The sequence below is a fragment of the Gossypium arboreum genome, chromosome 13 (assembly GCF_025698485.1).
Source record: "Gossypium arboreum isolate Shixiya-1 chromosome 13, ASM2569848v2, whole genome shotgun sequence".
Classification (NCBI taxonomy): Eukaryota; Viridiplantae; Streptophyta; class Magnoliopsida; order Malvales; family Malvaceae; genus Gossypium; species Gossypium arboreum.
Window position 1 is genome coordinate 83,228,093 of NC_069082.1, and position 72,089 is coordinate 83,300,181.

At 34.5% G+C, this 72,089-nt stretch overlaps 3 protein-coding genes, 1 long non-coding RNA gene and 1 other non-coding gene across 6 annotated transcripts; 1 reads left to right on the forward strand and 4 right to left on the reverse strand.

Moving 5' to 3' along the window:
• Positions 1-16,113: 16,113 nt before the first annotated feature.
• LOC108486588 (superoxide dismutase [Cu-Zn]-like) lies at positions 16,114-18,767 on the reverse strand. 2 transcript variants are annotated; one of them, XM_017790713.2, is made up of 6 exons: positions 18,664-18,767; positions 17,132-17,225; positions 16,947-17,048; positions 16,716-16,811; positions 16,570-16,601; positions 16,114-16,466 (listed from the first exon to the last, which is right to left on the reverse strand). In XM_017790713.2, exons 2-6 carry the CDS (start codon positions 17,205-17,207, stop codon positions 16,314-16,316), a joined length of 459 nt encoding a protein of 152 aa, XP_017646202.1. In that variant the 5' UTR covers positions 17,208-17,225; positions 18,664-18,767; the 3' UTR covers positions 16,114-16,313. The 2 variants fall into 2 exon arrangements, with proteins under 2 accessions (XP_017646202.1, XP_017646201.1); XM_017790712.2 differs by having other exon boundaries at positions 17,132-17,220; positions 18,664-18,756.
• A 1,222-nt stretch (positions 18,768-19,989) lies between these two features.
• Positions 19,990-21,291, reverse strand: LOC108485363 (putative disease resistance protein RGA1). The gene has a single exon (XM_017789172.1). The coding sequence runs from the start codon at positions 21,289-21,291 to the stop codon at positions 19,990-19,992; it is 1,302 nt and encodes a 433-aa protein (XP_017644661.1).
• Positions 21,292-25,041: 3,750 nt separating this feature from the next.
• LOC108484252 (acyl carrier protein 2, chloroplastic-like) lies at positions 25,042-27,103 on the reverse strand. Its single transcript, XM_017787971.2, has 4 exons — positions 26,892-27,103; positions 25,876-25,986; positions 25,642-25,764; positions 25,042-25,415 (listed from the first exon to the last, which is right to left on the reverse strand). Exons 1-4 carry the CDS (start codon positions 26,937-26,939, stop codon positions 25,287-25,289), a joined length of 411 nt encoding a protein of 136 aa, XP_017643460.1. The 5' UTR covers positions 26,940-27,103; the 3' UTR covers positions 25,042-25,286.
• A 1,508-nt stretch (positions 27,104-28,611) lies between these two features.
• LOC128286563 (uncharacterized) lies at positions 28,612-29,565 on the reverse strand. Its single transcript, XR_008277171.1, has 2 exons — positions 29,445-29,565; positions 28,612-28,785 (listed from the first exon to the last, which is right to left on the reverse strand). It is a non-coding gene; the product is annotated as an uncharacterized LOC128286563 (long non-coding RNA).
• A 39,409-nt stretch (positions 29,566-68,974) lies between these two features.
• On the forward strand, positions 68,975-69,081 carry LOC128287008 (small nucleolar RNA R71). Its single transcript, XR_008277708.1, has one exon. It is a non-coding gene; the product is annotated as a small nucleolar RNA R71 (small nucleolar RNA).
• The last annotated feature ends 3,008 nt before the right edge of the window (positions 69,082-72,089 follow it).

Here is a 72,089-nt window from a genome sequence, read left to right on the forward strand (position 1 = left end):
TGTTACTCATTTATTTTTTCTTGACGATATTATTTTGTTTGCCAAGACAGATAATAAGTTGGTGGATACCATTGTAAATATCCTTAATATCTTTGGTAAAGAATTTGGAAAAAAAAAGTTAGCCTTTGTAAATCCAAAATTTTATTCTTTTAGAATACAAATTATCAAATCAAGGAGATTGCAAAGGTTAGACTGGTTTCTAAAGCATGACTAATCTAGGTAAATATCTAGGTTTCCCAAGCCATTCGGGGAAAGGTGTGATTATAAATTTATCATGGAAAATGTCACAAATAAACTTAGAAATTGGAAAAACAATTTTCTGTCCAAAATGGATAGACTCGCCTTCATTAAATCAACTTTAGCTTCCATCCCTAACTACTCTATGTAGTACAAAAAGCTACCAACTAGTGTTTGCAATGAACTAAATTGAGTGAGTAGAAATTTCCTTTGGAGAGACACTAAAGAATAGAAATGTATCCACCTCCTTAAATGGGAGAGTATCACTCTCCCTAAAGACCAAGGTGGCCTAAGACTTTGGCCTACTGAAGTGAAGAACTATTAGCTTTGATTTACCAAGATTTTGATATAACAATATTTAAGATAATTTTTATATGTATTATATTTCCTAAGTCATTTGGTGAAAATATGGTTGAAAATTTTATCAAGCATTTTCAAAGCATTTTCAGATACTTGTAATATACTCAAAAGTATGTTTTAAATGTATTTTAATTTATCTAAACCTTTTACCAAAGTGTTCTAATGTGTTTTAAAATTATTAAATTTTTTTAAGGGACTTTGGTATGTAAGTCTCGAGACATACGACTATATGTCTCAAGACATGACACTTTCAAAGAAAAAATTTACTTTAGGAGCTGCATGTCTTGAGACATTGGGTAGTATGTCTAGAGACATTTGAAATAATGTTATATCTCTACATATAGCTTGCCAACAGCTATATAATGGCTATTTTTCAAACTCGTCTGGAAAAATCTTGTCAGGTCTCAAGACATTATGTGCAGGGACAATTTTCAGCCTGAAATTAATGCTTCCAATGAATAGAATTCATCACCAACAATCATTAAAATCCACAAACTTGTTCCTTGATATAAATTCACTTCAAGAACACGTCGAGACAAAAGAGAGAGATATCCAAGCATCAAGATCAAGAGAAAAGTCTTCAAATCTTTATTCTTTCATTTCTCTTATAAATATTCTTTAGGAACTTACTGTTAGATCTTTTACCACTCATTTAATTTCTTTGAGAGCTTAATTTTTCGTAAACACATACTTTTAGTCGAGCCATAAAACTAAGAAGTGTTCTAGTTTAGCCATAAAAGATAAGGAGAAAGGTTCCTTCTAAGCCTTAAGAAAAAGATAGTGTTGTAAAGGTTATACCTTCTCCTTGAAAGGTATTAATTCTAATAGTGAATTGTGAAATTCTTAGTGGTGGAAAGCTAAAATAGTGAAGGTAAATAATTGGAGCCAAACCACTATAAATGTGCCCAAGCTTTTTTTTTTTCATTTTTATTATCATTTGAAAAGGCTTTTTAGAGCACCCCTGTACTCATTGACAATAAGGATAATGACTACTTATGATGAGAATTATCTTCTAATGGGGAGTTCAATCTCCATAGTGGGTGTCAAAAGATAATAGGCATTCATGAAGCAAACTTGAAAGACACACATACCAACTGGAACTGGGTGTGGAAGGCTCTTTTACCCATGAAATCCTACCAACTTCAACTTTTCTCCAAAAAAAGTCCTTGCCTTGAATGATTTATGCCTATGTATAAGATAATTGGAGACTACTGAGCACATTTTTAAATGATGCGAAGCTAGAAGGGTTTATTAGAGAACTCTTTGCAATAATGGTTTGAATGTACTCTAAGAATCATTTGTATGGAAGGTTTGGCTGAAGTTAACTATTGATTCAAAGTATTTCCATAGCACACATCGTATCTCTAAGCATCTTGTTTTTAGCTTTTATTTGTGGGAAATCTGGTTGCTGAGGAACGCCATTATTTTTTGTAACAAGTATTTGTTTTTATTTTTTATTTTTGAAAAAAAAGAATGGCTGGATTATTATTAAATGTTAGAATTAAGTGACCCGAATTCTTATTTAAATAAAATACAGTGGTAAAGTAAAATAAAAGTAAAATCCATATAGAACTACACTTCTTTTATTTTATTTAGAATAAGGTTTTTTAAACCTTATTAAACTCCATCTATTTGATATTGATTAGATTAAGGTGCTTAAATCTTACTACACTCATATTAGAATATCATTTTACAAGCCTATAAATAGACATAGTTTATTCCTCTTGTACTAATTCGAATTCAACATAATGAATTTTCTTCTCATCTGCCCGTAATTTTTTCCCGAAAGGGTTTTCACGTAAAAATCTATTCCCTAAAGGGTTTTCACGTAAAAATCTATGTGTTCTTTATTTTTATTTCTCTTTTATTTGTGATATATTGCTATTACCGACATTCTATTTTTTCACAAATTGGCATCAGAGCTTTTAGTTGTTCATCTCGATCACGATAATGGCGTCTTTGAAGTATGAAATTTCGTTGTTGGATTGCAACACCAGATTTGCGTTGTGGCAGATTAAGATGCAAGCAGTTCTTATACAAATGGATCTGGAGGATACCCTGCTAGGGATAGATAACATGCCTTCGATATTAACGGATGAAGAGAAGAAGCGTAAGGATCGAAAGACGTTAACACAATTACATCTACATTTGTCTAATGAAATTTTGTAGGAAGTGATGAAGAAGAAGACTGTCACTGCATTATGGAAAAAGCTGGAACAAATATGTATGTCAAAAACTCTAACCAGCAAGTTGCATATGAAGCAGCGTCTTTATGCTCATCGTTGGGAGGAAGGTGTATCTGTACACGAACATTTAACAGTGTTTAAAGAAATTCTCTCAAACTTGGAGGCCATTGAGATTCAGTATGATAAGGAAAATCCAGGGTTGATTCTATTTTGTTCGTTGCCCCCGTCTTATTCAACCTTTAGAGACAGGATTTTATGTAGCCGCGAGTCTCTCACAGTTGATGAGTTTTATGATTTTTTAACCTTGTATGATAAGATGAAGAATCTTGTGGTTAAAACTGAATTTCAGGGAGAAGGTCTCATTGTTCGTGGGAGACAAGATTAGAATGCTGATGATAATCGTGGAAGGACACATGAACGAAATCTTCACGGTAAATCTAAAGGTAGATCGAAATCTTCAAACAGAGGTAAAAATTGTAACTTCTGCAAGAAGAAAGGGCACATTAAATCTGTGTGCTATAAGTTACAAAATAAGATCAAAATGGAGGCTGTGAATCAAAAGAGAAAACAACTAGAAAATTTTAGTGAAGCTGATGTTGTAGAAGACCATAACGATGGTGAATTTCTAGTCAATTCTATCAACAATTCTAAAGCAAGTGAGGAGTAGATCCTTGATTTGGGCTGCACCTTCCACATGAGTCCCAATCGGGATTCGTTTACAACTTACGAAATAGTGTCTGAAGGTGTAGTTTTGATGGGAAATAATGCTTCGTGTAAAATCGCAGGAGTTGGAACAATTAAAGTTAATATGTTTAATGGAGTTGTCAGAACACTTAGTGACATACGACATGTTCCAGAATTGAAGAGAAATTTTATTTCATTGAGTACTCTTGATTTAAAAGGGTACAAATAAACGGCTGAAAGTGGAGTTTTGAAGATTTACAAAGGTTCCATAGTTGTGATGAAAGGGTAGAGAAAGACTACCAAGTTATATGTTCTGTAGGGTTCTATTGTTACTGGTGATGCAGCTATCACTTCCTCTTCCTTGTCAAATGATGATATTACTAAAATTTAGCATATGCGCTTAGGGAATATGAGTGAGAATGACATGGCAAAATTGAGCAAAAGAGGACTTCTTGATTGACAAGGAATTTGCAAACTAAAGTTTTGTGAGCACTGCATTTTTGGGAAGCAAAAGAGAGTTCGATTCACCAGAGGAATCCATAACATGAAGGGAGCAATAGAGTATATTCATTCTGATCTGTAGGGGCCATCAAGAGTGTCTTCGAGAGGTTCAGCTAATTATATACTAACTTTTATTGATTATTTTTTCAAAAAAGTTTGGACATTCTTCCTGAAGCAGAAAAGCGATGTGTTTTCCGCATTTAAGTATTGGAAAACTATAATTGAAAAATGACGGGAAAATAAATAAAATACCTTTACATAGACAATGGCTTAGAGTTCTGTTTTGATGAGTTTAATAAATTGTGCAAGTTAGAAAGGGTCGTGAGACACTTGACAATTCATCATACTCCATAGCAAAACGGAATTGCAGAACGAATGAATAGAACGATCATGGTGAAGGATTAATGTATGTTGTCAAATGCTAACTTACCAAAGTCGTTTGGGGCCAAAGTAACCTCTATTACATGTTTTTTGATTAATCAATCTCCATTCGTTGCCATTGAGAAAAAGATTCCATAAGAGGTATGGTCTGGTAGTCCTGCTGACTATTCTAATTTAAAAATCTTTGGGTGTCCTGCGTATGCTCATGTTGATAATGGAAAATTGCAATCGAGATCCATTAATTGTGTTTTTTTTATTATAAAGCTGGTGTAAAAGGGTATAAGTTATGATGTCCTGAAAATAGAAAAGTTGTGATTAGCAGAGATATTGTTTTTGATGAAATTGCTATGCTACCTAACTTATCTCTTAAAGACTCTTCCAATAAAGAAATCAAAAGCAGGTAGAGCATCAAATTAATCCAAAATCTACAACAAAGTCTACTCCTCAAGCCAGTACAAAAATTCAGAATAGAGTTGCTTTTTCACCACAATACTCTATCACCAAAAATAGAATTAGAAGAAAAATTAAACCTCCAAAGAAGTATGCCGAGATTGAACTAGTTGTTTATACTTTAAATGTGGCTGATGATATAAATGCAAACCATGAGCCATCTAATTATTCTGAGGAGGTTAGCTGTGAAGACTTAGAAAAGTGGATGTTTGCTATGCAAGAGGAGATGGAATCACTCTGTAATATCCCGAATTAGGGCCTAATCGGAATAGTGATTTCGTGACCATAAATCCGAGATAGAATAACTATTTTATAATTATTTTGATTTTTATGATATGATTGCATGATTGTGTGAAAATTTCGTGATGAAATCCTATGCCTAAAGTGCTTAAATTAAAATTAGGGACTAAATTGAATAATTTGCAAAACTGCATTCTAGGGGTTTTTAGTATGAAATTATTTTGGAATATTAATGAGGAGGTATTAAATAGAAATTTGACCAATTTCTAAGTCTATGGACAAAAATTGGACATGGATGGAATTTTTGGAAAATTTAGTAGTAAGGGCATTTTGGTCATTTAGTTATTAAAATGAATTAAAAACAAAATTAAAAGCCAATTTTTGTCCATCTTCTTCATTAGGCCGAAATTTCAAGGGTTCTCCATAGTTAGGGTTTGTTTCAAGCTTCCAAGCTCCATTGTAAGTGATTCCAAGCCCCGTTTTTAATGTTCTTTACTTTTTTGGAATCCCGGTAACTCGATTAAGCTTATGCTAGCAATAATTCAACCTAGGGTTCATATTTGGAAAAATACCCATAGGTGAAATTTGTGTATTTTGGTGTTTTATGATAGAATATGAGGTTTTAAATTATGTTAGACAACTTGTACTACTCGGTTTTAAGCGAAAACGAGTAAAAGGGCTTAATCGGTAAAAATACCTAATAGTCATAAGTACATGTTAGAGTGTGAATTTGACGTTGCCATAGAAGGGAAAAATTATCAGCATGTCATAAAACATAAGAATAAGGGATGAAGTTTAATTCCCGAGCCTAAGGGCAAAAGTGTAATTATGCAAAAGTTTAGGGGCAAAAATGTAATTTTTCCAAAGTTCGTATTAAATGTTGTTTTGATGAATGTATGTATTAAATAAGATTAATTTGGCATTATAGATCAAGAGAAACGAGATTCAAGTCGCGATCGAGGGAAAAACAAAGTTTATGAAGAATAGGCTCGATTGCTAATAATTTTATACCGAGGTAAGTTCATGTGTAAATGTAGTAACATAATTGTCATTTTAAGTAACTTAATGATATTTATATGATATGATGATTATTATTATGAAATATTATGCTTTGTGGTTATTGTTGAGTAATATGCAAATTATGTTTATTACTTGTTAAATATGAATTGCTACCGAGTATCGATTTCAATATTCTGTGGAAGACGGTAAAGATGTGTGATCGAGGAAAAAGCCCGTTTGAACCTTGGGAATAGATTAGAATACAAGTGACATGTCACTAGGATATTTGAGTTCCGAACTCGTTGAGTTGAGTCCGAGTTCGTGAGATGTAACTAGGCATCCGAGCTCGTTGAGTTGAGTCCGAGTTCACTTATGGATGCGAACGCCCGAGCTCGTTGAGTTGAGTCCGAGTTCACTTGTAACAGCTCGTTTTTTTATGGTTGATCAGAATAGTGGTTTCGGGGCCATCAAATCTGAACGAGTAGGTTGGTAAATATTATATTTAATATTTACGAGTTAATTGTGATTTTAAAAATGTTTTTGATATTGTGATTTTTGTTTTATAAGCGATTTATTAAGTTCAAGTGGTATGACCCTAAGGTCAAGTGGGTTTAGAAAATGAGGTAGCGGGACCTTGTTTCTATAAACCGAGTCGTAAATATTTTTATAAATATTTACGTAGTGGCAATAAGATGGTAGTAAAGTTTCGTTGAAAAATCTTATCGTTTCGATAGTTAATTAAACAAAAAGGACTAAATTGTGTAAAGTGCAAAAGTTGTGTTCTATAACCTAAAGGTATTAAATAGATATAGAACTTAAAAGTAGAAGTCCTTATTTGGTAATTAGCCCATTAAAGAGATAGTGGGATATGATGGCTTGGCATTTGGTGTAATAAATAAAGTGTATAAAGGTTAATAAGGTGTCATCTTTTTCATTCTCTTTTTACCAGCCGAATATGAAGGCTTGAGAAGCCATGGAAGAAGCTTCCAACTTTCAGCTAATGCATGATCAAGATCGGGTGGAAAATCGAGAAAAATGAAAAAATTACCAAAATGCCCCTGAACTTTGGTATCTCTACAATTTAGCCAGGTAAGTTCGTATGCAATAAGCATTGTTAGATTGATGTTTCTAATGCTTTAATATTGTATAAATTGTATATACGTGAATATTTTAATGTCTGACGACATATCGACAAAATGTGGCACTTAGTGTGCGGGGCAATCAAATATGGTACTCAGTGTACGAAATATTGAGAATGACACTTAGTGTGCGAGATATTGAGAATGACACTTAGTGTGCAAAATATCGAATGATTCAAAGGGAAATTATAAATTATGATTGAATGATTAAATAGAGCAAAGTGAACAGGTATACATGCTATATTATATGAATTGTTTATGAGACGACTTTATAATGGTGATATTTGGGCTTTGAGCCTAGCAAGCTTTAAGCTGGTGAATAATATTATCGGGTTTAAAACCTAGCAAGCAAAATGCCGATGATTTGATAAAAGTCTAAGACTATGAGACCTTGTGTTAAATCGGCAATTGAATTTGTTCAATGCATTAAGTTGGCCAGGTATGTGATATATTCTTATGCATGTTAGATTGATTGGAATTGAATCATGAGTGTGAAATGAGAAGCATAGGTGAAAATGCCTATGTCATATATGTGAGTAAGGGAAAAACCATCGTAAATTATCGATAAGGGTGGACTATGTGCGGAATCATCTTATAATTGCTAATTTGAACGGTTGTGTGAGAATCATTGAGCATGATGTATTTTATTGAGATTATGCTTGAGTGAAATTATAGATATGTGATGAAATTGATTGGTGATATACATGTTTAAATAATGTGAATGCAAAGAATGTGTGAAAGAGTAAATTTGTAATAAATCTGATTGGGACAGCAGCAGTAACGTGATTTTGGAAAATCACCATAAACTTTTGGAGTTGAGTTAGAAGATGAATAAATTATGTAATTAAAGCTTAATGAGTCTATTTTCTTATAAAAGAAACCGTGTAAGCAAAAGAATTTCTGATAATGAGATATTTGAAGTGGCGTGGGATAGAGTCAAATGACTTCGGGGTCCCCTATTCTGTTTTTAGAAAATCATTATAATTTGTACAAAAATGGTTATAAGATAAAATTTATATTCTTAGACTCCTTAATGAGTTTAGTTTCAAATAAAATCAAAGAGAACATATTTTGAATTCTGTACAATGAAAAATTTGATTCGTAGTGAAGAGTGGTCAGATTAGTCAAACAGTGAAACAGGGGAAACTTTAAGAAAAATATGGTATTGATTGGCTAAACCTAAAATTCTGAAAATTTTATGGATGGAAGATATATGAGTCTACTTTCAGGGAAAATTAACGTAAATTGATTTGGAGTTTTGTAGATCTAGTTATAAATAATTTAGTGACTATTGCTCAGGAAGACAACTTGTAGTGAATTTGTGATTATGTTGTAAACATTGATAAAACTTGTTAATGAGTTGCTTATTGTTTTCTTATGAACTTACTAAGCGTAAAGCTTACTCCCCTTTTCTTTCACATATTCCCTAGGGTTGCCAGGTTAGATCGGGTTGGAGGCCGTCAGAGATATTATCACATTGTCAAGTCTACGCTATCGGCGTAAGTAAATCTTAGTGTTTCGAGTCTATGGCATGTATAGGGTTGTAAAGTTGAGTAAGTAAATGATACAAGACTAAGATATTGGTAAATATTTAATAATGGCTCATGAATATTTTGGGCCTTGTAAGACCGATTAAAGGATAATATACGTGTGTATGAAAAGTTTAAAATTGATCAAAAATTTTTACGGTCTGGTTTTATATAAATGGATGAGTTTAAATCTGGTAGCACCTCGAACCCTATTCCGGCGAGGGATACGGGCGAAGGGTGTTACATCACTTATGAGCGGGTTACATGGTAGCTTGGCTACATAAGTTCCGCAGGCTATTGAGTTTGTCTAGCTGCGGGTATGACACTTACGTTCATGAAATCCGTGTATTCGAATTATATTCCGATGTGTTCAACGGGTGAATCTTAAGTGAATAAGGAGAAGGCCTAAAACAAAGGTGACATGTTGGTAAGTGTGGTAAATGAGAAAATTTGACAGGTATGTGCTTAAACCCTCAGGTTGAAAACTTGGTATGATGAAATCGTAGAAAGATATTAAATGTAAATGAAACATGAATGCCTTGGTGTTGTTTATGCAAATGATGTTTTATGTGAGATTGTGTGATTATGTTACTTGCTATTTGCATGTGAACTTACTAAGCATTTGTGCTTACCCCCTCCTTTTCTTTCATTGTAGTTTTGACAAGGCGGCTTGAGAATCGGGATAGGTCGAAGACTCGTTCACACTATCCGAAGGCTTAAGTTGGTAAAATGGCTTGTGTATTTTGAATGTGGCATGTATGGCAAAACACTCACTTTGTGTAATTGATCTTATGATATGGCTATGGTTTGGTAAGGAAAGGGTTTGTAAATGATTAGCCCTTGGAATGGCCAATCTAAGTCATATTTGATGTTATGTATGTTTAAAATGCTATTTAGTCCATGAAAATCCTTAGTAAAGTGAAATTTGCCATAAAATAGAATCTGACAGGAGCAGCGATGTAAATTTGAAAAATCACTAAAAATAGTAGAAATGGAATTAAATGATGAGTAAGTTATGAAATTTAAGCTTAATTAGTCTATTTTCATATGGATTGAAAAAAACAGGTATATAATTATATTTTATGAGATATTTGAATTTTTGTGAAATAGGGTCAGAGTGATTTCTGGATCCCCTATTCTGACTTTAAAAATTCATCATAAATTGTAAAAAAATAATTAGAAGTCATTATTTATATGTACAGATTCCTTATTAAGTCTAGTTTTAATAGAAACAAACTTAATAGTCATTGAAATTCTGTACAGAGAGATATCTGAATCGTAATATACAGAGGTCAGAGTAGTCGAACCCTGAAATAGGGGAGACTTTAACTAATAAATTGTACTAATTGGCTTGACCAAAAATTCTATAAAAAATTTAGTAAATATATATATGAGTCTAGTTTCAGGGAAAATTTATGGAATTGGATTTCGAGTTTCGGAACTCGAGATATGAATTTTTAAGCGACTATGACGCAGATTGCTAGCTTGACTGGAAATTTTAAAAATAAATTGTTTGAGCTGTTTAAGTAATGAATTAAGTCTGTTAACACCTCGTGTTCGAGTCCGGCGATGGTCTCGGGTACGGGGCATTACACACTCCACAAAAACAGAACATGGGATCTTGTAAAACTTCTTAAAGGAAAAAAGGTTGTTCATTGTAAATGGGTGTTTAAAAAGAAAGAAGGGACTCTAGGAGTTGAAGAACCTAGATATAAAGCAATACTTGTTGCAAAGGGTTACAGTCAAATCCTAGGAGTGGATTTCACAGATGTATTCTCTCCAGTTGTGAATCATAGTTCGATTCGAGCTTTGCTTGGTTTTGTGGCCATGCATGATTTGGAGCTTGAGCAGTTAGATGTAAAAACTGCATTTTTACATAGAGAACTTGAGGAGGATATTTACATGCAACAACTAGAGGGTTTTATAGTCTTAAAAAAAGAGGACTATATTTGCTTACTGAAAAAGTCCCTTTACAGTTTGAAACAGTCACCAAGACAGTGGTACAAGAGGTTTGATTCCTTTATGACTTCTCATGATTTCAAAAGAAGTAACTTTGATAGTTGTGTTTACTTTAAGAAAAACAATGATGGTTCTTTTGTGTATCTACTCCTTTATGTTGATGACATGTTGATAGCATTGAAAGATAAAGGAGAGATAAGAAAGGTTAAAGCCCAACTAAGTAAAGAATTTGAGATGAAAGATTTAGGACTAGCAAAGAAGATACTTGGTGTGGAGATTCTCAAAGATAGAAAAGCAAGTAAATTGTACCTAAGTCAGAAGGGGTACATTGAGAAAGTTCTTTGCAAGTTCAAAATGCAGAGTGCTAAGCCTGTTAGTACTCCTTTAGCAGCCCATTTCAGACTTTCATCGGCTTTGTCTCTAAAATCAGATAATGAGATTGAGTACATGTCACATGTTCCATACTCTAGTGCAGTGGGATCTCTCATGTATGCTATGGTTTGTTCACGTCTAGATTTATCATATGCAGTCAGTGCAGTTAGCAGATACATGGCGAATCCCGGTAAAGAACATTGGAAAGCAGTTTAGTGGATTTTAAGATACTTACGATGTACTACTGATGTTTGCTTAGAGTTTGGAAGAACTAGAGATAGAGTCATTGGGTTTGTTGATGTTGATTTTGCTGGAGACATTAATAGAAGAATATCTCTCATAGGTTATGTCTTTACAATCGAAGGTTGTGCAATCAGTTGGAAAGCCACTTTGCAAGCTATTTGGTTGAAGGGACTCTTTAGTGAACTCAATGAATACCTTCAAATCAATACAGTATTTTGTGACAGTCAGGAAGTGATATTATTGCTTGTAGCGATATTGTTGTGAGCAAAATTAGTACTCATGAAAATCCTGCAAATATGATGACTAAGTCACTTCCTATTACCAAGTTTGAGCATTGCTTAGACTTAGTTGGTGTTCATTGTTAATGTTAAACCCTTAAGGAGTTTTATGGAAGAGGTGGAGAACTTGTTCGTTGAGAGTTCGCGATGAAGAACTTGTTCATTGAGAATTAGTGTCAAAGTGGAGATTGTTAGAATTAAGTGACCTGAATCCTTATTTAAATAAAATACAGTGGTAAAATAAAATAAAAGTAAAATCCATATAGAACTACACTTCTTTTATTTTATTTTAGAATAAGGTTTTTTAAACCTTAGTAAACTCTATCTATTTGATATTGATTAGAATAAGATGTTTCAATCTTATTACACTCCTATTAGAATATGGTTTTACAAGCCTATAAATAGACATAGTCGATTCCTCTTGCAATAATTCAAATTCAACATAGTAAATTTTCTTCTCCTCTGCCCGTGGTTTTTTCCCGAAAGAGTTTCCACGTAAAAATCTGTGTGTTCTTTATTTTTATTTCTCTTTTATTTGTGATATATTGTCATTACCGACATTCTATTTTTTCACATTAAAAATAAAACAAGACTCGGTTCTTTAAAGCTCAGACACTATCAAAACAAAAGAAACTAAAATAAACAACCCAACAAAACCTAAAAAAATCAAGTAACCTAGCCACCCAAATAGGCACTTTCCTTATATCTAAATATTTGAAAAAACAAAGTCCCTTCAGATTTCTTTTTTGCTTCTTGGAGAACCATTATGTGTCTGCTCTTGTTCATACTAATTCGTTTGAATGAAGAAAAATAATCTTCAAATAGCTCTTAAGATGTAAGCACCTATTACTGGCCTTTAAATTCCTTTTGTTTGCAGCTTTTGAAATCACTGATAAGGCGTCCCTTCTATCTCCACCATCGTAAGTTCGACATGCAGTCCCATCTCAGTCTCCTGTAAACATGCCAATGCCTCAACCGCAAACGGTGAGGGTATGTTACCATATAGTGAGCTTTTTGAAAATAGCACCCTACCATTTGTATCTTTGATGATAATTCCAAAACATGATTTATTGTTGTACTTGCAATACGCTGCATCAAAATTTATTTTAACAAACAGGTCATTTGATGCCTTCCATTGTGCTTTCACATTTAACTTTACTGATGTTTTTTCACTGGTTCCATCAATTTCTCTCAAATAATTTCTTCTGAAATTTGCGAGGTTGTTTAGTGTTCGCCTTCATACAGTAGTTGATTTCCTCCGAGTCCATATAGCTCAAAAAAGCACAACCAAAGATTCTCCAAAGGTATTTAGAATTGTTAGAATTAAGTGACCTGAATCTTTATTTAAATAAAATACAATGGTAAAATAAAATAAAAGTAAAATCCATATAGAACTACACTTCTTTTATTTTATTTTAGAATAAGGTTTTTTAAACCTTATTAAACTTCATCTATTTGATATTGATTAGAATAAGGTGTTTCAATCTTACTACACTCCTATTAGAATATGGTTTTACAAGCCTATAAATAGACATAGTCGATTCCTCTTGCATTAATTCAAATTCGACATAGTGAATTTTCTTCTCCTCTGCCCGTGGTTTTTTCTCGAAAGAGTTTCCACGTAAAAATCTATGTTCTTTATTTTTATTTCTCTTTTATTTGTGATATATTTTCATTATCGACATTCTATTTTTTCACATTAAAAATAAAACAAGACTCGATTCTTTAAAGCCCAGACATTATCAAAACAAAATAAACTAAAACAAACAACCTAACAAAACCTAAAAAAATCAAGTAACCTAGCCACCCAAACAGGCACTTTCCTTATCTCTAAATATTTGAAAAAACAAAGTCCCTTTAGATTTCTTTTTTGCTTCTTGGAGAACCACTATGTGTCTGCTCTTGTTCATACTAATTCATTTGAATGAAGAAAAATAATCTTCAAATAGCTCTTAAGATGTAAGCACCTATTACTGACCTTTAAAATTTTTTTGTTTGCAGCTTTTGAAATCACTGATAAGGCGTCCCTTCTATCTCCACCATCGTAAGTTCGACATGCAGTCCCATCTCAGTCACCTATAAATATGCCAATGCCTTAACTGCAAACGGTGAGGGTATGTTACCATATAGTGAGCTTTTTGAAAATAGGACCCTACCATTTGCATCTTTGATGATAATTCCAAAACATGATTTGTTGTTGTGCTTGCAATACGCTGCATCAAAATTTATTTTAACAAACTGGTTGTTTGATGCCTTCCATTGTGCTTGCACACTTTACTTTACTGGTGTTTTTTCATTGGTTCCATCAATTTCTCTCAAATAATTTCTTCTAAAATTTACGTCACTGAGGTTGTTTAGTGTTTGCCTTCATGCAGTAGCTGGTTTTCTCCGAGTCCATATAGCTCAAAAAACCACAACCAAAGAATCTCCAAAGGTATTTAGAATTGTTTTTAACGAATTGACTCACCCAATCTTTAATATGCATATTTGATGATGCTATTAGCCACATATTGCCCAATTGTTGTCAAATCTCCTTTCATTTCAGACAATCCCGAAACACATGTTCCACTATTTTGAAACCATTCACACATCTAAGGCATTCTGGTGTTCCCATTAATCTCTTGTAATTTAGATTAGCAAAATAGGCAGAAATTTTTTTTGTAATTCTCCATACTATAATTTTTTATTTTGGTGGGCAGATCCAATATCCATAGCTTTTTGTAAGGTGTCGAATGGGGATGATGAGTCCCATTTGTGTTTGCCTTATGATTTTCTTGTAACAGTTTGTAAGCACTAAGCATTGTATACTCTCTCAACCCCTCACCTCCGCAAGCCAAGAAATCTTCATGTGGAAACTATGTCAAAGGAATACTTAAAATTCATTGGGCCTCCTTCTCGTCAAAGGTAGATCGAATAATTCCTTCTCTCCCTTTCCCCATAGCTGGATCAATCAAATCGGCCACAGTTTGTATATCTTGATTGGTAACAGGTTGTTGTATTTTGTAATTTGAATTCCCAAGAGTCCAAGCATTATCTCTAACCAAAATTGTCGTCCCTATAGCAATTCTCCAACACATCTCAGACGTAAGAAGACCCTTTGTAGCCCACACACTTTTCCAGATATACGAAGGTAGATTTCCTAAATTCGACTCTAAAAAGTTTGTATTCAAAAAATATTCTATCTCTAATGACCTCGTTAACAAGGAATTAGGATAATTAATCAAGCGCCAACCTTGCTTAGCAAGCAAAGCCAAATTAAACTTTGCTAGACAATGGAAAACCATACCTCCATACTCTTTTAATTCACATAATTGTCTCCAATTGCACCAATGAATTCCAAGTTTATTATTACTTTTGCGTCCACAAGATATTACCAATAATCAATTTGCTTTTACTAGAGAAATCATTAGTAAGTCAAGCGAATTCTTTGCTCTAAATTGCAAATTGATTTGCCGCCCTCTTCCTATATTTGTGCACGTTCAATGGCAGCTCCTAGTTACCGGTGCTTTTAAGCTTAATACGGACAAATCCTCACTAAGAAATCCGGGCATTGGAGGAGATGGTTCGATCATTAAAAATAATAAAGGAAATTGGATAAAAGGATCTATATACGTATCCCATTGGTTACTAATGTATGGATCCAGTTGTGGGCACTCAGGGATGGCCTTTCCCTTGCACTTCAAATGAACATTGCTCATTTAGATATTGAAGATGATGCTGAGATTGTTGTTGAAATTATTAATAGCACTCAGTCACTCATGACTAAATTTAATCGAGCCTCATTCACATTTCTTTGCATTCTTGTTATTGACTGCAAGTCACTCATGACTAAATTTGATCGAGCCTCATTTACACACATTTATAGGAAAAGAAACTAATAGGCTGGCGTGACTAGAGAATAGTCTATACCTCTATTTTATATCGTACTCTTGTTTAATTTATGAATTGCTCTCTTTAGATAATATATATATATATATATATATATATATATATCATTTTAAAAAATAATAAACGTAAAATATATAATTAATAAATATTCAGTAATAATATTTAAATAAAAAATAAAAAGATAATATATATATATAAACAAGTTGAATATAAATAACTCATTTTGTACCAAGCTAAACATGAGCCTAAGCCCGATGTAAACCCACCCATATACACCATCACAATTTATCAGTAAAAAATAAAGAATAAAATATTCTTATGAGTCAATGATGAAACTCGATTTGAATGAATAAATGAATCAATCAACAGCTTACTATGGATAAGAACAGAAGTCACATTGGACCAAAAGTAAAATCCTACCTTCAAAATCCAAAGTACAAACCGTCAAACAAAGACCAGACCTAAATTAACAATTAAGCATCAAAGCAAAACTTCAAACGTTGAACTGAAGGTCACACAATACTGTAAAGGTCGGTGGTTGCTACTGCTAAAATTCAAACCCTTAAATTACAAAGATAAAAGATGGGTTTCATGCAAAATTAACCATGAAAATGGCTTGAAGCATTCATGAATCATGAGACCATTACCAGGAAGTAAAGCACCAAAATTAAGCATTCAGCAAAAGACAGCTTACTATAAATGGTTAAAGCATCCGTTAAGAGACCACACTCCTTTAAGTCTGAAAACCAAAACAAAACAAGGGTTCTATTACTTTTATTCACAAACTTCCTAGTTCACATACAGAGTTTGCTCCTAGGCCATTGCATCTCCACTCAATGTATTATTCCGCTCACCAGGACCAAAATTTCACCCTTGCAGACCAATAATACCGCAAGCTACTCTACCACCAGCATTTCCGGTGCTTTTGCTAAGCTCGTGCCCCCCCTTGCCAAGGTCATCCGGATCAGCATGGACAACGACCGCTCTTCCAATAATGGAGTGTGGCCCGGAGAGAGGAATCTACCAAAGGATAATACGGTAATTTTCAGAAATGGCCACAAGCATAAGAGAAAGGAAATCAAACATAAGCACAGATGAATAAGGAGTTGAAAAAAAAAAATACCTGTTTGTCGACAATAGAGAAACTCGCAGAGCCTGGAGCACCATAAATAAAATTAACAGTATAAGCAATACAAAATCCTTAAACACCAATATTGAGTTGAAATATTTCAACACGTTAGTAATGAACTAGAAAGCAAATATTCATACCATCAGCACCAACAGTGACATTTCCTAGATCACCAGCATGGCGATTCACATCTTCAGGAGCACCATGCTCTTTTCCAGCAGGATTGAAGTGAGGTCCTGCAAAGATATTAATCACGATGAATTACATCCAAAGATGCAAGAAATCAATAAAGTCAACTTCCTGTCATTTTTTCCCTTTCTCATTCCAATTACATACAAAAAGGAAAAACAAATCCAACTTTCGCACTTTACCTGTTGACATGCAACCATTTGTTGTGTCCCCTAGGGCATGAACATGGAACCCATGGAGGCCAGGCTTAAGACCAGAAATGTTGCCCGTCACTGTAGTTGGGCCTGGAAAGCGAAGGAAAGGTTAAATAACTTTGACAAGAAAGACAGAAGTACAGAAACCAAGTGCTATCAGGGTTGTAATCTACCATCTCCCTCTTGAGTGAAGAAAACAGTTCCACTAACACCTTCACTGCTGCTAAGGACAGCCACTGCTTTCACCATTTTTCTATGTGATCTATACTACACAATGTTAGACATGGAAGTAAATAATATTACCTAAATAAAAGATATCTTTGATAGATACATTTATAATGATGAAATAAAAGGTTCAAAAAGTATAACTATGATGAACCATACTACTTGCCCCAAATTTTGTGCTCCCTGACATGATATATAAATATTGGACAAATTCAAATGCAATCAAACGAATATTTTGTCCCATGTCAAAGAATGCAAATATATGGAACAATTGTGATAGGCAGAAATTGTGATAGCTTACATAAAAGGTTAAAATATTTAAAAGAAAAACTCTTTATGAGTTAACCTAGGTAGTTTCATCGTACCCAAATGAGCCTTTACCTTTATTTTGCACTCATATAAGACATTCCCCTTCAATTTGTGCCAAATAAGCTCTTAACCTTCAACTTAAATGAAACCTTAAAATAATTTATCTTTTATTTGAAATGAAATTTTATTTAGGTACAAATAGAAAGATAAGCTCTTAGTTGGCACAATAGATTCAAGAGCCATTCTTAATGTTTAGCATATATAAAATCAGAAGGTAGACTTTGTTTCGTATCATCACAATCATTTTAAGTCCCTTTGCAAATAAAGGCTAGTAGTTTCCAACAGTAATTAATTATAGTCCAATAGCACCAGAAATGTAAACTAATTAAAATTCCCCAAATAAAGATAAAAATTACAAAAGCCAAACATTCACCATAAACTATCATTTATCCCAACAAAAAAGGGAATAGTTTGTCCACTACTGTAATCATACAACAGAACAAAAATTAAAAAATAAAAAATAAACTCTCTCAAAGAATACCAAATAAAACAATGAAAAGAAAACCAAAAACTTGAAAATGAATTCAGCACTAGATTTTCTTCAATATGTAATTTTAAATATATGTTCTTAATTTTTCAATCATCAACCAAGTTCACACGGCATTGAATCAAAGATCTTCCAGTTATCCTACAAAGAGGGGAAAAAAAGAAATACAAGCAGCAGCGAAATCTAGGTTAAAAAAATAAAAAGAAAAGGACATCTAGAAAGATCTTCCATAAAAGCCGAAGAACATCAAAATTAAGCTTAAGAAATAGTGAATTAATCAGTTCAATGCTTTAAAACCTTAAAAATCGAAAATCATGACTGTCGAACCGAAAAACAATAAAGAACTTGACAAACTGAGCTACCTCCTTCGGAACTAGATCTTCTTCAACATGTATTTGTTTATGATATTTGTCTTAAAATTTTCAATCATCAACCAAAAAATAGGATTCACACAAACTGATCAGACAGAATTTCTTTTAAAAAAAAAAGAAGAGAATTCTAGAATGATCTTCCATAAAAGGAGAAGAGGAGCAAAATCAAGGTTAAGATAGAGAGAAATGAAAGAAGCAGAAGGTTTAGAAGCCTAAAAATTGAAGGAGGATATGAAAGTCAAAAGAAGCTTACCTCAGAGCACCGCTTCAGAGTAAACAAACAAATGAGTGTGAGTGTGGTGTGGTGTGGTCTTTGTTTAGGAATTTATAGAAACGGGTGGGGATCAGAGGAGAAGGCTTTATCGCCAACGAGCCATTTGAGGGTACAATGGGAATTCAACTGACAGCTAATTAAAATATCTATATAAGGCCTTAAATAATAAATTGGGAAGCTTTTGTGCATTTGGCCAAAATGAACGGAAGATTAAAAATAAAAGTGATGATAAATTTAGTTTTAGTAGTGGCTGTGAGGCCAAAATGTAAATGATATTAATTTTAAAAAATAATGTTGAATTCTTTTTATATTTTTTCAATAATATTTAAAATTTTAGTATATTATATTTTATAAACTTATTTAGATATTTTTATTAATTAAAATGAAATGAGCATAAATATTAAATAAATAACTGAAAAATTTTTAAAATTAAAAGTCAAACATAATTAATTTAAAAATTTTTAAGATAAAAATAAATAAAATTAAAGTAAATGAGAAAAGGGTAAAACAATAATTTTAACCTTAAGCAGAGGGTTCAATTAGCAATTGGACCCTTCGCCCTCCAGCTGAGCCCACCCAGTACATTTCAGCGCGTTGGACTTGGGTTTTTAAAGAAGAGCATGAATTTACAAGCAAGTGAGAAACACATCAAACCATCCATAACATCAAGAAAGCAAGTGTTTGAAATCAGAAGCTAAAGTCGAGCTCTTAGAATTACAGCCCACACAACTTGAAAGCTAAAGCAGACAAAATTAGAGCTCATAAGCTTAATTATAATTGTTAAGATAGATTATTACAGTTTTATTTTGAGTGGAAGCTACCACATCTTAACTCTCTAATAATCTCAAACACACAAATTTGCAATTAAACCCCTAATTTTTTTATTTGAAGATAAAATTTATACATGCCTCAAATTTTATTTGATTTAATCAACTAACATCGATCTCCTGGATGTGAGCAATTTTGTGCCAATCTGCCCCTCCCATCTTTTTGGCATCTTAGACCCAAGTTCGGACATGCTCTAATTCTCAGCTGTCTAAGTCCGGTAAGATGATCCATTCCCCCTGGTAGAATTAACAATCTTGGGCATTCAATAATCTCAAGTTTATGAAGGGAAGTAAGATTTTGTAGCCATGCTGGTAGCACCGCAAACTTGTCACAATTTTCAATTTGTATTTGCTGCAAAGTGGAAGAAGATCCTTCAAGAAGCAATTGTGGCAAATCTGTTAACACACCTAAACTCCGGATTGAGAAAGTTTTAAGGCTCAACTGAAGGTCTTTGTCTTCTTTCTCTTCAGGTTCCATTCATAGATTGATTTTTTCGCAGCAAGATATTCGAAGGACTTCTAATTTGGTTAGGTGTTTCAGGCTTCGTGGTAGTGAGACAAGATTAGGACAACCAAACAGAACAAGTCTTCGAAGTGATGTGAGATACTGCATTCCTTCAGGTAAGCATTCTAAGTTGTCACATTCAAACAAGCCCAAGTATTGAAGAAATGCCCAACATTGCAGCCAAGTTTCTTTCACATGCTTAGCTTTAATGGTTATTTCTAGATATCTAAGCTCAATCAAGCTTTCCATGCTGACAGGCAATTGCATCAAAGGAATACCATACATTCTTAATGTTTGCAAGCTCCGAAGCTTATAGAAAGAACTTGAAAGTTTCTGTATATTTCGACAACCAGTCAAATCAAGGTCTCGTAAGTGCTTCAAGGTACCAATCAAATTCGGTAAAGCTGTCAATGGTGAACAACGTAAATGAAGTGCTCGTAGATACTTAAATTTTGAGACACAAAGATTGATAATAGATTCATGGATAGTCTTCGATTCTGTTGAAAGCTCATGGACGAATACTGTTCGAACATTTTTTAATTTCTTCAAATCTTGCGGAACCTTTAGCAGCTTGTCATCACAAAATGATAAATGTCGAACATTTTCATCAATAACATATGATTGGGAATTCACTGTTTTACACTCTTTTTGTGACACATCTAATGCAAGATCATGTATCAAATCATGCATTTTAAAGGTAAAACCCAAGGCATAATCAGTCTCCTTTTGGATGAGGCACCTCGACAGTAACTCATTCAAATATCGACCTCCAACATCAACCCATTCTTGCTTTTGCTTTGAATGCTCAAGCAGTCCATTTGCCATCCAGAATTGGATGACTTTATCACTATAATATATACTATCCTTTTTGTACAATGACATAACAGCAAAACACCGTTGCAAATGAGATGGCAGATGGTTGTAACTCAACTTCAAGACTGGTAAAATCTCATTTTCAGCATGCTCGAGTTTCCATATTTCGTTATCTCGAACAGAGATCCAATCAAATTCATCAGTTTTCATAAACAAAAGGCTCCCCAAAGTTCTCACTACCGAAGGAACCCCTTTGCATTTTTTCACAATTTCTTCCCCAATCCTCATGAGATTTGGGTATTTTCTATCATCACCATCATTAAATGCCCATTTTGTAAACAAAATCAAACAATCTTCATGAGGAAGAACTTTCAATTCATAAGGGCTAATTGAACTCATTATTGAAGCAACTTTCAAACTCCGAGTGGTCACAATGATTTTACTTTGAGACAAACCGCCCATTGATCTTAATAAATCTCTTAATTCAATCCATCTTGCTTGATTTTCATTCCATACATCATCTAGAACAAGCAAAAACTTCTTATCATTCAAAAGACTTCACAAACAATTTTGTAATGCTTCAACTGTTGAATCATCACATTGTTCTCCTTTATTTATAGAGTGAATCAATAGCTTAAGCAACCTAGTAAGATCAAATTCCTCCGAAACACAAATCCATATCTTCAATGGGAAATGTCTATTAACTCGATTGTCATTATACACTAATCGAGTGAGTGTGGTTTTTCCTATACCCCCAATTCCAACAATGGGAATGACAGGAACATCTAGACCCTCACTTGGTTTCATCAAGAGATCAACAATGTTCTCTTTATCCACATCTCTACCAATGACATCCTTAGAATTCACAAAAGAGTGAGTCTCTCTGTTAAAAACATGTCGGTTGTCCGTACCCTGTCCTAGATTAAAGTTATCCCACTCAATGGCCAGTTCGTTTAACCTCTGATTGATGACTTCGATTTTATGACCCATTTTTAAAGAGAAGGAAAGAGGCAAAGAGCAGGAAGCTAAAAATCGAACCTTGAAGGTGATGTTGGGGTGATTGACCACCTGTTTGCGGAGAGCTTCACACTTGAAATCATCAATAACATCTTCAGCGTCGTAAAAGATGTCTCGGAGCTTCCACATAGAGAGGCGCAACTTCTCGTTCTGGTGCTGTTGCCGCTCAGCATCCAACAGCACCGCTTTAATGCGGCTCAGGGTCTCCTTGAGCTTTCTTAGATGGCTTTCGAAATTAAACGCCAAGCGAGCTTCTTCTACAGAGAGATGGGCTATTTTTTCCAGGACCCTTTCTGCAATATTGAACAGAAATGATTCTGCCATAATTGATCTCTAAGAGCAAAGAAAGAAAGAAGGAAGAAAAGGTAATTACTTTAGGGAAAGCAAGGCAATCAAGCACTCAAAAAGGGCTTTCTTTTTCTTTTTCTTGGTTAGCAACATTTGGAAGTCGCCTTTAAGCAAACCTTGTGATTGATAGTTGACTTGAATCGAAATCTCCAGACAAGAGACGCGTATTCCTGTGTTTTTAGTTTTGACTTTTGTTCCCTCTTTCATGGAACAACTCTGGGAAAGTTCACAACAAAAGAAGGGGCTTTGAGGGAATTGGAATTTGCTTACTTTCAAGGTAAATTTGATATATATATACAAATAAAACATACAGGATTTTAGGCGGATTTCTCCAATATTTAGGAGAAGAATTGGATCGATTTTAAAGAAAACAACAGAATCACATACAAAATGTATTTTGTTTATTAATTTAATATATTAGTTGTTTTAGTTAGATGAGTAAATATTAATAGTTTTGTTTTTAAATGTCGGGCTTAATTGTTCTCTTACTCTTTATATTTATATTTTTATTTCATTTTATTTTAATTTTATTTTAAATTTTTATTTAATAATTATAAATATATATTTTAATTAATAATTTTTTATTTATATAAATAAAATAATAAGTATGTATTGGTTAATAATAAGGAGCTTATTAGTAAGGTGTCTGAGGTTGAAGTTAAGAATGATGTCTTCCAGCTGGGAGGTTTGAAAGCTCCAGGGTCTGATGGGTATTGTGGGATTTTTTATCAGAAGTATTGGTTAATAGTAAAAGATGATACTGTGAGGTGTGTCCAGAGTTTTTTTTGAAATGGCAGAATGCTGAGAGAAATGAATAAAACAGAGGTTGTGCTAATTCCAAAAGTGAAGGGGCCTGAGTTGGTATCTCAGTTTAGGCCTATTAGTCTGTGTAACTTCTGTTACAAGATTACCGCAAGGGTTATGGTTAATAGGATAAGACCTTTGATGGGAGAGTTAATAATGTGGAATCAAAGTGCTTTTGTTGAAGAAAGATTGATTCAGGATAATGTTGTTATTGCTGGAGAGGTCTTCCATTATTTGAAATTGAGGAGAAGAGGTAGGAGGCATTAGGTGGATATCAAGTTGGATATGAGATTACTTCTGCCATGGCAAATTTTATTTGGGAACAAAGGGATGGGAAAAGAAAGATTCATTGGTTGACTTGGGAAATTTTAACTAAGACATGGGGTGATGGTGGATTGGGTTTTAAAGAATTAAGAAAGTTGGTGTATTGTTAATAGATCTGATAAGCTTTGGGTTAGAGTGCTAGGGAGATATTTCCCAAATTCTGAGTTCTTTGAGGCTCAAAAAGGTGCACAAGCATCATGGATTTGGAATAGTCTTTTGGCAGGAAGGGATCTGATATCATTGGCAAATAGGGAATGGAGAATCAATGAATATTGGGAGAGATAGATGGGTTCCAAGATTAGAAGGTTCTGTTTTTGCTAATGGTGAAGGGGATGTGTCTGGTAGGCCACAAATAATAACCGAGATTACTGATATGGATGGTATTAAGGAATGGCTTGATGATGATGAACAATGTAATGCTATTTTGAAGATACCTTTTTGTTTTAGTGGTGGTCATGATTGTTTAGTGTAGAGTAAATACTCGGTGAAATCTGGGCACATTGTTGCAAGGATGGAGGGTCATAGTAATAGTAACATGGATTGTCAGCGATCTAGTATATGGAAGGTGAACTGGAATTTGAAGACTCCACCTAAGGTCAGGAGTTTTTTTGTGGAGATCATGTAATAATGCGATTGCTACTAATTTGAACATGTGGAGAAAGAAAGTTATAACTAGCCATTGTTGTAAATTTTGTGGAAATAAGGAATAGACTGTCATGCACTTACTTTTTAAGTGTAGTTGGACTGGTTTGGAAGTTCCTTGGGCATCAGATTGTTTGGGGATTTTGAAGGAGACTTTGTTTAATGGTTGTTGCAACTGTGAGAGAGTTTAAAAAAGAGACATGACAAATAGGAGATTATAGCTAAGGTGGGCTCTTTTTGTTGGTATATTGGGAAGCATAGATTTGATGCTGTTCTGGAGAATAAGGATGTTGATCCAATAAGTAGCATCATATTTGCTGAGAATGCTTTTAAGGAATATTGGATGGTTAATGGATTATGGGAGAGTCTGTGTAAGTTGGCAAGAGATGGAGAGGGTCGAATGGAGGACAAATGGGAGAGGCCGCCATTTGATTGGTTTAAAGAGAACTGTGAATGAAATTTTCACAAGGATTCTGAGGATGCAGGAGTTGGGGTTGTTTTTAGAAATTCAGATGGGAAGTTAGTGGATGGTTTGGCAAAAGCTGAGGCTGAAGCTGTGAAAATGAGTCTTAAAATGGTTGTTGATAAGGGATTTAGAAATATTATTGTTGAGATTGATTCTAAAGTGTTGATGGATGATATTAACGAGGGCGGTGAAGTGAGTTTCAGGTGGAAGTTGCTGCCTATTTTGAAGAACATCTGGTCTTTTAGTAAACAAGTGTCTAATTGTAGATTCAAATTGATTGGAAGAGCTGCTAATAAAGCAACAGATTGGGCTGCATCACAGGGCCGTTTGATGATGTGCCCATGTAATTGGGTCAATGAACCCATCATCATTGGTTTTCATTTTGGATAACGATAGTGTTCCTGCTCCGCCTTTATACTGTTTATTTTACACCGTGTTGGTGAATGTTTGTTGCGAGAAAGATAGATGTCTTCTCTGTGTTGTTTCATTTGTGCTTTTGTAATTGTTCATTTGTTGATTGGATTACATTTGTTTTCAGGAGTGAAATACCCTTTCACTGGCCAAAAAAAAAAATAATAATAACTAAATCTTAGATCATCAATTACCAATACTTTGAGCACAAATAAAACCCTCAACTGAGATATGCAGCTTGATTAAACAAAAAACTTCTACATAAACCACTACGGTAAAACGAAATTACACATTTTAAGTTCCACAATTTAACTAAGAATCCCAACCACTTTATTACGAGATTTCCTACATATTCAACATAATAAAAGTTCACACATGATTTCCCCCTCTAGTATGTGAATATCAAATATCGGCAAATAAACCAACCAACTGAGATCCTTGTTTTCTAGGCACTTTTCTCACTGCACAGCTTCTCGATAAGTTCTGCAGCATCTTGAACAGTTGTGATGGTTTGTGCATTGTCCTCTTCCACAGTGATTCCGAATTCTTCCTCAAGCCCCATTACAATCTCAACCTGAAACCATATACTATGGATCATAACACAAACTAAAACCAATAATCTTTCAAATTACAAACAACTAATCAACAAAGTATATGCATCTAAAACAAATAGATGGGCAACTACTACCTATAAAAGTAAAACAAATTCATGGTCTCCTTTATCCTGCACACTACTTTTATGCACATAAGATGAAAGGGAAGAAAGAAAATATGAAATGGTTATACAGTTGAGAGAGTACCGTATCAAGAGAATCAGCTCCAAGATCAACAAATGTTGATTCACCGGTGATTGGTTTGTCATTTTCTAAAGCTAATTGTCTCCTTACTACATCACATACCTTATCCACGGTCTCTTTTTTGGCCTGCACAAAGACATTTGACATCAAAGAGAGAAATAGTTATAGATATATATTGTCATAGGAGAGACCAAAACCTATAGAAACGAAAATCATTGCATTCAGTGAGAAACATACAGCACAGCAGATCTGCAAGCGAGCAGGCGTTGGACGCATCGTAAATGAGAGGGTGCTTCTTCCCTGGTTCATAAATGAACACAATTTCAACCCAGAAACACTGCCTTTAGCCTGTTAAAAGATGTTCAGTAGCATGAAAATCAGCCGATGATTTATATAAAAAGAATGGTTCTAGAAGAAACAACAATCTTCAAAGATATCTCAACATCTTAATCCTAGCAAAATAGAAACTTAAATTTTGCACTTGTCTATTTTAGTGAACTTTACAAACAAAAATCCAAATCCAACATATTAATATTCATAAGCACTCTAAACATCAATAATATAACTGCAATTTTATACAGTGATCTATGTTATAGATCAAATATAATTCTATGAAAATCATGTTTAACAGGCCAAAAACCACTAAAACAAATCTCCTTAAACTTAAAACTAATGATACCCGGAAAATCTATAGCTTCCATCACTACATCAGCTCATTTGGAAGCAAAAAGCAATTCCCGTTCTAGTTATTGCTTTAGTAACTTGCTTGAGCTCCCTTAAGATGCTAAAACAAATCATACTTGATTAAAAATGGATAAATAACCATATCTAATGCAACACCAAATCAGATAAACAAGTAAAATCGTTCATTATTTTCTCCGAAGCAATTACCATTTGAGCTTTTATTTATTTTTATAATTTCCGAAAGCAAAAACCAAAAAGAAGTAAAAGCAAAACAACAGCAATAAAAATAAATTAGAAACTTTCAGATCTCAGATTGACCAGATCAAATCATCCATGAAAGAAGTAGAACTAACAAAAGTAACAGTAAAGCATCAGTAACAGTAAGACATGGACATTTGATTAAATCAATAAACAAAAAGTGAAATCTGAAAAAGAAGGATAAATTAAAACAACAAACAGATCGGGCGAAAAATAAAACCAAACAAAGAAACCAAAAAAAAAAAAAAGTCCAAAGAAGAAGAGAAACAAATGCATTAGTAGCTAAAAAGAAAGAAAGATAAAGAGAGTACAAAGGGGCGAGGTTGCATGGAGATGGATGAGCCAGCAATAGAAGCCATTGGAGAGAGAAAGATGAAATGCGAAACGGCGGAGAGATCGAAGATGAGTGGAGTGGAATGGATTGGAGTATGAGGGTTTAGGAGTTTGGTTTTTATAGGAGGATTTGTGATATTGAGAATGAGAAAGAGGTTTCTCTCCTTTTGGGGGTTTTGGGGGTGGGGTGGGGGGTTATTTGTTGTTTTGCAAAACGTGGATTGTGCCACTTATTAATGGTGTTAGCACCGACCCTGGACGGCACACGACCAAATTTGGCCTTTTTTATTTAAGGTGCCGTAATAATTGGACGAAAATGTAATTATAATTTTCAATTTTATGTTATATATGAGGAATTTTAATTTTTAGATTTTATGTTACATTTGTTTGTATAAATTATAATTGTAGAATTATAGAATTTTAAGTTTTAAAATATTAATTATTATAAAAACATTAACAACATTTGAGAAAAAATTGATTAAACAAGTAATAAAATTTAAAATTAAACTATTCTAAATATATATATTTTAAGTAAATTCTACTATTAATCTCTATATTTTGTGAAAGTTGTAAATTTAATTCATATATTTTACAAAATTTGTGAATTTAGTCTTTTTACTTTAATTTGATCAATTTTAGTCCCTATATTTTTTATTTGACCAATTCTAGTCCTTGTATTTTTTGAATTTTAAAATTTTAATCTTCACCCAAATAATAAAAATTAAATTTCTTAGTTAAATTCAATTACTAGCCTTATTAATATGCATTCAGTTGTAGATTTGGTCTATACTCTCTAATTTGGTCATTATAAGTTCTTATAATTTTCAAATTTTGAAAGTTTAATCTCTACGCAAATGATATACATTAATCCATTAACCGAATTTTTAGTGAGTAATATGTGGAAATAATAACCTAACATGACATTTCACATATGATAATAACTTTTTGCATGTAACGCCCCCACGCCCGAAACCGTCACCGGAGTCAAGCTTGAGGTGTTACTAAACTTATCTTACCTTTTAAACAACTCTAAATCACTTATTTTAATTTTCGGAATAAACTGTTTTCTGCGTCATGGTTGCTTAAAAATTCATTTCTCGAGTTTCAAAACTCGAAATTAAGATCCGTAAATTTTTCCTGAAACTAGACTCATATATCTATCTATTAATTTTTTTCTAGAATTTTTTTACTTAGCCAATTAGTACAGTTTATTAGTTAAAGTTATCCCTGTTTCAGAATTCGACTACACTGGCCTCTACTTACTACGAACCACTTTTCTCTCTGTACAAAATTCATATGACTATACCGCTTGTTTGCATTAAAACTAGATTCAATAAGGATTCTAAACATATAAAGTATACCACCTAATTATTTTTGTAAAATTTATGGTGAATTTCTAAAGTTGGAACAGGGGATCCAGAAATCGCTCTGGCCCTATTCCACTAAAACCCAGATATCTTATAAAATACAAAACCTTTACCTATTTTGATTATTCCATATGAAAATAGACACAATGAGCTTTAATTTCATATATTATTCACCATCAACCCATGTCTCTACAATTTCTTGTGATTTTTCAAAATCACGTTATTTCCGATACTTGAATCTGTTTTTAAGTTACTTTCACATTTTTCATAGTTTTCATGTGATAGTTACTACTTAATCATACATACTATTAAACATGTATATCATCAGCCATTCTATTAGTTAATCACTAGAAAGTATCATTCATTGATCATATCATATTAAAAGAAACCAATTTCCTATACATGCCATACACAAAACGAAACGTTTAATTATACCAATGTGGTTTCTTCGATAGTGTGATCGGTCTCCGACGTTTCCTTCGATCCCCGAGTGGCTTGATAAAAACTATAAGAAAAAGAAAATAAAGAGAGTAAGCACTAGGCTTAGTAAGCTTACAAGCAAATAAATTACAACATTCAACATGTTGAATAAATATACATAATGTCACCTAGCCTCATAAACTTCCTTTACTTCTCATTTTCTACCTTCTTCTTTACTCACTTACCTTCTTTCTTACCTGACCTTCCACTATTCATAAATATAATCTACCTTCCCTTTTTGCTGATAATTCACTGTAATTTAATGTGTACAATGACCCGTTGAATCACTCGGAATACTAAGGATACTAGGGTCGTTCTTGTCTATCAATATCCTGCCAATGCCATGTCTTCGACATGGACTTACATGAATTATTCCTGTCTCTAATGCCATATATATATATATATATATATATATATATATATATATATGGGCTTACATGGCTCATTCCTGTCTCCAAAGCCATATATCTGATATGGACTTACATGGCTCATTTTGTCTGTCTCATCTCATCAACCCCAATATCCTAACATTCTTAAGGTTCAAACGGGCTTCTGATGCTTTTTCTCTGTCACTTCGCCTTTAATTCGACTTTAAATATTCTCATAACATAAATATATAAATGCTAGAAATTGACAATAATAATGTAAATAAAAGAATATTTCATTTATTTACTGTAAACTTACCTTGATACAAAATGTGACTAAACCTTACAATTTAGTCCTTTACTTTTCCTTTTCCTCGTTCTTCTTTGGATTCTTGATCTATAATATAAAATATTTCTACTCATTAGCATTTATTTGATTCCTATTTCACTTAACAATTTATGCTGTTCAAATTTTGAAATTGCACTTTTACCCTAAAATTTACAGTTTTTTACAATTTAGTCCCTGCTCAATTCACCCATCAATGGAACTAATTTTTTTTCTAAATTAACACTTTTATTTTATCATTATAAACTATTTCACAGCCTTTGATATTCTGAATTTCAACACCAACATCTAATTCACAATTTTGCTCACAATTAGGTCCTAAATACCATTTTCTATCAAAATGACTTAATAAAACAACCTTAATATGAAATTAGAACTTCAATTTCATAATAATTCATCATAAACTACCCTTACTCAGCCAGGGTAATTTCCAATTTCACCCACCAAATCAAAAACTAATGAATTAGATGATTGGACCTAATTGTAAAAGTCACAAAACATAAAATTACTAAGAAATAGTAAAATTGAACTTACATGGTGCAAAAATATGAAAAACCAGCATAGGAGACCTGCTACGGCGTTTCGGCTGAGAAAGATGAAGAAATGTCTAGATTTTCAATTACATCATTTTTTAACTATTAACTTTTATGCTAATTCCAATTTTGTCCCTTGTTCACATTGTTTTCTTGCTTATTTCATACCCAAACCGTCCAGCCATTAACCTTTGGGTCTAATTGCTCTTTAAATCCATCTTTTAAATACTTAAGCTATTTACTCACAATTTAACAAATTTTGAGCTATTTTCGATTTAGTCCTTTTAATTAATTAGCTATCCAAACATCAAAATTTTCTAACGAAACTTTAATACTAACTCAATGACACTTCATAAATATTTATAAAAATATTTATAGCTCGATTTTCAAATTCGAGGTCTTGATACCTCGTTTTTGACCCGTCTGACCTAATAAATTATTTTAATTCACTAATTTCACCATTTCACAAATTCTTCTAAATTCTTACTTGACTCATAAATATTAAGTTACTATCTTGTTCAATCTTATTTGTCCGATTTAGTGATCTCAAATCACCATTTTTGACACCACTGAAAATTAGGCCGTTACATTTTACCTCAGATTTGTGGTTTCGCAACCACTGTTCCGTTTAGGCCCTATTTTGGGATGTTACATTGCACATTAGATTTTGGAAACAACAAAACTTAGCTTAGTGAATTTAACATATATCATTTGGTGAGGATTGGGACTTTAAAATCCAAAAATTACATGGACTAAAATTGACCAAATTAAAATACAAAGACTAAATACACAAATTTTATAAAATACATGGACTAATAGCATAATTTAAACTATATTTTACGATTTACAAGACTAATAGCATAATTTAAACTATATTTTACGATTTACAAGACTTGTCATATTTATGGATAGAAATTTTAATTGTTTTAAAAGACCTATGTTTTGAAATGAATTTATATAATAATTAATAAAATATTAAATTTTATATTGAATTATTTTGTATTTAAATTATACTCTATATCCATATTAAATAGAAATAAATATGCATGTTCACATTACAATTTTTAATATGGTACACTTTCTATTTCAAGCACTTATACTATCATTTTTACATTCACTAGAAAATACTATCGTAACTCACATTTACACTATAAATAAGTGAAAAAAACCATAAATTTTATAGAGGTTATAATTTAAAATTATTTATATTATAAAAGAATAACAATAAAATTAAGTGATATTGATTCGAAAATAACCCAAAACCTTATTTAATGAAGGATGATTCCAATATAATGGGATTTACATGCCATACATGTTTCAAACAATTTAATTGTTAAAATGGAAGGATGGCATCCAATGCTTTTAAATGTTAAAATGAAATGATGGCAATAACTCCAAAGTTTAGTATGTAACCATGTGTTCATGCAGTGCACTTAATGACCAATGCCATATACAATTTTAAATGCGAAATATACAGTACAAAATTTCTTCTTCTTCTTTACTGAATTTTAGCATTATTTAATTCAAAGGTGTAGGATACGTGCTGAAAATAGCTATTCTTAAAAAGTTGCATGGAAACACACCTTGCTGGTCAATTGTATTTAAATATTTATTATAATTTTTATGAATAATGTAAAAATAATTCAAAACATATTATTTATAAAATTTTAAAATTAATAAGTCATATTATTATGAAAGATGCAGAATAATATAAAAGGATACAATTATTTTATTCCATAAAGAAATACTTAAATAAGTGATATAATACTAGTAAATAATTTTGCACTGCTCTAAATATAATTCTTTTTGTAAAAGGTTAACTAAAATAAATCTTCAATTCTTTAATATAGCAACTTACAAACAATAATATGTTAGAAAAATATATGATTAGTTAATATAATTTTTTTTCAAGTTTGTAATATTATTATAATTTTAAAATATATTAGTATGAAAATATTTAAATTTCATATAAAATTTCAAACATATTTTTATTGAATTTTTAGAGAAAACATATTTTTATAATTTTTTTAGCGTTTAGGATTTTTTTTTAAATTTAGGCTAAATAAGGGCTATAGGCTAATTTTATTTTTTAATTAGGCCTTTAGGCCGATTTTAACTTTAATTAGGGAAATAGGTCGGTTTTAGGAGAGAGAATGTGAAAACGCATCCAGCTGGGCGCACTTTCACCTTCTCTCTCCAAGGTTAGGGCTTATTATTTTTTTCGTATTAGGGTTTAAGGTTTAGAGTATTTTAAAAGTGTTCAGGGTTTTTAACTAAAACGACAGAAGTTCTTAGGTAGTTTTGAGGGGTTGGGGATGTGATAACACGCCTCAGCACATATACATTTCATATGTCATGGCGGGATAGGACTATCACATTAAAAACCCATCGTGGGGAATTCTGGTTTCGAGGTAATAATGCTTGATACAATCAGTGGTCAAAGTCAACGTGAAGATCCCAGTCGGCAGCTGTGATGCAGTCACGGGTTCAAGTATAACTGGAGGGGCAGGTGATGGTTGTTATGGGATCAGGAGTTCAAGCTCCCGCAAAACAATGCTCTATATATACCATACATAAGATTGATGATATAATCACAAAAAAAAAAATTTAAGCACTTTCGGTGTAATCAACATAATTTTTTTCTCTATTTCTAAGTAGTCGGTATCTTTAACCTTTCATTCTTGTCCGAAGGCTTACACCGAGGTGGAAACAAGAGGGCTCTCAGGTGGAGAGCGGATGTTTCAACACAGTAAGGTCAAACTCGGGTCAATGCAGTAGCGATTGTAGTTATTAATGTGTTGTATAATAACGAAAACTGTCATCACTCCGAAAGGAACATCACTTTTACTGCACCGCAATAGCCGCTCACTGCTTAAGAGTCCTCTTGCATCCATGACGGTATCGGCCTTTGAATAAGTAGGTTAAAGGTACTAGTTGCATGGAAATGGAGAAAAAATTACACTGATTATTGCTGAAAGCCCTAGAGTTTTTCTGTATGAATATGCCCTCAAATTTTTGTATGGTATTTATAGGGCATCATTTTCAAGTATTCAAAAATATTGAGCTCGTGGTCGTGTAACAACCATCAACTGGCTCCCCCGTTATACCTCGATACATTACCGCATAACGGTCATTGATTGAAACCTCCACATCGACTTCTACCCTTGACCATGGAAAGTAAAATCATCCTATAACTGACTTCCCTAGGATAGGCTTCAGAGGTAATGATCCCATCCTGGCATGATATATGAAATGTGTGTAGCTCGGAACAATATCGCATCACTGACGACTCAAGAATACCTCGAACGTAAACCAAATATTTTTAGTGACCAAAATTTTTAAAACTGGGAAATATTTTATAGTGGAGAAACGGAAAGGTTTGGAGAGAAATTATATGAATGAAGGATGATGAAGCTTAGTATGTGAGAGTTATTTTATAGTCTCAAAGGAAGGGTCTGTTTGCAAATAAAAACCTTAAAAGCGCGCTGGAACATATTCTAAACATGTTAAAGTGTTTAAAGCATCCGCATTATTTGAAGCGTCATGCTTTTCTGCCCCAGAAATAGGAAATTTATTAGAGAAAATCTCCACCAGTTGGGCAATCTTTATCTACCAAATTTCCTATTCTAAGGTGAAAGGACATTTTCGTATGCCTGTTGAACACGTTATGCAACATCGAATCTCAATGAAATTATATGACTTCTGAACATGTGATGAAAAGTATTTGCACCATACAATATGTAATAATGTGTGCATTCATAAACAAAATTAATAGAGCGCATTCTCTTTCTCCCTGCATAATTATCTAATAAAAGGGGCATAATTTTCATAACATAGACACTCATCAAGTTAATATCAAACAGAATAAGTTTGCATCACAGGTGAGAGTTGTGTGTACTCCTTTAGAAAACTTTCTACTCTCTTTTTTTTTTTTGCGTTTATTCATCCAAATTGTGATCGATATTAAAATAAGTCGATGAGTGAAATTCATTATACACTACGACAATCAAATCTGTAATATAGAGTTCGCGGTGGTGTTTATAGGAGCGAAGTCTGTGGAATTTGCGTTCAATAATACTATTCAAATGCATGAGCTACGGACCAGAATCAGAAGAAAGTTAGGGGATTATCCCGGGGAAGAATTATGAGGTTGCAATGTAGATTTTTTTGTATTCGTTGACCCCTATAAGTATAAGTTATTTGATGTGATTAGTGAGACGCATCTCGATACAGTCATATCATCGCACATCTCAAATGGAAATGTTGTTATTAAGTTATATGTTGAGTTCACCGATGTTGATGGATTTAGCCCATCTTTAACCACCGTCGCGGCGAATACAGGTACTAAAGCTAAAGTAGAAACTCCTACTACAAAGTTGTGTGGTGGGTTTTCTGGCCTTTTTCAAAGCGGCTACTATGATGTTCTTGAAACATCTATGGGCAGACACTCATCAGTCTCCAGTATCGATCTAAACTTCAAGGGTTAGTACCAGTCGAGGTACCAGCATAACCCAAATCTAGGCACTCGAGCTTGACATTCAATCAGTGTATTCAATTTTAATTTTGGCATTGGGTTGATGTTGTAGGGCGGAAAGAGTTATATCGGGGGATCATCGATGTGCACCAGTCATCAACTCGTTAAATATTCTGGTGGGCACATGGGTTACAGAAGAACCAATGACCTACTCCTTTCGATAGGGGTCAGTGAGGATACGTCTAACATCGAGCTCGAAGGTGACAATAAAGGCGCAGATGAGGAAAGGGATGCAGATGAGGAAGAAGGGGCTGTAGACGCAAACAAGGGGGAAGAGTCAAAACTTAAGCCAATCCGGAAATACGATCTGGATGGTTCAGAAGTGGCACTATTTTTCGAACCGGATCCTATTACAATGAAGCATAACCTTGTGAGTCTGACAATGACGTCTCGAACAATGCTCCAGATCCAGATGCACGATTTAAGGCATATGAACCTTTTCCACATATGATAAACATTGACCTATCGACCGAGGGTGGCTTAGAGTTTTCGTTGCTTCTGCACAAAATATCTGACCATGCAAGCACATATCGCGATCCACGAGTATTGAAAGTTGGAATGAAATATCCCAACAAAGATACATTTCTTGTTGCACTGAAGCAGTATAGCATCAAGAACTGTGTGAATTACTACGTAACGAAGTCTTGCTCTAAGAAATTTGAAGAAAAATGCATAATAAAGGACAGAAGGTGTAAGTGGAAAATCATGGTGTTTTACGGAAAAAAATTAAGGTGTGAGCTATAAAGAAGTATCCCAGTCCCCATACGTATGTTGCAACAAATACAAGCCAAGACCATTCGAGGCTAGACTCAGACATGGTTGCTGACATAATTCTACCTATAGTGAAGGCCAGTCCCCAGATTGAAATACTGGTTCTGATTCCGAACATACATAGCTAGTACTAGTACATTCTAATGTACTACAAAGTGTAGGTTGCAAAACAGAAGGCCATGGAGAAGTTGCATCATGGGTGGAAGGGTTTATATAACTATCTAAAATAATGGTGTCAGGTATTGGATCAATATGTACCAGGTTCCATAATCGATCTCGAAACGTACCTAGGGTACTACAGTGATCGGTTGGTTTCTGAGAGAAGAGTATTCCACTTGTTCTTTTGGACCTTTAAGTAACGCAAAGAGGCATTTTAGCACTGCAAGCCTATGGTCCAAATTGACGGCACCTGGCTGTATGGAAGATACTAGTAGTATCTATTGCTTGCATTGCTTAGGATGATAATTAGAAGATTCTGCCTATAGCGTTTGCAATAACTCCCAGAGAAACGATAGATGACTGAGATTTCTTCTTGAGTTGGTTACGCCGCCTCGTTTGCCAGTAGCCTGATATATGCGTCATATCAAACAGGAGATCCGGAATACTTTCGGCCATTGATCGTCAAGGATCTCTTTAGGATCACACTCATCATTGGTACTGCATACAACATGTGGGATCCAACTACTACAAAAAATATCCTTCGACGACTGAGCGAGATCTAGTCATCGACATTTGTAATTCCAACTATGTACTCACTATACATAGAATTTTCAAATACGAGATTATTTCATTGCACTAACTGGTAGCTATTTATCGACAGGTTACAAGGTCATCCAAGATGTTTTCCATCAAAAGTTGAACAACTTGAGCACCATTAATGCCTACGGTGTGATGTATGTTTTTAATATACTGTTCAAACAGTGGGCGTAGTTGTATGACGAGGGGTCTACAATACGGGCACATGATGTCAAACTTGGCCAAGTGCATAAATTCAGTAACATCAGTTGTCAAAAAAACATACTTTCAGCTGGCCGCCTTATTTCCTAAGAGGGAGTTAACGTATGCAGAATGGGTAACGAGCGGCAGTACATTCTATAATGATGTTATGTAAGCGATTTGGTGAAATATAACGAGAGTGAACATGATGTATGTAGTGTGTCACTCATGTTAGAACCTCGATTTTCAAGTTAAGAAGCATGCTAGGCTTGACCAGGATATGTCAGGTGCATCCTATCATGTTAACATAACGGAAGAGACTTGCGATTATGGGAGATTTCAAGCACTTCCGTTTCCATGCGCATATACAATTACCACATGTGGGAACATACAGATTAAGCATGTGCCTTACATCAATGATGTTTATCGACTACAATGTATTCATAATGTGTAAAGTCTTAAATTCCCACCCGTATCAAATGAGAATATGTGTCCACCTATGTCCAATACGCCATTTGAGTTAGTGCCAAACAAGGACCTCCATCGTGTCCCGAAAGGTCGTCCAAATTTCTCTCAGATAAGGAACAATATGGATATTCGGGATATGTACAATCAACAAAAAAAACATGTTCTTTGTACACAGATGTTGGGACCCCAGCGTCGATAACATTACCTTCTACCAAATTTCATATTCATGAAAAAACAAATGTATTGTTCAAATAGAGACTTTATACTAATTGTAATAATTAATAATGTAAAACACCTAAGAGGATTGTTTTGTAATAATTCATTGTTTTTTATTTATGACATTTTATTTACATCACAATATTTATAACCAAAATACATCGCACTCATCATCGGAGAGAATGTGTGCCGCAAGAAGGTAGATGACAGTTGTATGGAAGATTTTTGCGTGGAATCGGGTGTACAACCAAAGGATCAACAGGAGGTGAAACTGGATGTGCCTCCGAATGTGTAACTAGATGTGCCTTCAGAGATGATACCGGAGGTGTATCTGAAAGTGCGGGCTTGCGGGCTTCCTCCTAATCTTCATCATTGCCTAAATATGTACCTAGCATAGCTCTCTTGAGTAATTATTTCTTCAGGATCGGCAGCACCATCATCTTCCTCCGTGGTCAATTACTACGTCGTCCTCACCTGCCATCGTGTATCTGCCACTCTTACGTGCAGTGGTTGCGACGATTTGCCACCCCGATAAAATAGTGATGTTCGCGATGTTTGGGTCACTATAGGCGTGTAACTTTAAAGTACCCCAAATCACAGGTACATCAGCATCGACCCAGGTATCGACATCGACTAATGCATGGGCACTTGCATCGTATCGTCATCAGTTGGGTGCATACATCAACATCTGCCCTGATATGGGGTTCGACATTGATAGCAACATGGGATCATAATATGCGGGGGACGTCAATGCCCCAAAATATGAACCTACGAGGATAGAAGAACTGACTACATGCAATGGTGGTTCATAGTACGGTGGTTCTTATGAAAAATGCATGGGGTTAATAAATTGAATGGAAATAAGTTGAGGAAACTGACCCAGATATTGCATAGCCATAGGCAGTGCATCTTCTGTCGAAGCCAATGACAAACCCGTCGTGCCACTGCGTCTCCTCCTACACTGTTGTGACGGTCGATGTTGCCTCTTTGGTCGAATTTGCCTACTCCTCACCTCTGGTGGTAACAGATAAGGCCTGTCGACGGCTTTAAACAATGTTAAGTAATCATCAATTGGCATCGTGTCTATTGAGAAAAATAGTTCGCGAGCGGGTATGAATTCCATCCTACGACCCAAGCTTGGATGTACTCCTTGTGCTTCTCCACCTAGTTCTCATTGTTCTTCCCTCACATGTCCACATTGTGTAGTTCTTTCATGTCTCATGGTGGCGGTGGAATTCATTGCCTATACTCTAACTACCATAGACCTGGTTCGATTCGTGTATTTCTAATATCGTGTACACTATCAATGACATTTTTTTATCCCACATCTCCCGGTAGTCTAACACTTTCGACAGGATACAAGATATGATCTTGGGGTCAGCATACGATATTCATTCAAAATTAAAAACGTAAATTGTGAATATCATTACCTACTTATTTTTTTAACGAATCATTGCGTAGGTAATATAAGTTCGAAAAGGATAGGAATTAACCTTGGTTTTCGAGTGTTTACCTAACAATAGTCTAGCGTCTTCCAACTTGTCGAGCAGTCTTATGTAACTTGGCTCATGGTTCCATTTGTGCAAGCGATATATTAGGCGAAACATATTGTGACACCTTATACCCGACCCAGTTGTTGGATCCGAATATAAAATGCCACATTTCGTTGCCGAAGTAATTTACTTTTCCATGTTTTTTTTTTAAATTAAATGTAGTGGTAAAATTATTTTATAAAAATTTCGACAACAATTATGCCTATTTTACATAAAAACCCCCTACAAGATTTAAATTTTACAAAATATCCATATTTAAATAATCTCCCAAATCAATTCCTAGCACTACGCGTTCTCAAAACATATCAATAAATTAGATTTCTAAAATTAAACATTAGTTATAAAGTACTAGCAAAGAAAACATAACGAAAATATTTAAATTCAATTTATGACATAATATTATATATATACAAGCCTATGTACATGCCATTCACATAAACTAAAAGTAAACTTTCAACCAATACTGTTTGAGTTGAACTTTGGTTCTTCAGATGGTGCTGGAATGATCTAGCGAATCTAACTACTTGCACATGGAAAAATAGACAAACCATACGCTGAGCAATTTTCATGCTCAGTGGTGCTAATATCATATAAATCATTACATAAGTATTGAACATAAATTAATTAATAGAAATAAATTAAAACATGATTATAAATATCATTAATAACATCCCAATAAAAGAAAATTCTAATATTAACAAACTTTAAAATTTTGATATTGACAAATCGAATAAAGAAAATAAATTTTTAATCAAATTCAAAATCACGTAATTAATTTAATTAGTACAAGATGGAAATTCAAATAAATTCAAGTTTTATTTTTGCTTTTCTTTCAATTTAGACCCCATACTAAAGTTTAGACTCATAACCAGATACACGAATCCGCCACCTCTAGTTGTTCGGCAACGATAGCTATCAGAGTAGTCCACGACCCTTTGGGAATTGGGGAGTTCTAAATCCTCTGATATAAAGACTCTATGGCATGCCAATTTGATCTTATTTAGTCTAACATAGTGCAACGGGGTAAAAACCAAGTTTCATGATCCGTTTCAATTCGATTCCATTTTCATATCATTCTCATTTCAATTTCATTTCATATTCAAATCATATATCCCCTAATGTAAAATTAGGGCTCCAATTCAAAACATATTAAACATTTTCTTGTTCAATCATCCAAAATCATAATACTCAAATTCAAATTATAACCATGAATTTTTAATTTAATCTTTTGAAAAACATAGTCTTCATCTCAAAACATAATTTTATAAATATTAACTAAATATATCAAAATCATCCAAAAATCATAAAAATAAAATAAAATAAATATAACTAGTCTTAGTAAACTAAATATTCTAAAGCTATTCATAAAAATAAAATAAAATAAAATAAAATGAAATAAGATATTAGCACAAACCGAAGTTTCAATTGCTTTACTCCTCTTCGCATTTCTCCTTCAAGATGATTGCTTCATTTTTAGCTACAATAGGAGCAACTCAGTACGAAACAATGTCATTTATCCATTTTAATACAAAAACTAATAAAAACAATTTTAAATATGCATGGTTAATCGTGTAGGCAACTTAAGTTTCCTAGTTTGAAATTTGCATATCATTCGACTCGATTATTCGTTTTCAATTCCGTCTTCACTAGAGTACTCACTGCTTCACAAGCTATCATTTAGCACCAATATTACACAAAGTGACCAATGTTCTCTACTTCCTCTTCACCATGGCCAAATGTACCAAGTAAACTTTTCATCAATTTTGATTTCTTTTTTAGACTTCTAACAAGCTAGAACCATCTTCTAATAATTTCCTATCCAAAAATATACCTATTTCACTTAAGTTTTCTAAGCTTCCATCAATGTCCTTTAATGGAAACCTTCAAATACTTGATAAAAAAAAACTATTGTATATATATGTAAAATAAGCTTCAAAGATTCAAAATCTTTGAAAAATTTGAAGAAAAACCATACCTTAAGCTTGAATTTGAAGGAAAATAATGAAAGAACTTTTTTTTCTTTCCTTGTTGTTTTCGTCAAAAATAGAAAGAAAGATGATTCTCTATTTTTCTCTTTATTATATATTATAATATTAATTTGAAGGAAAATAATGAAAGATTTTTTTTTTCTTTCCCCTTTTGTTTTCGTCAAAAAAAGAAAGAAAGATGAGAAAAGATTTCATCTTCTCTCTTTTTCTCTTTATTATATATTATAATATTAATTATTAAAATATTATTATTTAATAAAAAGGATAGATTACTAAAATAGTCACTTTTGTTTGCCTCAGGTTACATTTTCGTAATTTATGTTTGAAATATTACAATTTAGTCACTTACGTTATCGTGTTGTAACATTTTAGTCACTGAGCTATTAATTGCCGTTAACAGTGTAACGGTACACTGACATGGTAAATTAAATCATCATGTCGAACAAAAAATTTAGGTTAAATTCTACAATTGGTCATTATATTTTTTTCATTTTAAGCAATTTAATCTTTTTCTTTTATGTTCTTTTAACTCTATTTTTTTTATGTTTTCCATTTGTTAAAACTAATCTACAAGCTCACCTTACTTGAAAAAATTAAAATTAAAAAAAATAAAAGTATAAGGACAAGTTTTAACAAATGAAAAACATAGAAAAACTACTTTAAAAGAAATGGCAAAGGGAGGAAACAGAGGGAAAAACAAAAGAGAATGGAAAATAAAGAAAAAAAAAAGTTAAAATAACATAAAAGAAAAAAATTAAATTGCTCAAAACGAAAAAATATGGGGACCGATTGTATTAATTAACCTAATTTTTTTTTTGAAATGATAATTTAACGTGCCACGTCAGCTTACCGTTACATCGTTAACGACAATTAATGGCTCAGTGACTAAAATACTACAACGCGATAACGTAAATGACTAAAACGTAACATTTCAAACATAAGTGACTAAAATGTAACCTGAAGTAAACTAAAGTAACTTATTTAGTAATTTACCCATAAAAAATTATTTAAAAACCATCATCAAATCACTGATTTTTTTAAGTAATGGTAAAATTGCCATTAAGTCCTTTTCATCAAAATAAAAAATGAAATACTTGCACTTTAGTTCTTATACTTTCCCAACTTATTCAATTTAATCCCTAAACTCAATAGCAAGTTTTTAACTTAGCCACATGCTCCTACTAATAATTCTCTATGTTTTCATGTCTGACAATTTCCTATAAAAACGATCATAATTTTTTATACTACGATTTATTTATAGATCACTTATTCAATGGCTTCAACTATAAATATTCTTCTTCTCACTCTTGTTTTTAGAGCGAGGATGTTAATGAACAATATCATCTAGAAAATGGAGACGCAAAATTTCGGCAACGATATTGATAGAGATCCGTACGCTAATAGTGACCGAAATACCAAAAAAGTAAGATTCAAGGAAGTTTTTGAGGGGGAAGACACTAATATGGTGGTTGATTCGGATCAACAGTCGATTATGTCTTTTAAAGATAAGCTTTTAGGGGGAGGCGTTGTCTCCTCCGATGAGAATATTGAAGGGATTTTTGGAAAGAACGAGAGTGGCTTTGAACTTTTGGAAGGAGATGTGAATATGTCCATGGTTAATGGGATTTCGGCAATAGCCTTCTCGGAGAGTATCAATGACATACTGTTCAAAGAAATGGAGTTGGCGGTCATTCTCAAGCTGTTAGTGCGTAACATTGGATACAATGTTCTTCATAATCGTATCCTTAATCTCTGGAAACCTGCAAAACCTTTTAATCTAATGGATACCACTAATGGTTATTTTTTGGTTAAGTTTCAGGATATTGATGATTACAACAAATTCTTAACCCAGGGCCAATGGATCATATTCGAGCAATATCTTACTATGCAATCGTGGACAAAACGTTTAATCCAGCATAGCTCTACCCCAGCATAGTGATGGCTTGGATTCAATTGCTGGGTCTTTCGGGTTACCTGTACAAATGGAAAATCATTGAAGCTATTGGTGGACTAATCGGTAAAGTCGTAAAATTAGATTTATAAAACGATAACAGAACCAGGGGACGATTTGTTAGGTTGGCAGTGTTCATCAACCTCGACAAACCTCTGATCTCTTAAATCTTGTCGACGGTGTTATTCAAAGGGTTTAGTATGAGGCTCTCCTGATATTTTGCTTCTGTTGTGGTAAGTATGGTCATGTCAATGAGTTGCCCATCGGTGGAGGAGATTTTGGCATCGGGGAGTTCTGTGGATACGGCGGTTGTGGCATCTGGAGAAGTGGTCGGTGATGGTAATGAAGAAATGAGAGTTGATTACGGGCCGTGGATGTTGGTGGAGAGGAAATCAATGCGGAGTCAACGTGATTCTAGAGTTAAATGGGTAGCAAAGTTGGATAAGGATTCGTTGGGGTCTAGATTTACGCTGTTGATTGCGGAAGGTGCTTCAAATGGTGATTTAAGGAAATCTGTTACAGGATTTTCGGGGGAGAAGGGTGAAGGTAATGTGGCGAGGGGCTTGAGGGGTAATAAAGCTAGGGTTATGTCTTTAAAAGATTTGGGTTAGAAAGCTGGAGTGGGTCGTGGGGCTGAGGAAGAGTCTAAGCCATCGGTTGGGCCTTCTTTGGAGTCTAATACTAATGGGCTAGGGGTTGTTGGGTCGAGCCTGGGCAAGGGAGATTTTACCCTTAAATCTTTAGGGAAAAGACCTAAGGGGTCAGAGGGGATTTTCCAGATTAATAAGGGCTTGAATAATAATTTATCCGTTTCTAATTCTGGTTCTCTCTTTTCATCCACAAGAGTAGTGAAAGCAAAGGGGGCTATTATTGGAATAAGTGGGCTATCGAATGTGAGGCTTGGTGGGCCAAGTGAGAGGACTGGGTAGTCGGGTTCTTTAGAGCCAGATGGGCTAAATTCTAGTAGATTGAGCAGCACTTTTTTGAGAGAAAAATAATATATTGGATGAACAAATTGTAGAGTAGGAGCTTGGCGACGCATAATTGGGTTCTCTAGGAAAAGTGGGAAGTAGTTTGATTCTCAATAATCCCATGTTCAAAGGACTTAGTGAAACTATTGTTAAATTAGAAGATACTCTTTTTAGACCCAAACCATGATTCGGCTGTTATTTTTAATGAAAATAATGTGACAAAATCACTCAAAGGTAACAAGAAAAATATTTTGGTTAAATCTAATAAATCTTTTTCTGATTCCAGAGGACGTAGATCTGAAAATAAAGCGGGTATTAGCCATGGTGGAGCTTCCCTTAATCAAACGTTCAAAGATAAGGGAAGTAGATTAAAAAATGCTAGAATTTCTCGAATTCCTTTAACAGAGTCTATAAGTTCCATAGCTAATCTCATTAATCCACAACTTGAGGTTGGAGCTGAAGAGATTAGTAGCAGTGCTGATAGACAGATTGGTGGCTTTGTTTCCACGTCAACATAATATGGAGGTATTTTTATTTTTTATTTTAAATATGAATTTTTCTATTTTTTGCTGAAATTGTCAAGGCTGTGCAAGCTTAAATTTCCTCATGTTTTTTTGGGAATATAATTGTTGTAGGCCAATTTTGACCCAATTTTAAACCCATTTACAGCAACCCAATCCTAAAACCCAACTAAAACCCAAACAGACTCAGCCCAAATCATTAGCCTAATTACCCCCTAAACTAAAACCCAATTGCCCATTAAGTCAAACTAAGGTTTCAGAAAAGCTGAATCCCTAGCCACCTGCTCCACCGCCAAGGTCACCTCAGCACCGCCCATGTCAGCCACCGAACTCCAGCAACTTGCACCTGCAAGGGATTAGAAAGAAAAGACAGAAACAATTGAAAAATACATGTAAAAGGGTTATAAAAACCCGAATCAAATTTTGTAAAAGGCATCGGCAATTTTTAATAAAAAAATACTAGATTTCAATCACCAATATTCAAAAACAGATCCAACACCAAAAACAGAGACTCAAACATCAACAATCGCAAGAAGTGAAAAGAAACCCAAAGAGGAAATAAAAATCGGAAATCGAAAGGTGTTCTAAATTTTCTAAATTTCGAATCTGTTTCTTTTTTTTTTCTTTTCCTTTCTACATATATATATATATATATATATATATATATTATTAAACTAAAAAGGAATACAAAAAAATATAAAAAAAAATCACACCTTTATATTTTCGCCACCATGTACGATGGTGGCGGCGACGGCAAAGGCGTGCAAATGGTCGGCGACTCTGATGGCCCTCCCGGTGAGTGGACTGGTCCGAGAGAAATTCTCTCTCCCTCTCCTTTTTTTTTCTTTCCCCTGCTGCAAAGTGATTTTTTTTGAAAATATTTGGCCTTTTATAGCCTCCCAAAACGACGTCGTTTTGGGGGCTGCCTTTTAACCCCAAAACGACGTCGTTTTGAGCTAACCCGCGTGTTGACCCGACCCCCTCTAAGGATCCGCGTGTTTTTACTTAAGGGTCTAATTGCGCAAATAACCCTTCCGCCTTTTTATGTTTTCGCAATTGAGTTTTTAATATTTCTTAATTTGGCCCCGAAATTTGTTGCGCTTTGTGATCTGGTCCTCTGCCATGCGCAGCGTTTTAAAGGCATGGGAAAATTTCTCGTTTGGTCCCCCTACGTTTCACGCGCGTTCAAATAAGCCCTTTCTTTTTTATTTTTATTTCGAATTCGCCTCAAAAATTTCATTTTTAATTCAATTTCGTCCTTTTTTTTCACTTTTTCTCATTATTTTATTTTAATTTTAATATTATTTATACTATTATATTTTATTACTGTTATTATTATTATGTTTGTTATTTATTAGCATTTTATTATTATTATTATTTTTACTTAATACTTATATATATATTATAGTATTATTAATAGTTTTAATATTATTGTTTTTGTTAATATATTCGTATGTCATATATATATTCTTTTAATATATATATTATACTCCATATTACACATATATATATTAATATTATATTATGTATATATTTTAATATCATATTATTCATATATTTTATTATATTATGTATATATTTTAATAACTATATTATGTATGTATTTTTAACACTATATTTCGTACATACTTTTAATATCATTATTATGTATATATTTTAATATATATATGTGTATATTTATGTAGTATTATTAATAGTTGTTTTTCTAATATGTATATATTATGTATATATTTTTAATTCTATGTATATACTTTTTAATACTATTATTATGTTTATATTTTAATATATATACGTATGTATATAGGTAACATTATTAGTGTTTTTAATATCATGTTTCGTCACTTTACTAACTATTATTATATGTATATATATATTCACTTTTTTTTATTTCGTGTTTAATACTATTATTACGTTTAATATCGCATGCATTGTTATTATTTTTAATATTATTGTCATATTTATTATTTGCTTGATGTATTTCTAACTCTTTTATTTTTGTTTCTTACCCATTCTGTGTCGGTTTGCTTTTCTTATTATATTATCAAGATATCATTATTTTTATTATTATTTTCTTTTATTGTAAATATTGTTTTTATTTTTATCCTAATGCTCTTATATTATATGTTAATATTTTTCATTCATTATATCATTGTTTGCACCGTTTATTTATTTATGAAAATATTTTTATTCATGTTTTTTATTAATTTCAATAAATAAGGCAATGTACCGATTTAACATTAAGTCATCGATTTCATCGCTATGTTGGATGAAATTCGTCGGCTCGTGTTAAAAACAGGACGCCCTTCTAAAAAAATCGAAAACTAAAAATTCTCATTTTTCAATCGAATCACGATTAAATATTGAATTGAACTCGTATTTTTGAAAATTAAGACAACACATGTTTAACAAGATACCAATTTTGGGCGTCGCGAGGGTGCTAATACCTTCCTCGTGCATAACCGACTCCTGAACCCTATTTTTCTCTGGCTTTTGACGTAGACCTAAACTCAGCCTTCTTTTTGTTTAAAAAATAAATTTTCTTTTAAAAAAAAAAGGATTTATTAGGTGTCCGATCACACCTAGGAAAAAGGATCGGTGGCGACTCCCTTTTTAATAAAATCGAAAGTCGATTTTCAAATTTTCAATAAATTGCCTCAATTAGCGACCAAAGCGAAATTTTACGTCGCTACAATAATAGAAAGGATATGCTTGATTTAATTGGTCTTTTGGAAACAAGGGTAAGTGGTGCCAAAGCAGATTTTGTTATTGCTAAACTTGGTTTTGATTTTTCACATCGTGTGGAGGCTGTGGGTTTCTCTAGTGGAATTCGGATTGGATGGAAAAAAAAACAATTTCTGTGGATATTTTGGGAAATCATTCCCAATTTATTTCAATTAGAATCTCGTGAATTTCTTTTTGGGAACTGATTTTGGTTACCTTTGTGTATGAGAGTCCTAATAGTCAAAAGAGGAAGCAGTTATGGGAAGCTCTTAAGTATACTGTGCCAGTGGATAGGACTCCATGTTAGCAATTGGAGATTTCAATGCTATACTCGATCCTTGTGAAAAAAGAGGAGGTCAGGTTTGTCAGAAGAGATGTGCTCATTTTAGTGATTTCACTGATTCCATGGGACTACAGGATTTGGGTTTCAATAGTCTGAATTTTACCTAGAATAGGGGGTGTTCTTGAGAGGCTGGATAGAGGGATTTGTAATAATGCTTGAAGCCTCAAGTTTCCCTTGTCAAAAGTCTTGCATTTACAGAAGCTTAAATTGGATCACAAACCTCTTAAATTAACTCTTTTGCCTGAAGTCCAACAGTCCTCAAGGAGGCCTTTTTGTTTTTTGGCTGGTTGGGTTGAGTATTTGTATTTTTCTGATTTTATCAAAAAGAATTGGGAGTTTCTGGGAAACATGTCGTCAACACATGTTGTTTTCACCGAGCAAGTGAAATTATGGAATAAGGAGGTTTATGGCCACATTACGTAACGAAAGAATCTTTTGATGAAAAAATTTGATAATATTCAGAAGGCGATTGATCGAAGAAACTCAAGCTTTTTAAATTAGGTTGAGTTGGATATCCAAGATGAGCTGGAGTCAGTGTTGCATCATGAGGAACTTTTATGGAGGCAGAAGGCTAAGTGTGATTGATTAGCTTTTGAAGATCAGAATACAAGATTTTTCCATAGGCGAACTCTTCAGAGAAGGAAACATAATCGTATTGTTGCATTAAAAAATCAAGCAAGAAAATGGATTATGGATGAGGAGGATTTGAAGCAAGAAGCGGTTAATTTTTATAGGAATCTTTATGGAGAATAATCTGGAAGAACGGATAGTCTTAAGTGTGGTTCTTTCCCGGTTCTTGAGCAAGAAGTGATCTAATTCCTTAATACACAGATTTCTGATGAGGAGATTAAGAAAGCCTTGTTTGATATGCCACCTTTAAAAGCACCGTACAGCGATGGCTTACACGTTATTTTCTATCAGAGTCAGTAGGAGCTAGTTGGTCCTTCAATTTGTGAGTTGGTTAAATTGATTTTCTCTGGGGAAAACATTGATTCAGACCTTAATAATTCACTTATTGTCCTTATCCCTAAAGTGCGACACCCGGAATGTTTCTCACAATTCCGTCCTATCAGTTTTTATTCAGTCTTATACAAATTAGTGATGAAAGTGATTGCTAATAGATTTAAAGTGGTTTTTCCGAAGATCATTGGGCCTGAACAAGTAAGATTTGTAGCAGGAAGGAACATAAATGATAATATCATTATTGTTCAGGAGGTCATACATTTTATGAAGAGTAAGGGAAAAAATAAAAGATGGATGGCCATTAAGATTGACCTAGAAAAGGCTTACGGACGTGTTCGATGGGACTTCATTGATGCTTCTTAACAGGCTGCAGGCATTCCTAACTTTCGCTGTAAGGTTATTATGTCAGCTATTTCTAGCTCAACCATGCAGGTGCTTTGGAATAGAGTGACGTCTCAGAAATTCAAACCGGCAAGAGGAGTTCATCAAGGATGTCCACATACACCGTACCTTTTCATTTTTGGTATAGAATGGTTAGGGCATAGTATCCATGCACCCAGGATAGATGGTAGATGGTCGCCTATCCGGTTATCAAGATCAGGTCTGTTTCTTTCTCATCTTTTTTTTTTTGTAGATGATTTAATCCTTTTTGGACAGGCAGAGAAGGAGTAGGCACGAGTTATCAAGGAAGTTTTAGACACTTTTTGTGGACTTTTGGGTCATAGTGTTAATCTAAAAAGTTAAATATATTTTTATTTAAAGGAGTGGAAGAAGATATTCAAATGTGCATTAGTGTTTTTTTGGGTTCCAAGTGGTACAAAATCTTGGTTCGTATTTAGGAGTTCCCCTTTTCCATGAAAAGGTTACAGATAATACTTTGCGCTTTGTCGTAGATAAAGTGCATAGAAAACTTTGTAGTTAGGACGCTAGACAACTCTTTCTTGTAGGAAGAATCATTTTAGCTCAAGCGATTTTGCTTTCTATTTCGAGTTACTTTATGCAATCCATGATGATCCCGAAAGGTTTGCGTGATGAGATTGAAGTTATGGTTCAAAAATTCATTTGAAGGTCCACTAATGGAAATAAAAAAATGGCTTTGGTAAGTTAGGATGTGATATATCAACGTAAAGCACATGGTGGTCTTGGTATAAGGTCTTTATGCGATCATAATACTTCTTTCTTGATAAAGTTGGGATTTAATTTAGTGTCAAATTATTCTTCTTTATGGGTTAAAGTGCTTCGGTCTAAGTATGGGGTTCAAAGTGGTTTACCAGAATCTTTATTTAGGGGACGTTGTTCTTTCCTTTGGAGATTTCTATCAAAGGTTTGGCCTCTTATGTGTGAAAACATCCTTTGGTTGGTTGGAGACAGTCGCAATATTAACTATTGGAAAGATTATTGGGTTCCTAATGTTGGGCCTTTTTGTAAAAAGATTGATTGTAATTCTAGCTTGGATATACAAAAAATGGGGATTGAAATTTAGATTTCTTCCGTATTTGGTTACTGGAATCGGATTGTAGAGATTTCGCCACCTCATCCAAATTCTAGCATGCATAGAATTATTTGGGAGAGTATCACGTCTAGCTCTGTCTCTATTAAAAGTGCGTATAAGAAACTTCGAGAAAATTCATGGAATGCGAAAGAGGATGTTTGGAAATTATCGTGGAAATATCAGGGACCATAAAGGGTTAGAGTGTTCATTTGGCTTGCTTTTAAACACCATTTGCTCATTAATGTTGAAAGGATACGAAGAGGTTTGGGATCATATTCTGCTTGTGGTACATACAGCCATAACTATGAAAGTATACTTCATGTTCTAAGGGATTACACAACAACAAGAGATATATGGATGCAGTTAATCCCTTTAGGTAAAAAATCTATTTTTTTTTTGCAGGGTCTCTATACGAATGGATGGAGCTTAATTTACAGAATCAGCAGAACATAAATCTAGTAGGAGGAGTCAATTGGTCTTGTCTATTTGGGATTATCATTTGGCGGATTTGAAAGATTTGGAATCTTCTAGTATTTCAAGTTCTTTCGTAGAATACTAATGAGGTTATCAAAACATCACTATGTTGGGCAAAGTATTATGTTTTGACGTCAGATTCGCAAGGCACTAAGTTTTCAAGTTCAAAACTAGTTCCGGTTTCTTCGGATGGTTGGACTTTCCTAAATACAAATGGTTCAGTCAGAATTGAAGAAAGGTTTGCCGCAGCTAGAGGGCTCCTGGAAGATCATAATGGAAATTAGATTGTTGATTTCACAAGATATCTGGGTAATTGTGAAATTATTGATTCAGAGTTATAGGGCATCTTTGATGGGTTGCAAATTGCTCTTGATTGTAGCTACCGAAAAGTCGTCGTTTGGACTAATAATCTTGAAGCTGTTAAACTTATCCATGAAAGAGTGAGTAATGGTTCTAATTTTGCCTTAGTCAGGAGAATACTTTTGCTTTTGAAGCTTCCGAGTCAATGGAATATCAATTTTATTCCTAGAGAAGATAATAGAATTGTAGACAATATAGTCAAACTTAGATAGGATAGGGAATCGGGTTTGTGATTGGTTGACAAAGATTATATGTTGAGTTTTTTTTTAATATTTGATACTTGAGTTGCAATTTTTTTCACCAAAAAAAAAAGTGGGGATGTTACATATATAATAAATAAAAACATTTATCGCACAAACTATGTATTTATTGATAAATGATGTTTACCTCGTCACCAATGGGAACGTGTATGGGTTGGTGAGTTTAGGATATAAAAACGGTATTGGCCACTAGGCCGACGACTGTGGAAGCAATAAGCAACCACAAATAGATATATTATTTGATTATGTTGCCCAAAAAAGCTCCCGGTATAATGTCGATAACACGACAGATCCCAACTTTGTTTTGCGCATTCACTAAAGTTCGTTAGATTTAAAAGCCACCTTACGTGCACCAAATTTCTAGATTTATCAGGCATTAAATGCCCCAGATTAACCTCATGATGAATTCTCGGGCGTACTGTTGTATGACCTCCTCTGTTGCATCGTTAGGAAGCTTACCAAAATTTTTCTCCAACTAGTTGGTCGATATCCGACCACCTTCAAACATGTTCATGACATTCCCCAGCATTACTGTGCAGAGGTCCACTTTCCCCCAAACCATCGCTAATCCCGTGATGACTGACCCATCCACCGACAGACCGAATTGTAACACTACGTCTACGAGTGTGATTGTACACTCACCGCATGGAAGGTGGAAAGTGTGTTTCGGGCCTCTATCTTTCCACCAACATGCTGATTAATGTGGGATAGAATTTGTATCCCCTTTGCATGCGAGACGCATGCAAAAATTCAGCTTCTTGTAGGTACCCATGAATTTTAGGGATCGAAGACTCCCTCTTATAATGTATGAACGCCTCTAGCATACAATCAATGATACGTGATATTCGTGACAGGTTTTAAAGATTTATGAAAGAATCGTTCTTAAGACTAACTTATTATCACGATTAAGGCAAGTGTACCTATCAAACAGTAGTATAGTTCAGCAAGACAGGATTGTCGAACCCAAAAGAACTACGAGTACTAGTATTTACTTCCTTTTTATTATCTAGCCTAAAAATTAAGAGGTTTGGTTATCTAAACTAATTACTAACTAAGAATGCACAGAAATAAAATTTGGGAAAATACTTTTGGGAAAATTTGATTGATTAAGACAATACCTAAGGAAAAATCCACCTAGGCTTCACTTATTATTTGACTCTGAATCAGACGATTTATTCATTTGACTTGATCCGTAGAAATCCCTAAGTTATATTATTATCTCTCTAGAGACTAATAACGTCTAACCCCAGGTTGAATAATTGAAATCTCTTTTTGATTAACACCCTAGAATTGCATTAACTCGATCTATGGATTCCCTTATTAGGTTTCGCCCTAATCCGGCAAAATCTTGTCACCTTATCTCTAGGGGCGCAATCAACTTCGCTTAATTATAACAATTTACTCTTAGACAGGGTCTATTCCTCCTCTGAATAAGAGCTTAGCTTGAATCAATATCCTGGAATATTAAAACAAGAATTAAGAACACATAATTAAGAACAAGTCAAATATCGATCATACAATTCAGATAATGATAACAAGATCCGTCTTAGGTTTCATTCCCCTTAGGTATTTAGGGGGTTTAGTTCATACTTATGAAAGAAAACATCTTAAAAGCATAAAGATAACAAAACATAAAAAACCCAAAACTCCTGAAAGAACTTGAAGGGAGATCTTCAGTCTTGATGATGAATCTGGCTTCTGAGATGGATCAATCGGCTTTCCTTGAGTAATTCCTTGCTTCCTACTTTGCATCCCTCTTCTAAGTGCCTCATCGGGTATTTAAATAGGCTTTAGAATGCCTAAGAGCCCCTAAAATTGGCCTTTTCCAAATAGGGTTATACTTGGGCTCGGTAGGGAGACATCCGTGTGACACACCTGTGTACGATTACTCCAGCCCTTGGTTAAGGCTATTAAACAGGCACGGGCGTGTAGTATTCCCATGTAAGTAGTGCTTCAATCTTGCCAAAGGGACACGACCGTGTGACATACCCGTGTGAGAAAGTCCAGGCCGTGTTGATTTCTCACGTGGGTCTATTTTTTTCGTTTTCGGCCCGTTTCTCGCTATTTTTACTCTCCTATGCTCACCTAAGTATAAAACATGAAATTAAAGGATTAGAAGCATCGAATTCACCAATTCTAAGGAGAAACCATTCATAAATGTGCTAAGCATGGGATAAAAATATGTATAAATTACGGTTTATCAAATACCCCCACACTTAAGCATTTGCTTGTCCTCAAGCAAAAATCATCAACTCATAATCAAAATAAATTCTTCTCAATTTATAATCCCTATTAATAATATCTCAAAATAATCCATAAGTACTCATACATTGAAAATTCAACTAAAAGTGCATCAAAGTTTCAAGCATTCCAAGTTGAGCATTTCATCACGAAAACATAGGTGTATCCCCTCATCTAAGTGATTACCTTTGATCAAAATATTACAGAGTTTAACATCCTCACTAAAGATTCACTCAAATCACTCAAGGTGTTTAAGGACATCAATAAAAGCACTCATTAGTCAATATGAAAAGTTATTACCATAGGCTTGATTGAAAATCAAATCTCCACCACTATATATTGAGTTGATACATCAATCAAAAAGGTCTTTTTAGAGGGTTGTAACGTGGCTTTTTTTAGGTGGTCTGGTCACAAGCTGAAAGAAGATGTTAGAATCGAGATTGAATTGAAAAATTACCTAGCTAAAAAAATAACTAGTCATCAATTGAATACAAATGGGTTTCTTCTCAGAATATGGAATTAACACTCAAGCTCAAAAATGACGAATTACTACTAATATATATGTAAGTATATATATATTTTAGCACAAGTCAAATATTTAGAAGCGCAAAACATAACTAAGCAATTTGTTCAAATCAATTCTCGACAAAAATAGGGATCAAATTAGGGGATTTCAACAATAATGGGTTATGGGTTAATATTGAGGGTAAATCAATTAATGGCTTGTTAGGCTCAAAAGGGGTTCACTAAGGGTAAATTATGGAGGTAGGCTTTTGTGGAGTGAGTGGGTTAAACCTAAGTGCCTTTATCATCTTGACATATCAAATCAAATGGTGTGGTCTTGATATGCATAATCAAGCAAGTTCTAGAATAACAAATCAAAACTGACACACTCATAATGAAAGTGAGCATGAAAGGAATAAAATATACTTTGAAAACTCAAGATATCACAAAAATTTATGGCTTTTTGATGTTCAAACTTGTGAATTTCAACACAAGATAATACCTAAACTTAGGGAAACAACGTAAAAGTTTTTAATTCTTCAAAAATCAACTTATCATGCTTGATTCCCTAATGTCTTAAAGTTTAAATAATCAGTGCACAAATACTTATGTTTTAATTCAAGACATATCAACAAAAATCATAAATTAATCAAAATTCATTCTAATAGTGATATGAGTGATTCACGTGAGAATAAGACAAAATTCAGGGATTTCTAATGATGATATAAAAGACCCCCCACACTTAAGATGTACATTACCCTCAATATACAAAGAAAGATATATTGACAAAGATATATTTATAATCATAAGATAGGGAGAGAAGTGAAACTTCCTGAATGATGAATAAACTCCTTGAATTTGAGTTATGAAAGGAGGAGGATACTCTAGTGGTGGTAGAGGTTCATTAGTCCAAAAGTCCTGCGCCATTGGAGTTTTTAGTTCCTGTTTGATGATGAGCTTTGGAGCTCTTTATGACTGTGATAAAGGCAAGAACTCTTTAGGAAATATAATGAAGCATATGTACTCGTAGTGAAATAGCTGAAAATAAAAATTGTAAAAACTCAAGATAAAATAGTATTAATAGGAAATAAAAAGTAATTTCAAAATATAAAGATAAAGCTAAAATAGATAATAGGTGTTTATAGAGAAATTGAGGCACACGGTCGTGGGGAACACCCGCGTGCTTTCGTTTTAGCCCGTATGTTTCGTGGTTTTTGAAATTGGGAACATTGGTGTACACGGCCATGTTGCACAGCCGTGTCAATCTTCGTTTGCTTCTCCCACACCCGTGTAGATAGGTCCACACCGGTGTTAATATGATAAGTTTGCCCACGGCCATGTCGCACGGTCGTGGTGACTTATCGCTTCCCGTGTTGGGGAAAAAATTTTGCCATGTTTTCACACGGCCTAATGCACGCCCGTGTGCCTGGCCGTGTGGTCTTTAGAAAACCTGCGTTCCATGATTCGGTTAGTATGTTAGATGTTAAAAGCTAAAATTTAAAGAAATTAATACTATTAATGCTCAGGTTACCTTCCGAGAAACGTTTATTTATAGTCTAAGCTCGACTTACCTCTCTGGTGTATGATCATGGTGGCTTGAGGAGTTTACACTCCTCATCCCTGCTATCAACTTTATCAACATAAAGTTTAAGACGAGTATTGTTTACCTTAAATGTGCTGAATTTGGGATGTATTACCTCGACTGTACCATATGGAAAAATACTAAGTACTGTAAGAGAAATTTCTTCATTAGGTTCAGAAGTGGTAGTGCGAGGATCTGCTGCATCTAGTAGTATTTTGTCTTCAACCTTAAGTTGATTTGGTGAGGTATTGAGCTTGTCCTGGCTCAGTTTCGATTTATCGGGTGTTCTTGATTTCTGTGTCCATCATTCATCTAGCTCCTCGATTTGTAGCCTTCGTTCTTCATAGCTAGGTTATTTGTTGTTGTTTGAACACAGCTCATATGTGTTCTTTGAAACTGTTTCCTGCATAGAGGGTTTCACCATATGATCAGTACTAGTAGAATGATTTATACAACCACCTTCAATTTTTGATGTGTTACTCGATTTACGAGCTTGAAGGGTGATTGTTTCATCTCCCACAAGAAGTGTGAGTTCACCTGTATCAACATCAATAATGGTTCTAGCAGTCGCTAAAAAGGGTTGTCCCAAAATTAAAGGTGCGTTACTATCCTCTTCCATATCTAGAACAACAAAGTCTACTGGTATATAAATTTATCGATCTTAACAAGAACATCTTTAATGATACCCCTAGGAAATCTAATGGTTTTATCAGCCAATTGAATACTCATCATAGTTTGTTTGGGTTTCCCAATACCTAGCTGTTTAAACATTTTATAAGGCATAACATTAATGCTTGCCCCTAAGTCAACCAATGCATTATGAACATTTAAACTACCAATTAAACAAGGAATCGTAAAACTCTCTAGATCCTTCAATTTGTTGGGTAGCTTATTCTGTAATATGGCTGAGAAAATTACATTCAACTCCATATGCGATGCCTCATCCAATTTTCGTTTATTTGTTAAAAGCTCCTTTCAAAACATGACTGCGTTTGGCATCTGCAAAAGGGCTTCAATAAACGGTAAGTTAATATGTAGTTTCTTTAAAAGTTTAAGGAATTTACCAAATTGTTCGTCTGATTGGTCTTTCCTTATCGCATTGGGGTATGGCACACGAGGTTTATATTCTGTACTTACCAGCTTTGGGTCATTGTGGCCTACCTCATCCTTACTTTGCTTACCACCGTTTCTAGCCTTGGTTCTGCAATTAACCCTTCCTCATCTTAAATGACAATCGCGTTGAGTTGCTCCATTGGGTTAGATTCAGTGTTGCTTGGCAGGCTACATTGTAGTCGTTCGGAAATCAACTTGGCGAACTGTCCAATCTAAGTTTCAAGTCCCTGGATTGATGCTTGTTGATTTTTGAGTGCTGTCTCGGTATTCTAAAAATGAGTTTTTAACACCGAGATGAATTTGGTTAGCATTTCCTCAAGGTTCGACTTTTTCTCCTGCTGGTATAGTGGTTGCTAAAAGCCTGGAGGGGGAGGTGGTCTTTGATTTTATTGGCTTCTCCATGAAAAATTTGGGTGGTTCCTCCAACTTGCATTGTAAGTACTGCTATAAGGATTGTTTTGAGATCGAGGATTATTACCCATGTAATTTAACTGCTCATTCTCCATGTTGTGGCCATAGGGTGGGTATTCTGAATTGCTTGATCCACCTACACTAGCTTCGCACTGCATTACTGGGTGAACCTGTGAAAAACAAAGAAAACTATCAATTTTTTTATTCAAGAGTTCTACCTAACTAGAGAGCATGGTGACCGAATCGACATTATAAACACCAGTTGTTTTCGTTGGCTTTATCCTCATGACTTGCCACTGATAGTTATTCAGTGACATCTTGTAACACCCCGTACCCGAGACCGTTGCCAGAGTCGGACATGAGGGGTTAACAGACTTAATTCACTTATTTGCACAGTCCATTTTAAATTTCCAGACGAGCTGGCTAACTGCGTCACTGTCACCTTAAAAATCATATCTTGAGTTCCAAAACTCAAAAACTAGTTCCGTAAATTTTTCCTGAAACTAGACTCATATAACCATCTACAAATTTTTTTCTATAATTTTTGATCGGGCCAATTAGTACAGTTTATTAGTTAAAGTCTCTCCTATTTCAGGGTTTGACTGCTCTGACCTTTATGCATTACGACTTATATATTTCCCTGTACAGGGCTTCAATACTTATTCCGTTTGTTTCTAATGAAACTAGACTCAAAACGGAATCTATAAATATATGGCATGACTTCTAATTATCTCTGGTTAATTTATAATGAATTTCAAAAGTCAGATCAGGGGATCCAGAAATTGCTCTGGTCCTGTTCCACGAAAACTTAAATATCTCTTAAAATCTGACTCATATGACCATTTCGTTTCTTCCATATGAAAGTAGATTCATCAAGGTTCGATTACATAATTTATTCACTATTTAACTCCATTCTTACTATTTTTAGTGATTTTTCAAATTCACACCACTGCTGCTGTCAGCATCTGCCTTTAGGGTAGACCTTACCTATTACGTAATTTTCCATGAAACAAATAGTAAATTGACATACATTATTATCAAGGGTAATCCCGATTAGCCATGACGTACGTAGCACCAATAGGACCATGATTGGCCATTCCAATGGCTAGTCATTACCAAACATTTCCACACCACTTAATAACCATATCACAAGACCATAATGTTATACTTCGAAATATACGAGCCATTTTCGCATGGCTATACGAATACACATTACCAAAGGGTACTTAATTAACAACAAGGGTTAGCCCTATACATGCCATTTTCAAAATTGAACTAAAAGAGTACCAAAAGTGGCTTAGATAGTGTGGATGACTTCGACTTTGACACTCCCGAGTCCGATAGCTGACGAACAAAATCTATAAAACAGAGAATCAAAGTAACTGAGTAAGCATTTTAATGCTTAGTAAGTTCAAGTAATGAAATTATTCACGACTAAGGTATAACGTTCATATGACTACATGAATAATTGCATATATGCATGTTCTCAAATCATACTTACTTCATGCTTCAACCATTATATTCATACACAGGGAATCAAACCTAACTAGAGGTCGAAAGTTCGTTAATCAATTGAGCGAATACTATTTAAAAGGAATCAACCTTTCCGATGCTTATACGAAACATACCTTATCGTTTGGATTTTATGTGCATATTAATTGAAATTATTACAGCAAGATCACTCACTTCCAAACCCAAGTACCTTCGGGATTTAGCGGATATAGCAACTTCGCACAAATGCCTTGGGACTTAGCCGGATATAGTCACTAGCACAAATGCCTTTGGGACTTAGCCCGGATATAGTCAATAGCACAAATGCCTTCGAGACTTAGCCCGGATATATTCACTAGCACAACTGCCTTCGGGACTTAGCCCGGATATAGTCACTAGCACAACTGCCTTCGGGACTTAGCTCGGATGTCATCCGAATAATCATGCACATATATCGATAAATCATGACACATCCATATTTCATTTTCATTACTAAAGCTCAAACACAAGACACTTATCAAACCTTACCAATTTCGGCTCAATAGCCATATACAAAGAGCATGATTTCGAGTGGCTTTATAACATGATCTCTATACACATTATCGGATACCCGTCATAGGTATAAACTAATCACCTCAATATATCATTCAAGTAAAGTCATTATATCTCCGCTTATTCGTTATGCTTATATGTCATGACTTAATCAAATCATAAACTAAGTTTAATTACTCAAGACTTACCTCGGATGTTGTCGAACGACTTCAACGGCTATTCAATTACTTTTTCCTTCCCTTTATCGATTTAGTGCCCTTTGCTCTTGAGCTTAAGTTCAACAAATTTTAAACTAGTCATTAATCGACTATTCAAGTATTACTTTCAGAATATAATACATATAGATTCGACTTTCACACATATAGATTATAGTAAGCTTTATAAAATCAATAAATAATTCATTAGCAAATTTTCATTAATGTTTACAATATAATTACAATTTCCTATAAGCTGACTTCCTGAGCAACAGTCACTAAAGTTTTTATAACTGAGCTACGAAACTCCAAATCAATTGCCGTTAATTTTTCTTGACATAAGACTCATTTATCTATTATCCATAAAATTTTAAAAATTTTTAGTTTAGCCCAACAATACCAGATTTTTCTTAAAGTTCACCTTGTTTCACTGTTTGACTAAACTGACTACTCTTCACTACGAATCAAATTTCTCATTATACAGAATTCAAAATATGTTCTCGTTTATTTCATTTGAAACTAGACTCATTAAGGAGTCTAAGCATATAAATTTTATCTTAGGGCCATTTTTGTACAATTTATACTGATTTTATAAATACAGAACAGGGAATCTAGTAGTCATTTTGACTCAGCCCCACAATACTTCAAATATCTCAAGATCGGTAACTCTTTTGTTTTTATAGTTTCTTTTGTAAGAAACTAGACTCTTCAAGCTTTAATGACATAATTTATTCAGCTTCTAACTCAACTCCTACAAATTATGGCGATTTTCTCAAATCACCTTACTGCTGCTGTCCCCAAGCAGATTATTACCAAATCAAATACTAACATTTGCATTTCACCTTAATAGCTAGCTTAGCAAACCTTAATTTAACATATAATTGTTCATAACACAATTAAAGCATCCTCTCCATTCCATCAATTCAAAACACATACATTGCCCAATAATATCCAAAATCATATTCGGCCTTAGTACACAACTTGTTAGCCGATTTTTCTTCATTTAGCAACTAATGCACATATGTGCTCATTTGTTAGACTCTACTTCACCTAACTACCATTTTTTTTTCATCCAAATAACATGAACAACACCATTTCTTGAACATTTTCTCTTAACCGATTACTCATGTTACCAACAAGATTCAAAATTTGGACATGGGCTAACTAAGGGACTTAGTAACTAGCTTAATACACTCAACAATTTCAAAAGCTACCATGAATTACATACCTTATTTATACATAAATTTTCAAGGATTTCAAAGTACTTACCTCTTCCAAAACATCAACCAAGCTGAACATGAAACAAGGGAATTCTTTTCTTCTCCCACCCTCAAGTCACGGCAAAGGAGGAACAAGGAGGAGACAACTTTTGTTTTTTTCCTCCCACTCACCTCATGTTCTATTATTCTTAATTCATTATTTTATTGTGTAACATAAAATTATTAGCACAAAATAATTATAATATGCTTTAGTCCATAACATGGCCAGCCACCATCTAGAATTTGGCCAATTTGACATGCAAGTACAAGCATTTTCTATCATGCATCAATAGGCCACTTTAACATTTGCCTAGCACATTTCTAAATTTTCTTACACAAGTCCTATTTAATAAAATTCACTTACAATTAACAAAATTCAAACACGAAATTTTCACACATGCATATATACATATAATAAGCATCAAATATGTCGGTTAATTATTTTTATCACTCGGTTTTGTGGTCCCGAAACCACTTTCCGACTATGGTCACATTAGGGCTGTCACAACTCTCCCCCACTTAATAAATTTTCGTCCCCGAAAATCTTACCGGTAAATAGGTTTGGGTAATGTTCTTTCATAGAGTTCTCGGTTTCCCAAGTAGCTTCTTCAATTCCGTGTTTGAGCCATAACACTTTTACTAACGGAACCCTTTTGTTTCGCAACTCTTTCACTTCACGAGCTAGGATACGAATCGGTTCTTCTTCATAACTCATGTCGGATTGAATTTCAACCTCTGATGGATTAATTACGTGTGATGGATCAGATCTATAACGTCGAAGCATCGAAACATGAAAGACGTCGTGAATCTTTTCAAGTTCAGGGGGCAAAATCAATCTATACGCAACTGGACCAATTCGTTCGGATACTTCATATGGCCCTATAAACCTTGGACTCAGTTTTCTCTTACGGCCAAATCTGAGTATCTTTTTCCAAGGTGACACCTTAAGAAATACTTTGTCTCCCACGATACTCAATATCTCTTCGTTTTAAATCGCGTCGACTTCGACGATCCGATGTCGCCTTTAGACTTTCACGAATTATCTTTACTTTCATTCAAAGATCTTTGATTAAATCAACTCAAAATTTTACTTTCACCGAGCTCGGTCCAAAACAATGGTGTTCGCATTTTCGATCGCATAAAGCCTCATAAGGCGCCATCTTAATGCTTGACTGAAAACTATTGTTGTGCGAACTCAATCAAAGGTAGATACCGCTTCCCATGAACCACTAAACTCAAGGATGCAGCATCTCAACATATCCTCGAGTATCTGAATTATCCTCGAGTATCTGAATTATCCGCTCGTATTGACCATCGGTTTGGGGATGAAAAGCGGTGCTAAAATGCAACTTGGTGCCCAAGGCTTCTTGCAATTTCTTCCAAAATCGCGAGGTGAATCTCGGATCTCTATCCGATACAATAGAAATAGGTACCCCGTGTAATCTCACAATCTGAGAAACATACAATTCAGCAAGTTTATCCAATGAAAAATCTGTACGTACGGGGATAAAATGAGCCGACTTAGTCAGTCTATCAACAACAACCCAAATCGCATCTTTCTTACTTGTCGACAATGGCAACCCAGACACAAAATCAATCGTGACTCGATCCCATTTCCATTCAGGTACCATGATCGGCTGGAGTAAACCCGTAGGCACTTGATGTTCCGCCTTCACTTGCTGACATATTAAACACTTTGAAACAAAATCGAAAATGTCTCGTTTCATACCATGCCACCAAAACTGACGTCTCAGATCGTTGTACATTTTCGTACTCCCCGGGTGAATTGACATTCGGCTACAATGAGCTTCGTTCGTAATCATCGAAATCGATTCAATTTCTTGGAACACACAACCGACTTCTGAACCTCAAACAATCGTCATCATCAATTTGAAACTCTGATTCCATATTCGAAACACATTCAGCCCGTTTTGCAACCAATTCATCATCGACTTTCTGAGCTTCACGAATTTGATGAATCAACAATGGTTTGGCCTTTAATTCCGCCACTAACACATTGTCGGATAGAACAAACAAGTGTACATTCATCGCTCGTAAGGCAAACAGTGATTTACGACTTAAGGCATCCGCAACCACATTAGCCTTTCCCGGGTGATAATCAATGACAAGCTCATAATCTTTCAACAACTCAAGCCAACGCCTTTGTCGCAGATTCAAGTCTCGTTGAGTCATCAAATATTTGAGACTTTTGTGATCCGAATATACATGGCACTTCTCACCAAATAAATAATGTCGCCATATTTTCAAGGCGAACACGATGGCAGCTAGTTCGAGATCAAGGGTCGGATAATTTTTCTCGTGTGGCTTCAATTGTCTCGACGCATAAGCCACAACTCGACCTTCTTGCATCAATACGCAACCCAACCCAAGTAGGGAGGCATCATTATAAATGACAAACTCTTTGCCTGATTCGGGCTGCACTAGAACTGGAGCTTCCGTCAAATGGGTTTTCAATTGATCGAAACTTTTCTGACACCTTTCCGTCCATTCAAACTTAACAGCTTTTTGAAGTAGCTTCGTTATTGGTGTGGCTATCATCGAGAAACCTTTTACAAACCGTCGGTAGTAACCGGCAAGTCCCAAAAAGCTCCGAACTTCAGTAATATTTCTCGGAGGCTTCTAGTTAAGTATGGCTAAAATTTTGCTCGGATCGACTTGAATGCCCGATGCATACCACGTGACCGTGAAGCTAACCTCTCTTAACCGAACTCACACTTCATCGAACTTAGCATATAACTGCTTATCTCGTAAGATCTGCAACACTAATCTCAGGTGTTTAGCATGCTCGGTTTCATCTCTTGAGTAAACCAAGATGTCATCAATAAACACAACTACAAACCGATCCAAATACGGTCTAAAGATCCGATTCATCAAATCCATAAATACCGCAGGGGCATTAGTGAGCCCAAACGGCATCACTAAGAACTCGTAGTGACCGTATCTCGTTCTGAAAGCAGTTTTGGGTATATCCGAATCTCGAATTCGCAACTGATAATAACCCGATCTCAAATCTATCTTTGAAAACACCGAGGCTCCCTTTAGTTGATCAAACAAATCGTCAATGCGCGGTATCGGATATTTATTCTTTATTGTCACCTTATTCAGTTGACGATAGTCGATGCACAACCTCATGGTTCCGTCCTTCTTTTTCACAAACAATACTGGTGCACCCTAAGGTGAGAAACTTGGTCGAGCGAAACCTCTATCCGTCAACTCTTGCAACTGAGCTTTCAACTCTTTTAACTCAATTGGTGCCATACGATACAGAGCTATCGAAATTGGTATAGTCCTAGGTACAAGCTCAATACCAAACTCTATCTCCCGAAGAGGTGGTAAACCCGGTAATTTTTTGGGAAAAACATCCGGGTATTCACAAACCACCGGCACAGATTCAAGTTTCCTTTCTGGCTCTTTATTATCAAGTACGTATGCAAGATACGCTTCACACCCCTTTCTCACATATCTTTGAGCTAACATCGAGGATATTATTGTTGGCAATCCACTCAAGACAGTAGACTCAACTCGGATTATCTCATTATTTGCGCACCTCAAATCAATAGTCTTGCTTTTGCAATTCACAACCGCATCATGCACGGTCAACCAATCCAAACCAAGAATAACATCAAATTCATCAAACGGCAAAAGCATCAAGTCCGCCGGAAAACAGGAACCTCGAATTACTAGGGGACATTTCTTACATACTTTGTCGACAAGCACGTAACGACCCAAGGGATTTGACACCCGAATTACAAACTCAGTAGACTTAACAAGTAGAGTCTTACTGGATGCTAAGGTTTCACATATATAAGAATGAGTAGAACCAGGGTCAATCAAAGCAATCACATTAGTATCAAAGAGAGTAAAAGTACCGGTAATAACATCTGGCGAGGAAGCATCCTTCCATGCGCGTATAGCGTAAGCTCTAGCAGGAGCGCGAGCCTCAGATCTGGTTGTAGCATCTCTAGATCCTCTCTGACCACCACTAGGATTTCCCGTGTTTCTAGATGGTCTACCTCGAGCAGTGGTAGCACCCGGTTTGCCACTCTGATTTACATTCTGTTTAGACAACCTCGGGAAATCTTTAATAAAGTGGTCAACTGATCCGCACTTGTAACAGGAGCGGTCATGGAATCTACAACTCCCCGAATGCCATTTACCACAATACTGGCACTCCGTTCTATCTCGACGATCATTTTCAACACTGGCGACCGAAGTGACTCGTGCACTCGCAGGGGGTCGATTGCGATCTCGTCTAGAAAAGCCCGAAGTGTCTCTAGATCGGCCTAGATCATCTCTAAATTTCTTTGATGACAGTTGGAAGGGCTTTCCGAAGATCTCTTCTGAAACTCCTTTGCTCCCATATCGCCTTTCCTTTTCTCCTTCATCGAGCTCCTCGGCTTTGCAAGCTCGCTCGACAAGTACCACAAATTCTCGGATTTCTAAAATGCCAACATACAGCTTTATATCATCATTCAGTCCATCTTTGAAACGTTTACACATCACAGCTTCTGAAGAAATATATTCTCGTGCGTACCGACTAAGCCTCACAAATTTTTGTTCATAGTCGGTAACCGACATGGAACCTTGTTTAAGTTCAAGAAATTCCTTCCGTTTTTAGTCAATGAATCTCTGACTGATATACTTCTTTCAAAACTCAGTTTGGAAAAACTCCCAAGTTACTTGCTCTCTGGGCACAACAGAAGTCAACGTATTCCACCAATAGTAGGCAGAATCACGTAGCAAGGAGATAGTACACTTTAGGCACTCATCGGGTGTGCAAGATAGCTCATCGAGTACCCGAATAGTGTTGTCCAACCAAAATTCCGCTCGTTCGGCATCATCACTGTCCGTAGCTTTAAATTCAGTAGCCCCGTGTTTTCGGATTCTGTCAACTGGGGGCTTATTTGACCTTATTTGGTCAGTTATCGGAGGTATTGTAGGTGCGGGGGTTGTATTTGTCGGGAATGGAGGTTGTGGAACAGCCGTATTAGTTCAAATGTATTGGTTGAACCAATCATTCATCATGCTATAAAAAGCTTGTCTAGCCTCATCATTCGGATTACTAGCAATAGGTTGAGAGTCCGCCGGCGCTCTCCCTTGTGCGGGAGCAGACGCTACACTCTCAAGATCATCAGCTACCACTCGGTCGGGATCGGGATCCATTACTATAAATAAACACATTTTCAATTGTCAGAAATCAACACACTATCAAATAATCACATAATGGCATGTATAGCTAGACCAAAACGTATTACGGTAGTCTTAGAATCGACTAAACCGTAGCTCTGATACCAATAAAATTGTAACACCCCGTACCCGAGACCGTTGCCGGAGTCGGACACAAGGGGTTAACAGACTTAATTCACTTATTTGCACAGTCCATTTTAAATTTCCAGACGAGCTGGCTAACTGCGTCACTGTCACCTTAAAAATCATATCTCGAGTTCCAAAACTCAAAAACTAGTTCCGTAAATTTTTCCTGAAACTAGACTCATATATCCATCTACAAATTTTTTTCTATAATTTTTGATCGGGCCAATTAGTACAGTTTATTAGTTAAAGTCTCTCCTGTTTCAGGGTTCGACTGCTCTGATCTTCATGCATTACGACTTATATATTTCCCTGTACAGGGATTCAATACTTATTCCGTTTGTTTCTAATGAAACTAGACTCAAAACGGAATCTATAAATATATGGCATGACTTCTAATTATCTCTGGTTAATTTATAATGAATTTCCAAAGTCAGATCAGGGGATCCAGAAATCGCTCTGGTCCTGTTCCACGAAAACTTAAATATCTCTTAAAATCTGACTCATATTACCGTTTCGTTTCTTCCATATGAAAGTAGATTCATCAAGGTTCGATTAAATAATTTATTCACTATTTAAATCTATTCCTACTATTTTTAGTGATTTTCAAATTCACACCACTGCTGCTGTCAGCATCTGCCTTTAGGGTAGACCTTACCTATTACGTAATTTTCCATGAAACAAATATTAAATTGACATACATTATTATCAAGGGTAATCCCGATTAGCCATGACGTACGTAGCACCAATAGGACCATGATTGGCCATTCCAATGGCTAGTCATTACCAAACATTTCCACACCACTTAATAACCATATCACAAGACCATAATGTTATACTTCGAAATATACGAGCCATTTTCGCATGGCTATACGAATACACATTACCAAAGGGTACTTAATTAACAACAAGGGTCAGCCCTATACATGCCATTTTCAAAATTGAACTAAAAGAGTACCAAAAGTGGCTTAGATAGTGTGGATGACTTCGACTTTGACACTCCCGAGTCCGATAGCTGACGAACAAAATCTATAAAACAGAGAATCAAAGTAACTGAGTAAGCATTTTAATGCTTAGTAAGTTCAAGTAATGAAATTATTCACGACTAAGGTATAACGCTCATATGACTACATGAATAATTGCATATATGCATGTTCTCAAATCATACTTACTTCATGCTTCAACCATTATATTCATACACAGGAATCAAACCTAACTAGAGGTCTCAAGTTCGTTAATCAATTGAGCGAATACTATTTAAAAGGAATCAACCTTTCCGATGCTTATACGAAACATACCTTATCGTTTGGATTTTATGTGCATATTAATTGAAATTATTACAGCAAGATCACTCACTTCCAAACCCAAGTACCTTCGGAATTTAGCCGGATATAGCAACTCGCACAAATGCCTTCGGGACTTAGCCCGGATATAGTCACTAGCACAAATGCCTTTGGGACTTAGCCTGGATATAGTCAATAGCACAAATGCCTTCGGGACTTAGCCCGGATATAGTCACTAGCACCATGCCTTCGGGACTTAGCCCGGATGTCATCCGAATAATCATGCACATATATCGATAAATCATGACACATCCATATTTCATTTTCATTACTAAAGCTCAAACACAAGACACTTATCAAACCTTACCAATTTCGGCTCAATAGCCATATACAAAGAGCATGATTTCGAGTGGCTTTATAACATGATCTCTATACACATTATCGGATACCCGTCATAGGTATAAACTAACCACCTCAATATATCATTCAAGTAAAGTCATTATATCTCCGTTTATTCGTTATGCTTATATGTCATGACTTAATCAAATCATAAACTAAGTTTCATTACTCGAAGACTTACCTCGGATGTTGTCGAACGACTTCAACGGCTATTCAATTACTTTTTCCTTCCCTTTATCGGATTTAGTCCCCCTTTGCTCTTGAGCTTAAGTTCAACAAATTTTAAACTAGTCATTAATCGACTATTCAAGTATTACTTTCAGAATATAATACATATAGATTCGACTTTCACACATATAGATTATAGTAAGCTTTATAAAAATCAATAAATAATTCATTAGCAAATTTTCATTAATGTTTACAATATAATTACAATTTCCCTATAAGCTGACTTCCTGAGAAACAATCACTAAAGTTTCTATAACTGGAGCTACGAAGCTCCAAATCAATTGCCGTTAATTTTTCTTGACATAAGACTCATTTATCTATTATCCATAAAATTTTAAAAATTTTTAGTTTAGCCCAACAATACCAGATTTTTCTTAAAGTTCACCTTGTTTCACTGTTTGACTAAACTGACTACTCTTCACTACGAATCAAATTTCACATTGTACAGAATTCAAAATATGTTCTTGTTTATTTCATTTGAAACTAGACTCATTAAGGAGTCTAAGCATATAAATTTTATCTTAGGGCCATTTTTGTAAAATTTATACTGATTTTATAAAAACAGAACAGGGAATCTAGTAGTCATTTTGACTCAGCCCCACAATACTTCAAATATCTCAAGATCGGTAACTCTTTTGTTTTTATAGTTTCTTTTGTAAGAAACTAGACTCTTCAAGCTTTAATGACATAATTTATTCAACTTCTAACTCAACTCCTACAAATTATGGCGATTTTCTCAAATCACCTTACTGCTGCTGTCCCCAAGCAGATTATTACCAAATCAAATACTAACATTTACATTTCACCTCAATAGCTAGCTTAGCAAACCTTAATTTAACATATAATTGTTCATAACACAATTAAAGCATCCTCTCCATTCCATCAATTCAAAACACATACATTGCCCAATAATATCCAAAATTATATTCGGCCTTAGTACACAACTTGTTAGCCGATTTTTCTCCATTTAGCAACTAATGCACATATGTGCTCATTTGTTAGACTCTACTTCACCTAACTACCATTTTTTTCATCCAAATAACATGAACAACACCATTTCTTGAACATTTTCTCTTAACCGATTACTCATGTTACCAACAAGATTCAAAATTTGGACATGGGCTAACTAAGGGACTTAGTAACTAGCTTAATACACTCAACAATTTCAAAAGCTACCATGAATTACATACCTTATTTATACATAAATTTTCAAGGATTTCAAAGTACTTACCTCTTCCAAAACATCAACCAAGCTGAACATGAAACAAGGGAATTCTTTTCTTCTCCCACCCTCAAGTCACGGCAAAGGAGGAACAAGGAGGAGACAACTTTTGTTTTTTCCTCCCACTCACCTCATGTTCTATTATTCTTAATTCATTATTTTATTGTGTAACATAAAATTATTAGCACAAAATAATTATAATATGCTTTAGTCCATAACATGGCCAGCCACCATCTAGAATTTGGCCAATTTGACATGCAAGTACAAGCATTTTCTATCATGCATCAATAGGCCACTTTAACATTTGCCTAGCACATTTCTAAATTTTCTCACACAAGTCCTATTTAATAAAATTCACTTACAATTAACAAAATTCAAACACGAAATTTTCAAACATGCATATATACATATAATAAGCATCAAATATGTCGGTTAATTATTTTTATCACTCGGTTTTGTGGTCCCAAAACCACTTTCCGACTAGGGTCACATTAGGGCTGTCACACATCTCTTCTATAAATTCATAGGCATCTTCAGGTGTCTTATTATTGATGGCTCTGCCAGCAGCTGCGTCAACCATTTTTCGAGTCGAAGGATTCAAGCCATTATGAAAGGTTTGAACCTGTAGCCAGAGTGGTAACCCATGGTGAGGGCATCTTCTCAAGAGGTCCTTGTATCTCTCCCATCCATTGTAGAGTGTTTCTAAATCCATCTGCACAAAAGAAGAGATATCATTACGTAATTTAGCCATTTTAGCCGGTGGAAAATATTTTAATAAAAAATTTTCGGTCATTTGTTCCCAAGTAGTGATCGACCCCTATGGTAACGAATTCAACTACTGTTTAGCTTTTTTTCTTAATAAAAAAGGGAATAACTAAAGGCGAATAGCGTCATTAGAAACGCCATTAATTTTAAATGTATCACATAGTTCCAAAAAGTTTTCCAAGTGAGCGTTGGGATCTTTGTCCTGCAAACCATCAAATTGAACAAATTGTTGTATCATTTGAATTGTTTTAGGTTTCAGTTCAAAATTATTTACAGCTACAGCAGGCCTAACTATGCTCGATTCAGTTCCTGTTAAATTAGGTTTAGCATAATCATACATAGTGTGTGGAGCAAGATTCTGATTAACAGCAATCGCAGGAGGTAGCAGATTTTCTTAGTTTTCAGCCATCTCCTCGGTTGTGGTTGAAGTATCGTCCTCCTGCTCTTCTTCTGCGTATATTAGGCTTCACCTTATTTCTCTTCGATTTTTGTGAACTGTGCTATCAATCTCACCGTAAAAAAGTAGTAGTCCCAACGAGTTTCTTTTAGTCATAAACTAGAAAAACCTGTTCGAAGAAAATAAATGACTAATTAGAAAAGAAAAGAAAATTTTAAATTGCAATAAAAGTAAAATGGCTAAAGTAATAAAAATCGAGTGTTCCTAATATCGTAGTTCCCCGGCAACGGCGCCAAAAACTTGATACGTGATATTCGTGACAGGTTTTAAAGATTTATGAAAGAATCATTCTTGAGACTAACTTATTATCACGATTAAGGAAAGTGTACCTATCGAACAGTAATATAGTTCAGCAAGACCGGATTGTCGAACCCAAAGGAATTACGAGTACTAGTATTTACTTTCTTTCTATTATCTAGCCTAAAAATTAAGAGGTTTGGTTATCTAAACTAATTACTAACTAAGAATGCATAGAAATAAAATTTAGGAAAATTTGATTGATTAAGACAATACCTAAGGAAAAATCCACCTAGACTTCACTTGTTATTTGACTCTAAATCAGACGATTTATTCATTTGACTTGATCCGTAGAAATCCCTAAGTTATATTATTATCTCTCTCGAGACTAATAACGTCTAACCCTAGGTTGAATAATTGAAATCTCTTTCTAATTAACACCCTAGAATTGTATTAACTCGATCTATGGATTCCCTTATTAGGTTTCACCCTAATCCGGTAAAATCTTGTCCCCCTATCTCTAGGCGTGCAATCAAATCCACTTAATTATGACAATTTTACTCTTAGACAGGGTCTATTCCTCCTCTGAATAAGAGCTTAACTTGAATTAATATCCTGGAATATTAAAACAAGAATTAAAAACACATAATTAAGAACAAGTCAAATATTTATCATACAATTCAGATAATAATAACAAGATCCGTTTTAGGTTTCATTCCCCTTGGGTATTTAGGGGGTTTAGTTCATACTTATGAAAGAAAACATCTCAAAAGCATAAAGATAACAAAACATAAGAAAACCCAAAACTCCTGAAAGAACTTGAAGGGAGATCTTCAGTCTTGATGATGAATCCGACTTCTGAGATGGATCAATCGGCTTTCCTTAAGTAATTCCTTGCTTCCTACTCTGTGTCCCACTTCTAAGTGCCTCATCGGGTGTTTAAATAGGCTTTAGAATGCCTAAGAGCTCCCAAAATTGGCCTTTTCCGAATAGGGTTATACTTGGGCTCGGCAGGGACACGTCCGTGTGACACGCCCGTGTGCGATTACTCCAGCCCGTGGTCAAGGCTGTTGAACAGGCATGGGCGTGTAGTATACTCGTGTAAGTCATGCTTCAATCCTGCCAAAGGGACACGACCGTGTGACACGCCCGTCTGAGAAAGTCAAGGCCGTGTTGATTTCCCATGTGGGTCCATTTTCTCTGTTTTCGGCCCGTTTCTCGCTCTTTTTACTCTCCTATGCTCACCTAAGTATAAAACATGAAATTAAAGGATTAGCAGCATCGAATTCACCAATTCTAAGGAGAAACCATCCATAAATGTGCTAAGCATGGGATAAAAATATGTATAAATTACGGTTTATCAATCATACACCTATTTATAACATAAAAAATTTATTTAGATATATCAAAAAAATTTTAACATAATTAAAAATAATTGAAATTCAAAAATAATGAATTACCATTGCTAATAGGGTGGCGAAAATATGATTGTCGTCAAAAAAGATTAGAGAGGCATCCATTCTCGAAAAATTGGTCCAAATGGATAAAATACAATATAATTAAAAATAATATTTTTGGATGAGAATATAAATAAATGTTCAATAAAAATCTTGAGAGAGTTTGAGAGAGTTGAGAGAGCTTTAAAGAATAATGTGAAGGAAAAAAATAAAATTTAGAAGGTATTTATAGGTTAAAAAATTTATCGTTTACTTTGCTTTAAATTTTTTTACCGTTTGGTACGACAACGGTCAAAAAGTCATTGAAGTTACCATTGAGGGAAAGCATGTCTAGTTGGGAGCGCTTTACTGCCATATATGCAGAAAGCATGCCCAGTTGGACGCGCTTTCATATTTTCTCTCATAAAATTGGCCTATTTCCCTAATTAAAATTAAAAATCGATCTAAAGTCCTAATTAAAAAAATAAAATTGACCTAAAGGCCTTATTTAGCCTTAAATTTAATATAACTTTTTATTTTTATTTTTTTAACAATGTTTATAAATAGTATTTAATTTTACTTTTAAAATTTTTAATAGTATTTATAAAATATTAAAATACATATTTAAACAAGGTACTTACTAAAGATGTAAGAGTAAGACTACACCTTACTTCGGATACAAGCTGGAATGTGTGTGTAACAGCCCGCCCAGCGTAGACTGTATCAATATGTTGTTTGGCGCATAGTCGATTAAGCTTAGGGTAGAAAAAAAATAGATTGATGAATTATCCGTTCAATGATTGGTGGCATATTGCGTGGGTTCGATAGTACATTCAAATGTAGAACACCTCGCTAGAA

Bases quoted from the DNA above. Each gene is read 5' to 3' on its own strand.
- LOC108486588 (XM_017790713.2), bottom strand. From the start codon at position 17,207: ATGGTGAAAGCAGTGGCTGTCCTTAGCAGCAGTGAAGGTGTTAGTGGA. The intron at 16,812-16,946 runs GTAAAGTGCGAA...ATATCTTTGCAG, and splicing joins AAATGGTTGCATGTCAACAG to GACCTCACTTCAATCCTGCT. The intron at 16,467-16,569 runs GTATTTTTTTTT...ATCCTTTGGTAG, and splicing joins TCTCTATTGTCGACAAACAG to ATTCCTCTCTCCGGGCCACA.
- LOC108485363 (XM_017789172.1), bottom strand. From the start codon at position 21,291: ATGGGCGGTTTGTCTCAAAGTAAAATCATTGTGACCACTCGGAGTTTG.
- LOC108484252 (XM_017787971.2), bottom strand. From the start codon at position 26,939: ATGGCTTCTATTGCTGGCTCATCCATCTCCATGCAACCTCGCCCCTTT. The intron at 25,765-25,875 runs GTATGTTTCTCA...GTCTTTGTGCAG, and splicing joins GCTTGCAGATCTGCTGTGCT to GCCAAAAAAGAGACCGTGGA. The intron at 25,416-25,641 runs GTACTCTCTCAA...ATATGGTTTCAG, and splicing joins GAGCTGATTCTCTTGATACG to GTTGAGATTGTAATGGGGCT.